Source organism: Alligator mississippiensis, chromosome 2, assembly GCF_030867095.1.
Source record: "Alligator mississippiensis isolate rAllMis1 chromosome 2, rAllMis1, whole genome shotgun sequence".
Classification (NCBI taxonomy): Eukaryota; Metazoa; Chordata; order Crocodylia; family Alligatoridae; genus Alligator; species Alligator mississippiensis.
The window spans coordinates 175,062,156-175,113,090 of record NC_081825.1 but is presented as its reverse complement, the minus strand read 5'-3'; the positions used below and the strand labels follow the sequence as shown (position 1 = coordinate 175,113,090).

At 43.5% G+C, this 50,935-nt stretch overlaps 4 pseudogenes; all 4 read right to left on the bottom strand.

Annotated features, from left to right (window-relative positions):
* Positions 1-8,451: 8,451 nt before the first annotated feature.
* On the bottom strand, positions 8,452-9,381 carry LOC102558950 (olfactory receptor 4S2-like; annotated as a pseudogene).
* A 7,466-nt stretch (positions 9,382-16,847) lies between these two features.
* On the bottom strand, positions 16,848-17,575 carry LOC132248285 (olfactory receptor 4Q2-like; annotated as a pseudogene).
* A 2,021-nt stretch (positions 17,576-19,596) lies between these two features.
* LOC102559416 (olfactory receptor 4S2-like) lies at positions 19,597-20,526 on the bottom strand (annotated as a pseudogene).
* A 20,659-nt stretch (positions 20,527-41,185) lies between these two features.
* LOC132248284 (olfactory receptor 5AS1-like) lies at positions 41,186-41,899 on the bottom strand (annotated as a pseudogene).
* Positions 41,900-50,935: the final 9,036 nt, after the last annotated feature.

Below are 50,935 nucleotides of genomic sequence, written 5' to 3'. Positions count from 1 at the left end.
TGTGATCAGTGCATATAATTAGTATCCTGCAAGATAGTAATTCACCTGCCAAGACACAAAATAAAGAAATGAACAGTAAACACCTATTCAACAATGATGAAAGGACTACTGAGGTCATTGTTACAAAAGAAGGATGTTTGTTATAAGAAGCTTCTTTTAGACCTGTACACATTATGTCACAGCTGAGTGAAAGGATGTATGTGGCATTTCAGGAAGGAAAGCATTGCCTGCTAATATCCCCACTGCATCCTGGTGGTGCTTCTGCTTCTTGATCTCTGACTGCTTATTCATCAGAGCCCCTGCTTATTTTGCTGCTAATTTTCCATGAAAGACATTCATCTATGCAGCACCTCTGGATATGCTGGGTAGCAGCACAGCTCTGCTGCCAGTATTAGTTGCTGTTACAAATGGATCACCTTAGTGTCCAGCACAGAAAGATCCCTGTGGGAACCCTCCTGACCCATCTTCTTCCACTAGCTGAAGAGCTCCTCCCAAAATATCAGTGTGGGTTTAGGGCATCAAGTGGCACAACTGACATGATCTTCACAGCTTGCCAGCAACAGGAACAATGCCCGAACATCAAGCTATGTTTATGGCTTTGTTTGATATCACAAAAAGCCTTTAGCTCTATCAACTGATGGGTACTGTATAGGGTCCCTTCAGTTACCTATCAGAATGTATTTTCTCCCTCCATGATGGTATCCAAGTGGTTGCTCTCAGTAATCGATCTATTACAGATCCTGAGAAGTTAAGATGAGAGTTAAACAAGACTTAATCATCACTCCAACACTCTTTATATTCCTTATTATGATGCTTCATCTGATCACCAACAAGCTTCTAGCAAGCTATTATCAGAGCTACCAAATAGATTAGTTTAAAAAAAATATGGTGGCCATTTTGGGGTTCACAAGATTCTCTTTCCTTAGAAAAGAGAGCCTAGGATGTCTTGGTGGAAATATCAACCTTGATTATCCTTTGCCACCAAGTTCTTTGTGTTTCTTATATTTTATTAGTATAATTAAAATTCAAAATCTTTTAAGGGCACCTGGGGTAAATCCAATTTCATTTTAGGTATGAAAACAACATGTCCACAGCCAAGTGCATTCATTGGCTTTGGGTATGCAAGCATGGACACTGCCTGCTCATTGAGTCTCCACTTTGGCAATGCAGGTGCACAGTTAAATAGGATTGCCCAGATGCATGTATAATGCTAAGTAAATCCTGTAATTTTAGTTGCAGAAAAAAATAGACCACCAGGTGTTCAGTTTCAGAGGTGGGTCTTTCCATGGTTCAGACCAATGATTGGTCCACTGGGCAGTCAAGAGACTGAGACATGTAAAACCAGGAGGAGGAATGCAAGGCAGAAGGTGTGTCACTCATCAAGATGGCTGCTCCCCTAGATGAATAGTGGCCCTGGTTTCTAGGGTGAACCTTTGCTGCCAGAAACTTTTCCATTGTTTTCCATCCACTCTATCCAATGAATATTAAATAAAAATAATACAATGCTTCTGCTCACAGGAGAGGCTAAGTTAATCTCTGTGCCCCAGTTGTTAAAGTGCTTTACTAGCTAACAGGAGATGGAGTCCATCATCGAGCTGATCCAGCCTGCAGGAAGGACTTTGCCTACCCCTGCAATAGCACATAGTTAGTTCAGGGACCTCCGGTGCCAACAGCCCTGACCCTGATCCCTAATGTCTTCACCATGCACCCAACACTGGGCTTGAACTGCTGCAGCCTGGACCTGAAAGGATCCTCCCTGCTGCCGGAATAGACACAACACAGCTTGGCCAATAGCAAGTGGGGGTCCAGTCCCAGAGAAGCAACCTCCATTGGGTGTGCTGCATCTTCCCCATCTTGCCCATGGCACTGGGACAACGCAGGGACTGGCCCAGCCCACCCAGCAGGGCTGAGTGTATGGCTGGCTAGGCCTCAAGAGGCACCATGGTAGCAAGGGGCCAGCACTGATCTCTAAGACCTGGTGCCACATGCTCCATATGCCATAACATCTCCTCAGACCAAGCCAGCCACCCCCTCAACCCTGCCACAGGGCTGGGTCAGGCCCCACACAGCCCCACCACCATGGGCTGGAGGGTGAAGAGTGCACCCCCACCCTTCCCCTGGGGTGAGCTGAGGAGGGCCCAGCCCGGCACCACAGAACAACCTGCCCAGTCCAGGCTGTGGCAGAAGAAGCATGGTGGGAGGCAAAGGCAGCCCATTGCCTGTCACCCTACCTCTGCCCTGTCACTGCAGAGAGATGGGGTGCTGGGCAGACCCACTGTAGTGTGAGGAGATTCACTGCTATGGTGGGAAGGACCCATCTGCCCCTGTGTCGGGGGCAAGCACCTCCCTCCCCCATGGTGGCAGGAACCAGGCATAGGAGAGGCCCACAGCCCCATCTGTGTCTCCAGCCCTAGCCCCTGCCCTTTGGGGTGAGGGGAAGGTCCAGCTATGCAGCTGAGCAGTAATCCTAATGACTCAGTTGCACCAACAGCCCCCGACCCGTGGCTCCCTCCCAGCAGCCTGTGGCCCATGCAGTGCCAGGCACATGGAGAAGACAGGGGGCCAGGGCCAGGGCCATTCCTGTCAGAGGTCACTGAACAGTAAACAGTAAGAGGTAAATGGTATAAATATAATTCTTATTTAACAGGTTAACCATTTATGTCTCTAAACAGAACAGCAGTTTGGTATACATAGACTAGTATTAGGAAGGAAGAACTCAGTCTAAGATTTGCTCCCCACACTCTGTACCCTGCCCCCCCCCCCCCCACACCAAAGGGCAGCTGTCCGTTCTGTTTCCTAACAAACTAAACTACGCCACATACAGAAAACAATTGTTTTTCCTCTGGCTTTTTGAATGTCTGTGCCTAGCATATGTCTCCTGCTCCCTGGGCAAATTCTTTAACCACTAAGTAATAGGGATTGAACTTGGAACAACCTGCCTCTTCTTGTTTCAATTCTGGCAGACATAGAAACAGGACAATGAATAACAATTACAAATAACAACAATAAAAAACACACTTATAGTAATTAAACCTTAGTTTCTAGTTTAAAAAAAGACAATTATTTTTCTTTGACGTTCCAGTATATCCATTATTGCTCTAGCTCTGATTTTAAACAAAATGAGTGCATATGTCCTGAGACTGTGAAACAGTGTTCCAGAGTCATACTTTAATTCAATTATTTTCATTGTAACAGATTGACTAAGAGAATCAGAGTTCACTAAAGGACTTAAAAATCCTTTTCCATTTGCTTATGCAGGTGCACATGAACGTGGCATGTGGAGGTCGGAAGGAGAAGAGCTAAATATACAGCCATACTAAGTAAAAACAAAGATTGAAAAGGTGTTATTATAGTTACCTGGAAGATGGTAGGTTTTATAACCTCAGAGCTTCAATGTGTCCTGGTAGTGAAGACAATTCAGTCTGATCAGCAGTAAGCACTAACAGAATGAGAAGGGTTGCTCCTTGCAGGATCTAATTCTTACTCCACTGCTGATCTTACATTTTGTTGAATTTATCTAAACAGCTCTCTTTACAAGCCTTGAAATCAGATTTCTCTTACTTTCTTTCAAAATGTGACAGCAGTAAATCATTAGAGTAGAAATGGGGGGCAATGAAAATAGCAAAAGAATCCTTTTACATCTGAATGTCTTCCTGCTCAGAAAGTCTCAGAGGCCAGTTCTGCTTTTGAAAAAAAACTGATTGAAGGAACTGTTTCTGTCCTACATTCTGGGAAAAGCTGCTTTGTCTTCCTTTTTTGTGCAGTTACAACAGAAATAGTTAAAATCAATCATGTAGAGTTAGCATGTCATTGCCCTAGATAATGAGTTCCCAGAAGCATTTCAAAACTGATCAATTGGAAAGACTTGATGAAGCACCTAAATTAGGCTGCTTTAGATATGTAATGGAAGCAAACTTTTAATAGCCTGCCGGACTATTTACTTTTGTCTATCTCATACTTTCAGTTACATGCCAATCCCTTCACACATCCCTTCACACATTTTCATTGTAGATTCAAAACTTTTTATCCTGAGCAATAGGGCTGTGTAAAGCTTTGGTCACTCAACTGATTTGGCAGAGATTCAGTGGCTGAATCTCAGAATCCAAATTGTAGATACATAGATTCATAGATGTTAGGGTTGGAAGGGACCTAATTAGGTCATCAACTCTCACCCCCTGCCCTGTGCAGGAAAAAGTGCTGGAGTCAGATGACTCCAGCTAGATGCTTGTTCAGTCTCCTCTTGAAGACCCGCAAGGTTAGGAAGAGCACCACCTCCCTTGGAAGCCCAGTCCAGATTCTGGCACCCCTGACTATGAAGAAGTTCTTTCTAATGTCCAACCTAAATCTGCCCTCCATCAATTTGTGGCCATTATTCCTAGTTACTCCAGGGGGTGCCCTAGTGAATAAAGCATCTCCTATTCCCTGCTGCCCACTCCTGATGAATTTATAGGCAGCATCAAGATCACCTCTCAGCCTTCTCTTACGAAGGTTGAAGAGATCTAGATCCATCACTCTCTCCTTGTAGGACCTTGCCTGCAGTCCTCTGACCATATGAGTGGGCCTCCTCTGAACCCTCTCAAGATTCTTCGCATTCCTTTTGAAGCGTGGTGCCTAAAACTGGGAGTAGTACTCCAACTAAGGCCTGACCAGTGCTGCATAGAGGAGAAGCATCAACTCCCTGGACGTGTTTGTTATGCATCTGCTAATGCATGATAAAGTTCAGTTATCCCTGTTCATCATTTTGTTATATTGATGACTCATGTTCATCTTGGAGTCAACTATGACACCAAGATCCCTTTCAGCTGCTGTGCTGCTGAGAAGGGCATTCCCCAGCCTAGAAGTGTGTTGGTGGTTCTTTTTGCCCAGGTGCAGCACTTTGCACTTGTCTTTGCTGAACTGCATCCTAGTTCATTCTGCCCATTTTTCCAACCTGTCCAGATCCACCTGGATCCATTCCCTATCCTCTGCTGTGTTAACTTTGCCCCATAATTTGGTATCATCTGTGAACTTGGACAGGGTGCTCCCTACACCCTCGTCCAAGTCACTGATGAAGACATTGAATAGCACCAGTCCAAGGACCAACTTTTGTGAGACTCTACTGCCCACATCTTTCCAGGTCAATATCGACCCATCCACCACCACTCTCTGGGTGTGACCCCTCAGCCAATTTACTACCCACCTGACCATGTAATCATCTATATCACAGCCCGTCAGTTTATTTACAAGAATGGAATGTGATACCATATTGAAGGCCTTCTTAAAGTCTAGGTAGATGACATCTACCTTTACTCCTGCATCTAAGCATTTTATGACCTGGTCGTAAAAAGAAACAAGGTTAGTCAGGCAGGATCTACCTGAAATTAACCCATGCTGATTTCCTTTCAGCATTATTTCCCCTGAGGGGCTCCCACAAATGTGAGCCTTAATGCTTTTTTCCGGAGTTTTCCCAAGGATAGAGGTGAGACTAACTGGCGTATATTTTCCTAGTTCCTCCCTCCTCCCCTTCTTGAAAATAGGGACCACATTGACCTTTTTCCAGTCTTCTGGGACCTGACCGGACCACCATGAGTCCTCAAACAGTCATGCCTGTTCCATTGGCCAATTCCTTCAGTTCATTTGGGCCTGCTGATCTGAAAACATACAGTCCCTCCAAGTGCCCCTTCATTAGGTCTGTGCTAACAGTTGGTCAGCTGGTGTCCCTCCTGTGTCTATCTATGATCCAATTGGGAGATTTGTCTTGGTCTGTGTCTAGAATTGAATCAGGAGACCCTTTAATCTCTCCAAATAGAACCAGAACACTCTCAATCAATTCGGAGAGATTCAGAAAGATTCGATGATTCGAATATAGACACAGCTTTAAATGTTTTTTCTACATACCTGAAGATAGCAGGTGGCTTGTGAATGCTGAGATACTGGGATGGATGGAGCATCCCACAGGAGCATGGCGGGGTCCCCAGTGCGCTTGGCAGCAGACCCAGAAGTGGACCAGAAGCAATTCTGGTACACTTCTGGGTCCAGCACGGAGCACACAGCCCCTCTCCCCCACCATAGCCCCCTGGCTTGGTGACTGATGCCTCCTGGGTCTGGGAGGGAGGCACTTGGGGTCTTCCCATGGCCAGTCACTGATCTAGAGGGATGCACAAGCGGCCCCCCACTCATTCAGTGGTGGACCAGGAAGTGGACCAGAAGTAATTCTGGTCTACTTTCAGGTTCACCGCCAAGCATGTGGAGAGGGCCCCCCATGCTCCTGTGGGATGCTTCATCCACCCCAGCATTGCAGCATTCACGAGCTGTGCCTGATACCTCGAGGTATGTAGAAAAACAATTTAAAGCTGGGTCTATGGCCGAATCGCTGATTCTCTGAATCAGCATAGAATCTTCAGATTTGGATTCAGCTGAATTGAATTGGGGACAGTGATCTGAATAAATGAATCAAATCACTGTCCCTGATTTGGGCTGAATCTGAATCCTAATGGAATATGGCCTGTTCTGCACACCCCTACTGAGAAATAACCTAGTTTATATCTTGTTTCTTTTCTTGATACCTTCCTAGAAAACAGGAAGTTCTTTAGTAACTCTGTAAATCTTCAGGAAGGGGAACTTTAGCCATTTAGCCTACAAATAGGTCTGAACAAATTGCCCTTTGTGCACATGTATGACCTGCATACACTTGGGCCATAATCCAATTTTCTTGAAGTGTATAACTCTCCCAATGAGTCACATAGGTGGCATTTTGGCTACTTAAGTAGATTTTAGATCCAAATCCTCCCTGCATAGTTTATCTTGTCCTCTAGCCACTTGAACTCTCTTGCAATCTCATCCCTACATGTAAATTCTATGTAAAGCCCTGAAATAATACTCACAGGGAAAAGCATACACACAAGCACCTAATTCAAAACAGTGGAGAAGGATGCCAATCATGGCCGGCCCTCTTGGGGGAGCATGCACACTTGATCAAAAGTGTTAGGGACAGACAGACCAGGCCCTTTATTATGTTAGTATAAAGAAGAACCCTGAGGTAAGAATTGAGGGAAGAAAGGCTGGGGGTGGAAATGGGATATAGAAAGAGAAAGTTGAGATGGCAGAAGGTTAGGGGAAAGGTAAAGGCATGTTATGTGGGAGCATGGGGGGCTTGGAAGGGGATATGGGAATACCATGGGTTAGGGGAGTTAATCTGGAATCTCCCATTGATCATCTTTCTCCTTAATGTACACTGGGATTTCTGTTGTATATTAATGTGACTATACCATTCATTAAGATGTTCTCTCTCCAGCTTTCAAGATAATCTAGGCTAAACGCAGCACCATACAGGGAGTGTAGTTCCTTGTAATCAGAAGACCAGGTAAATCCTCTTTTGTAGATCTTTCAAACAAACATTAGTCTAGATTATGAACTCTACCACCTATAGAAACAGTATTTAGTTTTGTTACTCCCATCCTATCCTATTCTTTTTTTTTTTTTAATGTGGTAGTTTTTTTCTTTTTCTTTAACTGCAGTCTGTAGTGAATCTTTGATGCACTTCTGAAGACACATCTAATGATAAGGAGTTCATCAGGAGAAGTATGGTAACAGTGACTTATTCTCATTGATAGATTCTTCATTTCCAATCACTGACCATTAAATTCTTGCCTTAGGACTTTTACATTTAGATGTGATTCTGTTGTAGTTATTTCATCCAGAACTAGACCTAAATACTTTGCTTATTTGTACAAAATGAATTTTTCCTCTTCCCATTCCATATTACATAATGTACCTGCACTGACCAGTCAAAAGCTGTTGATAACTCATCAGCTCTAGAAAGGCTGCCTCTTTGATTCTGCCACTCTAAGCAATTTTCCAGTTTATATACAAGTCAAATTAGCTTAGATATTGTCATAAATGATAAAATTACAGTTAGAGCTTAGACAACAGTTGGGATTTACTGTACAATAACAACACAGATAAGCATGGCAAGGGTTGAGAAACCCCCCCCCCCCAAAGTAGAACCTTAACTTTCAACAGAGATATATGAAGTAATGACAAAAAAGCTTTGCAATATATAGTAGGAATGCACATTCCTTTTTATAAGAATATTCCCTTCTCTCTAATTTGGTCCAGAATTGAGATGTTTTCATAAGGTATATTTAACACTTATCTCATTGTGGAAGTAAAAGTAGAGAATCATTATAAATGCATTAATTTGCCAGAGCCCTCATAGAAAAAGAAATAAACTATTTAGAAGACACCAAATATTTTTCTTCAACAATCTTGAAAAATGTAAGTACCACTGTAGAGGCAGCTGAGAGATGGAAGTCTGTGTCTATGAACTCAAAGGGAAATACATTACAATTTTACTGAAGAGCTGACACCACATGATAGAGACATTTTATCTAACATCACTAATAAATCTTTTCATTTACCATCTCCACAAACTTCAATAATATCTAGCACAATTCCCTCACATCACATTTTTCATTTCCCTCCCAAATTCAATTTTCGACTATACAGTTTTCTCATGGCATTTTTTACCTCCTCATTTCTCAGGGTATAGATTAAAGGATTCAGCATGGGAGTGAAAATAGTGTAAAATACAGCAACCATCTTATCTTCTGGGAAGGTGGTGGATGGTCGTAGGTAGATAAAGATGCATGGCCCAAAGAATATGGTAACTACAGTGATGTGGGATGCACAGGTGGAAAGGGCTTTGAGACGTCCCTTAGAAGAGTGGGTCCTCAAGGTGACTAAGATAACAAGGTAGGACACAACCAAGACAATAAAGCTGATCAGGGAAATCATCCCACTATTAGCAACAACTGTGATGCCAACAGCATATGTATCAGAGCAGGACAGTTTCAGTAAAGGGAGCACATCACAGAAAAAGTGATCTATCACATTGGGTCCACAGAAATCAAGCTGAGTGGTCAGGAGCGTTTGTACAATGGAATGCAGAAAGCCTCCTGCTCATGAGGCCACCATCATCCAGCTACACCTCTGCTTGTTCATGATGGTCGTGTAATGGAGAGGTATACAGATTGCAAAATAACGATCATAGGCCATCACTGTGAGGATGAAGATTTCAGTGCCTCCAAGGAGATAAACCAGGAACAGTTGTACTATGCATCCCTCAAAGGAGATGGACTTCCTGTCAACAAGGAAGTCAGAAATCAGTTTTGGGGCTGTGACAGAGGAGTAACAGATGTCTACAAAGGACAGGTACCTAAGGAAGAAATACATGGGGGATCTCAGGTGATCACTGTTTTTTATAGTCACAATAATGAGGAGGTTTCCCAAGACTATAGTTATATAGAAGAATAAAAACAACACAAAGCAAACTTTTTCTAACTGTTCATCCTGAGAGAGTCCCAAGAGGAGGAATTCTGTGATATTGTTTGTATTCTTCATGTAGCCAGGGCAGGCAGTAAATTTGACGTCGTAGAACAAATCACCTGTCTACCAAAAATCAAGGGAGATTGTCAATAAATAGCTACATTGGCTGCAGTCACAATGAATAGCAACATATTTTAAGCAACAACAACAACAAAAAGTAGATTGGAGCCAAAAGAATACAAGTTCCACATTTCACTTAAGGGTTTTTAGAATAGTATGTTATACTCAATATGCATTGATGAAATATGCTTAATATAGGCACTACTTTTTTCTTGTATTGTGCTACTAAAAATCATTAGTTTTGATCCATATCATTTTAAACATATATATCCAATTCCCTGCATAATTTCTTGGAGTGATAAATGCCCATTTTAGATAACTGTTGATTTAAACATCAATATAAAAAAAAATGGGAATATATATTTTTAAGGAGGTAATATTTAAAAACTGGTACCCAATCATTTTCATTCCAAATATCAGAAATCCAACTGCTATTGTAATAAATACTAATTTTGCACTGATATTCTTTAAGGGAGTCACTCAAAATTGCTATTTAGTATATACCTCTATGTAGAAGATTAGTTTATTGCTATAGGATCTGTTCACATTTGGATATTGGAGATCCTCTGTTGATCTTGATAATTACTGTGATTAATGTTCATTGCTAAGTAAATGGTAAAAACCATCGCTTGACTTTTCTAAGCAATCATGGACTGATACTTTCTTCTTCGATATAATTAGTCATTACTTATTTCTTTTTAAATTATTATCGGAAATCATTATGCAAGTGGAACACACAAGAAGGTAAAACTTCACCACATTCCATATTCAGTTCAAGGAAGTATAAACCAATGTTCACTTAACCAATCAGTCAATGTTTATTTTGAAATGGGCCGTACTAGCACATTGCTGGCTAAATAATACCCAGAATGTCCACCTTTCTGCTAAACTAGATCCTTGAATTTTGGCCTAATCAGATTATACAGTACAATATAATCAGTTGTCTAACCTGCTGTTGAATTTGGAAGATACCTAGGTAATGGAAAGAAACCTAGAAATAGACTGAACAATATTTTATGATAATTGATGATGTCCAATCAGCCCTTCCACCATACTTTTCATTTGCTTTTTTGCAAAGGATTGGCATTACTTAGTCAATGAAAACTGTTCAATATTTCCTTTTTCCCTCATCATTCATGGGTTATCTTAATGTAGTATTTATTATATATGAGATCTCAAACACATGCTCAACCCTGTGGTTAGGCAGTTTCTGTAGCCATGATTCAGAAGGGTTGATGTGCCTAGGACCACATCTGACATCCTTTGACTTTTTGGCTTTGAAGCTCAGGTGCCCATTTGCACATTCATTGACTCATAACAACATTCATAACAAATCAGAGGTGAGGTTTGCACTCATGCCTCTCAAGCCATAAGCAGGAAAACCTTGTTGCTATGTCACCACTTCCCAGCTGTGACCTATAGAGTAATAGCCCTATTCTACAGATGAAGAACTGATATACACCAAAGTTAATACCCATCTTTGCAATAATCTCCAAGTCTCCTGATTTATACTTCAGTGAGGTAACCATAAGACCACCCTTTCTTTTCTTTTAGACCTCTATCTAATGTACTACAGAAATTCTATCTTTAGAAACAGGTTCTGTAGGCAATGGTCTCCTTTACTCTACCAATGTGTTCACTGAGCACCTTTCATTCTGTGCGCTGAATCTCAAATGTACCAACAAATATCAAGAATAAATCTTCATTAACTCACGATGTTCACTGGCCATTGTATACTATGGTTGTTTTTTTTTTTTTTTTTCCCCTTCGTTTCTTCCTTTGGCTCTTCAGAAAAAAATGCATAGTTATGGAATTAATCTTTGTATGATAATTCATGTGTGTATGGTAGTTGAATTAAGCTTACATGAGTATCATTAAACAGTATTTCTTTACAGCAGGTTGTTTAATATTTTTATATTAATAATATTATTTTAATATTAGTTATTTCAATAGATTTGTGTGTGTGTGTGTGGGGGGGGGGGGATAGACTGTAAAAAAATATAAAAACTCCAAGAAACAAAGGGCAAAATAATGTATCTATTGGCAAAGAGACCTAAGAAATTACTACTGTGAATAAACAAAGATTTCTTCATGATATTTGCTGGTACATTCTGGGTGGGGTTTTTTTCACCACTTGAAAACAGCTGGACCAATTGATGCACCTGCCTCCAGGTATGCTAATAATCGACATAGCTAATCTAAGTATGTTTATACCAAAGAGGGATGCTCTTTTTTTCCTTCTAAATTAACATACTATTGATTACATTTATTATAAAAATCCTTGCAATAGACATTAGATATTGGATTTAAAGTCTTTTTTTTTTAATCTGGCATTAATTTTAGGCTGTATCAGATTCTTTCACAGATCTAAGAAACAAGCATTTTCTATCTAAAAGCTTATCTACCAACTCTTCCAACTATGTAGCTGATCCCATAAAAGATATAAGGAAACAACCCTTGTTTCTGCATTAGCAACAGCATCATTTAGCTTCCCTAAAAAAAAATCCCTCCCCTCAAAAAAAAAAAAAAAATCTATACACATTTTCAAAATAGGAAGTTAAGCTGAGACAATCTGAGTTTAGTGGACTGAATTGTTCTATATTGATTGTGTTGTATGTGTATTAATTTAATATATGTACAATAAAGAAAATGGATTTATTATTGGGATTTCAACATAAATCACACCATTAATCACACATGAACTTACAGTATTTTTACATGCAGACCTGGCTAGATTCCTGGATAACCTTCTGTGATGATTTCTCTCTCCACCCAGAAACAGACTAAGACAGAAAATATTGAGAGTGTTTTATAGAGGATAGGGAAGGTGATTTGGTTCTGAGAGCAGGATTCTTTCTCATCCACATCTCTTTCTGTTTTGCTTTTATGGCTGCGAACTGATACAAAAAATTCAACTCCACCCTTCACTCTACACAATCTAAGATCCAAAGGAATCCTTAGGGAGAAAAAAAAAGCAACCTTTATTTCTCTTGACTGAAGTTACTGCAGAAATATTTAATGTAAATTCCATAATAGAAGGGTGTGATTGCTAACTGTACTGCAGTTCTGCCCTTGTAATGAGTTCCCAGAAGTATTTGACGTTTTCTTCATAAGAAGCCATTAGTGCAGACATAATTAAAGAGTATTACTTTAGAGTGAGGCAAATTCTTGAATTGCTTTGACAATTAAACCAAGATTTTTAATACTAGTGGGGTATTGTTTTTCTTTGGGGGGGGGGGTCACCATTGCAGAGCCTGCATAACAGGAGACTATTATGGCTTTCTCTTCCTTCATCATCATCTAAGTAGCCATTTATACATAACATTTTTTCACACATGCAGGTAGGAGTGCCCAATAGACCCTGCCTAGAGTAAAGGTCTTCAAACCCAAATATCTCATCTCCAGGACAGTGTCACACTCACTAGGGTATAAAAATAGGCGGGGGCAGGGAATCCTCAACCTTTGTGCTGTAACGTAGCTGAGAGCAAGAATCATGAATCCAGGAGGTGAGACAATAACTGTAATGAGCTTAAACCTAGCTATAGACAATTTAGGCCTAAGCTCCAGCTGGAAGGAATCAGGGACAGGGATGAGTTATTTCTCAAGGCTACAGGAAATGTGCTCTGCTTGATATGGTCTTATAAGGCCAGAGTGGCAGCAAAAAGCTTTTGGGGCAACAGAGTACTATGTTTTGCCCATGGCCTGCTTAGAATGCCCAAATTTGACTCCAGTGTTTGATCTTGATTTGTGACTTCCTGCTCTGAGCTTCTAGATTGTGACTCCAAGCTTTACAGTCCTGGCTCATTCCTTGAAATATAATGACATATTCTGACTGCCCATGCCTCCATCAATTACAGTAACAGGCAGCATGACTCTGAAGTTCGTCATAATGAATACAACCTTGCAGGAATTATGGAGACCTGGTGGGACTCCACCTATGATTGGTTGGTGGCAGTAGAGGGTTACACCTTGTATAGGAGACACTGTGTAGGGAAGATGGTTGGGGGTGTTACTCTCTACGTCAAAGGTCATATCACCTCCCTGCAGATTGAGTTTCCAAACCAGGAAGAGTGTCTTGAGACCCGCTGGGTCAAGATACGAGGAGAACATGAGGAGGGTGACTTACATGTAGGAGTCTACTATAGACCCCCCCACCAAGAGGAAGATCTAGATTGGGAATTCAATGGGGAACTGGTTGAAGCTGCACTTTCTCAATGCTTGATTGTCATGGGGCACTTCAACCTCTCTGACATCTCTTGGGATGAGTGCCTGGCCAATTCTGACAGGTCGTGTAGCTTTCTCACATTCATCAATGACTTCTACCTAACCCAGGAAGTCTATGGACTGACTAAGGGAGAGGCATTACTGGATCTTGTCCTGGTCAAAGGGGAGGACCTAGTGAGCAGTCTGCAAATCAAGGGGAAGCTTGGTGACAGTGACCATGAATTGGCCACCTTCTTAGTTCACCGAAGAGAAGGCAAACCCCTCAGTAAAACAGAAGTCCTAAACTTTGGAAAGGGCAACTTCTGGACCCCCCACCCCACCCCGCTCCAGAAAACGGAGTACATGAGGAGTGCTCATCACTCAAAAACATAATCCTTGAAGCACAGGGCAAAGCCATCCCTTCTCGCAAGAAATGCAGTCAACAAGCAAGGAAGCCCCTATGGCTGAATAAGGAACTGTTGGAACTCATTAAACTCAAAACAGTAGCCTACACTAGCTTGAAAACAGGAAGCATTGCTAAAGAGGATTACTCTGCGCTCACCTGCACCTGCAGAGAGTAGTCAAGAAAAGCCAAAGAACAAAATGAACTTAGGCTAGCTATGGGGATTGAGGACAACAAAAATTCCTTCTTTAGATATGTGGGAAGTAAGAAAAAGAACAAGGACAGTATTGGGCCCCTGAGATCCAATGGGGCAACTGACATCAGATGCCCAAGAAAGGGCCAATCTCCTAAATGACTTTTTTGCATCAGTTTTTCACCCTCCCATGAGGATCACACTGCCAGGAATGGCACAAACCAATTTAGGAGTGGGTGACAGGCCCAAAATCGACATGGATCAGGTGAGGGAACACCTTGAGAAACTGGGCATTCACAAGTCCACGGGACCAGAGGGAATACATCCAAGGGTCTCAAAAGGGCTGGCAGACATCATTGCATCTCCCTTGGCAGGGATATTTGAAAAATTATGGTGCTTGGGTGAGGTCCCAGATGACTGAAAAAAGAGCCAACATGGTCCCTATCAACAAGAAAGGGAGGAGGGAGGACCCGGGGAACTATAGACCAACCAGTATGACATCCGTCCCTAGAAAAATCCTAGAGAAAATTGTCAGGGGATCCATCAACACCAGACTAATAGAAGGCAGGCTTCTGAATGCCAGCCAACATGGCTTTGTGCCTGGCAGGTCTTGCTTGAACAACCTCATCTCATTCTATGACCAGGTAGCATATGTCATGGACAAGGGAGATGATGTGGACATCATTTATCTGAACTTCAAGAAGGTCTTTAACCTAGTTCCCCATGATGTCCTCATGGTTAAACTGGGGAACTGTGGCCTTGATCATCGTACAGTCCGATGGCTAGGCAACTGGCTACAGGTTCGGACCCAAAGAGTACTTACTAGCTGAAGAGAGCAAATCAATATGGCACAGGGTTACCAGTGGAGTCTCTCAGGGCTTGGTACTTGGACCAGTACTCTTTAACATTTTCATCAATGATCTAGATTCAGGAGTCAGATGTGAACTGGCCTAGTTCAGGTTAGATATCAGGAGCACTACTTCACAGTCAGGGTGGCTAGGATCTGGAACCAACTTCCAAGGGAAGTGGTGCTTGCTCCTACCCTAGGGGTCTTCAAAAGGAGGCTAGATAGACATCTTGCTAGGGTCGTTTGACCCCAGCATTCTTTTCTGCCCATGGCAGGGGGTTGGACTTGATGATCTGCTCAGGTCCCTTCCAACCCTACCAACTATGAACTATGAAACTATGAACTACGAACTATGAAACAAATTATGAGGAAGGGCTGTCACACTGCAGGACAGGCTGGGAATACAGGCCGACTTGGACGCACTCTCAAGGTGGGATGACCAAAACTGGATGACCTTCAATGCAGAGAAGTGCAAGGTGCTGCACCTTGGTAGGAAGAACCCTCAGCATACTTACAGGCTTGGCAGTGCTACACTGACGACCGAAAGGGACTTGGGGGTCTTGATTGACCAGAAGATGAATATGAGCCACCAATGTGATATGGTGGTGGGCAAAGCTAACCAAACTCTGGTGTGCAGCTACCAATGCATCTCAAGCAAAATCAGGGAAGTCATCCTCCCGCTTTACTCGGCCCTGATGAAACCGCAGCTGGAGTACAACATCCAGTATTGGGCCCCTCACTTCAGAAAGGATGTGGAAAATGTTGAGAGAGTCCAGAGGAGAGCCACTCATATGATCCAAGCCCTGGAGGGAAGGCTGAATGAGAACAGGCTGAGGGACTTGGGATTCTTCAGTCTGGAGAAGAGAAGGCTTAGGTGGGGGATTGGTGGCAGCCTACAACTTCATAAGAGGGCTACATTAGGACCTGGGAGAACATTTGGTCACCAGAGCTTCCCAAGGGATAACAAGGTCTAATGGCCATAAACTTCAGGAAGGCTGATTTAGCCTGAATATAAGAAAAAAAGTTCTTTATGGTGCATATGCAGGGTCTGGAACAAACTCCCCTCAGAGGTGGTGCAAGGATCTACTCTGGACTCCTTCAAAAAACAGTTGGATTTATTTATTGTTGGGGTCACTTGATCCCAACTGACTTTCCACCTATGGTGGTGGGGCTGGATCCAATGATCTCAATAGTTCCCTTCCATCCCCTAATGTCTATGAAATCTACGAAGTTCAGTGACACAGCACTCCTCTGGGAGGGAGAAAGCCTGGATTGTTCTCTCTGTTCTTAGTACTGTTCGTGAATTTTACATGAGATAATGTTCTTCTCTCCCAACTCTCTGCCCCACCTCTAATAACCAGAAACCAGGGGTGTGTTGTCATATCCACCCTCTCCACGAGTTCCCTTATCAAAGGGCTTCAGAGTTTTGCTTCTGCTGGATTATTCCCCTTATCTTTTATGACATATCAGGAATGTCCTGCAAAACCTACCTCAAGTTTGAGATCTTCCCATGTTCAAGCATCATATTAGGCTCCACCTTTGTAAGTACACCAGTAAGTATATCTTTGACAAAATAAGCCAATTTTATTTTGAGATTTAAGGAACTAACTCCATTTGATACTTCTCTGAATTTAAAAACTTAGAAATGGCTTTCCAGACTGCAGCAAGTGGGACAGAGTGATTCAGGGCCACAAACTGATCCATATCTGAACTTATGGGAATGTCCGTGCTTAAATATATAAATTAACAGGCTTTGCTGTGAATGAGAACTTTATTCATTGCCTGTCCACCACAAGCAACGGCCCAGCCAAATATCCATGCTGACCTACAACACTAGTTTCCATCAAGGTAACTTCATCACCTCTTGTTGCTTTTATTTTTCTGTGAAGAAGGTATAAACTCCATACATTTCTTATAGAATCTTTCACCTCCTTGTTTCTAAGGGTATAGATCAGTGGGTTTAGCATGGGGGGTGAGGATGGTGTTGATGAGAAAAATAATCTTGTCAGTTGATGAATTGGAGAAGGGATAGAGATAAATGAAGATGCAGGGCCCAAAGAACAAGGTGACAACCATCACATGGGAAGCACAGGTAAAGAGGGCCTTCCACCTCCCCTCAGTGAAGTGGAGCCTGATCATGACTAGAATGATGGTGTAGAAAAGGAGCAGTGCGGGAAAGCATGTCAGGCAGATCAGGCCACTGTTGGAAATCAGGAGCAAATCAATAATTTAGATATCAGTGCAGGAGAGTTTGATAGTGAGACATCACAGAAATAGTTATCAATTGTATTAAGGCTACAGAATGGTAGTTGCATGGTGATCACAGTCTGGTGATTGTGCCTCCCACCTAAAAGGCAACTATAAGTGTATAGCGCACAGGCCTGCTCATGGTGGTTGTATAGTGCTAGGGACTGCAAATGGCAATATAGAGGTCATAGGATATTACTGTCATTAGAAACATTTCTGCTGTTCCCAAAAAATGCCCAAGGAACAGGACAGCCATACAGTTATGGTAAGAAATTGCTTTTTTTCTGGGAAAGCAAGTCAGCCAGCATCCTAAAAGCACTGATGAAGGAATAACAGATATCAGTGTAGGGCAAATTGCAGAGGAGAATGTTCAGAGGTGAAGCCAGGCAGGAGTCAGTCTTTACCATACATATGATGATGAGGTTCCCCAGCAAAAGTTTCATGTAGACCTATAATTCTTTGGGTAGATGTGATTTCTTTTATTAGAACAACTGAGTAGGTGGAAAAAAGTTCTTTTCAAGCTTACTACTCAGTTGGTCTAATAAAAGTTATCACATCTACCCAAAGAACCTTGTCTACCTGTGTCATTAGACCAACATAGCTACAACCCAAAACCCATAGGCCAATGAAAACAGGACCAGAATTCGAATTAATTATATATATTATATATTTTCTATATTGTTTCCATGAGTTTCTGTACCTAGGAGGTTGATGAAGTGCAGTTCATAGGCCCATCTGTGAAAAGTGGTTTGTAAATTCAAACAGGCACCAAACCTTGCTAACCTAACCTCATCACCAGAAGCCAACTTCCTACATCTCAAAACACAAAACCTACCAACAATCTACAATATGCCTGCAAACTGTACACCAGAATCTATCACCGACAAGAATGCCGAACTACCTGTGAGGGCACATTCATCACAAAAAAACAACCATGAGATCTAAACAATCAGTTGGGTGCAGGACTATGGCCTCCTTTTTGTCTTCGTTGTAAGATAGCCCTTGAATTGCACCTGTCCAGAGTCCCAGATGAGTGACACCTTGTGAATCCAATTTCCCATGCCCTAGCAAAGCTTGGAATAGAAACAGTATCCTATTGGAAAGAGAAAATTCTCAGCTTTCCAGTTAGGATCCCAAGTCACTCACCTCTAGCCCTGAAGGACCACACCCATGTGTGAGGAGCTTGAACATTGTGCCTTTTTTAAAGCACAGAACAGTCTCTTCATGTCATTTCTGAAGGCTACTATGGCTCCCTCTGAGCTACAGCTGGACACAGGGGGGGGGGGGTGGTACTTTAATTATTATGCAGTAAAGCTACTGGAACTCTGGTGTGCTTTAATTTCTGCACAGGCTTAAGTGCCTTAATGACTTTGGGCTTATAGGAAAAGAGATTCCTTTTCAGCCAAGTTGCTGCCCCCAGTGAAAGCACAGGTGTGGCAGTCTACCTGCTCTTAGGTCCGGTACCTGATACCCAAAGGTTAAGATGTGGCCATTTTAAAAGTAGCAGGCCCTTCTGGCAGAAAATAGCAACCTTAACTACAGGCATTGCTGTCAGCTCTGCCTATGATATGTGTGCATACAAACATGCATTTATTTCATGTCACATTGAAGAAAGTGCTGCAGAAGAAAGGAAGGAAAAGGAAGGAAGAGAAAGAGAGAAAGCTACATGACACTATTGGACAGTAGTCTTGAGCAAGTTCATAGTCAGCATCTTGTGTAGGCGCGGCCTATGCTGGTGATGGAACCTAAGATTAAAATTGAATTCTGCCTTTATTTTTTGCAAACCTGTGGTAAAAAATGGTTCCTGTCCAAAAAGCCCTTGTAGACTAGATTTGCAAACAGTGCAAGGGGAAAGAAGGGTGCAGAAAAGTGAATTCTCTTTTCCATAGTAACCCTAGTTACTGTAGGAGAATGACAGAAACAAAGATGCAATTTACATAGTCTGGGCTACATATATCTGCAGCAAAATAGCAGTCACATTAAAGAAATACTACTAAGGTAATAAAAATAACAAGAACATTAAAGTCCAACATAGCTGTAATACTTGAACAACCACATAAAATCTTTCCATAATTCAGTTAGCCCTAAATATTGCAAACATTATATTAAAGTTTGAGCAATTTAAGTAGTAGTCAGAGGAAAAGCAGTTAGTGGGGATTCTTGCTGTATGGTAATAGCCCAGGAGATTAAAATCTTTTTTTTCTCTAAAATCTAAACTCATTGTTACTATTTCCACACCAGCTGGTAGAAGAAGCATCATTAGATACATCTTAGTTTTCATTTCATTCTCCAAGTTACTCTTGTGCTCCATAAACTTTTAATAGCATTTTTCACCTCCTTGTTTCTCAGGGTATAGATTACTGGATTTAATAAGGGAGTGATAATGGTGTAGAACACAGTGACCATCTTATCCTCCGAGTAAGTGGTAGATGGGCGTAGGTAGATGAAGATGCAAGGTCCGAAATATATAATTACTACAGTGATGTGGGAAGTACAGGTGGAAAGGGCTTTGCGACGCCCTTCAGCAGAATGAGTTCTCAAGGAGATTAAGGTGACAAGATAAGATACCATTAGCACAACAAAACAGATCAGGGACATCATCTCACTATTGGCAATAACCATGATGCCAACAATATACGTGTCACTGCATGCCAGTTGCATCAAAGGGTACACGTCACAGATATAGTGATCTATCTCATTGGGCCCACAGAAGGAGAGCTGACTTGTCAGAAGAGTCTGTACAATGGAATGTAGAAAGCTTCCCACTGAGGAAGCTATAACCAGCCAGCCACACACACGTCTAGTCATGATAGTTGTGTAATGGAGAGGTTTGCAGATAGCAATGCAACGGTCATATGCCATAACTGTGAGAAGGAACATCTCTGTACCACCAAAGAAATGGGAGAAGAACAGCTGTGCTATGCAACCAATAAAGGAGATAGTTTTCTTCTCTGCCAGGAAGTCTGCCATCAGTTTGGGGGCTGTGGAGGAGGAAAGGCACATGTCTACAAAAGACAGGTAGTTCAGGAAGAAATACATGGGGGACTTCAGACTTCAACTGTTTTTGATAGTGACAATGATAAGAAGGTTTCCCAGCATGTTCACAATGTAGATAAGTAAAAACAGGACAAAATAGAATTGTTCTAAGACCCTATTCTGTGAGAGTCCCAATAAGATGAATTCTGTCACGTTCTCTGTAGCCTCCATGTATTATCAGGGAAGATGAAAGCTGACTGAAAAATAATTCTTTCACCTGTTAAAACACAAAAATAAGAACACAAAAATAACCTGAATGGGAATCCTCTGCTTCCCTGTTTGTGCCTCATTACTCATCTACAAAAGTACAATTGCTCTATTTTTAGGGAGATTTTATAGATCATAGTATATTGACTTAAGCTCTTTTTCCATTAATATTAACTACTGGCAGGGTATTTTGGAAATGAAATAACAATGCCTTCCTGTTTATATCTTTAGGTACAGATTAGCAAGGCAAAATTGGGAGGTGTACCTGCCTTTTTCAAATGCCTTGTTTTCTTCATTACTCGGACTGTTTCTTGCTGGAATTAAACACAGGGTGAACAGTATTAGTAAGCAAATAACAATTGATTTTTTTTCTCTATAAAATTATATTCCTCTTTCTTCCTCCTATAAGCACTATGTATTTATGTGACAGAAAAGTGTTTTGGACAGTAGAATGCTAAGAAGAGAGACTAGAGCTCTCATTTTCATGAAGTTCAGTTCATTTAATTGGAAGAAAAATGTGATGGGTTCAAGAAATAATCATTTTTGCCTGTGGAATTGACTACAAGGAAGATTTACCACACTATTTCCGTGTAACTCATACTGTTCTCAGAGAAATAAGTGGTATACCTTATCTCTAATTCAGACATCTATGCATGTCAACAGCATGTAAACAATATTGTTTTGAACTGGAGCACAAATTCTTCAATTACATTAATTCCATTTAATTCTGCTGGCAGCCTTTTTGTGGGCATTGGACACAATTCCAAAGGGGAAAAAAAATCTGGTGGGAAAAAGCTAAAGGAAGTAAAGTATTTCTGATGCTCATTTCATTTTCTTTAATTTCATCATAGGCATCGTCATTTATGGATGCTTGTGTGCTTTTTAAAAAAAAAATCCATTTTTCAAGTAGTGTGGATATTAAAACTTTTTTTTCTTTCTAATGTTTGTGGTGTGGTCTATAGGTAAGACAAACTACATAATAACAATAACTATAACAACAGTAATAAAAAGAACAATAACACAGGAATTAGCATATGACCAATTATAAAGAATAGTTTCTAGATGTTGAAAGTAAATTCAAGGTGACTTAGCAAATAATTTATTATATTAACTGTATTAAAATGAGACGTATACATTTTCTTTAGAAGATTTTTTCATACTCAATTAAATTCTAACTGACAGAACTAGCATAACCTGAAATCCTTAAAAAATAAAAAATAATTTAAATATATATATATTTTATATGTGTGCGTGTGGGAGAGTGGAAAAATAACATGAGGTATTGAGGCAGGCTGATTTCATTGCAATACTTTCCTGGAGATGATGTGCTTTACTTCTTCATTTTCCCTCTCTGTCAGTGGGTTAGGCAGTCAGGTTTCAATACTAAAATGCACGCAAAAAAGAATGAGGATTATTTTGTATATGATTGAACTCTCCCCTACCCTCTCTCTTCCTCCTTCCCAACCACCACCAATATTAATTATAGTATTTATTGTTTCTAAATTTAATCCAAAGGCCATTGTTCATAAACCTACTATTCAGAAAATCCTTGCTGTAAGTTTGACAGAACTGTGTTGAATCAGAAATGTGATCTGATGAAGGCCGAACTCTTATTCTGCTAAAAAAAAGCCTCCCTCCTTCTTAAAGGTTGTATCTGCATCTTGAACAAAATCTTATCTAAGACTTTAGATGCAAACTTGGTTTTGTAGAATCTAGGTTCCAAAAGGAACTTGAGAATGATCTTTTCTCCCTTGGCTGAAAGAAGGAATGCAGAACAGTTCATCTTATTTTCATAGCACATCAACCCCTCTGGTGATTAGGATCTCAGAGGAACTAGTCTTCTCTGCTGAAAAAAGTTAATGAAAAATCACCTCATCTTGTTTACTGTGGGCATGACCTGAGGTAACTTCCAGTGCTGCATTCAGTTTTAGCACCCTTTAGCTTCTTACAGCTTCACATTTTGAAGTAGACAGAAATGCCTCCATAGTCTCACCCAGAGATGGCCCTACAGATTTGAGGTCTTCCAAAATGGCAATTACCTTGTTCATATTTAACCCATTTTCCTGATACTTTCCTATGTAATAAGGGATTGAAAAAAAAACATGTGTCAGGATCTCTGGGATTTGAACCCAGATCTTTTATGCCCTCAATGGTGTATGCATATTATTGGACATCTTGTATAAAAAGTATTAAAGTGGAACAAAAGGACAAGGCCCTTAAATCCACTATGGGCAGTGGACTGCAGGCTGTTAAACAGATTTACTTCAGAATGATAAGTTCCTTGCTGAAATACACTTGTTTCTGATTCTTGGCTTCTGGTTTTATTCACCCTGGCCTTGGAAAAATCAGGCTTCCTAACCTAGCTCCTGGCTCCATGAGATTGCATCCTGATCTTGATGTGTCCCCTGGCTGTGTGACTCCTGTGGCAAGCTCAGGTTGTATTATTGGACCTCTCTCAATACATGTTTGGCAGTCCCTTGCCCAATAACACCTGAGCTTAGAGGCTTGCTTGGACCACAGTTGTGCCCTGAACTGCTACAGACTTCCATTTCAGAAAATCACAGTTCCAAGGGACCTCAGGAGGTCATTTAGTCCAACCCCCTGCTCAAAGCAGGACCAGCCCCAACTAAATCATCCCAATCAAGGCTTTGTCTAACCAGGTATTGAAAATCTCCAAGGATGGAGATTCCACAACCTCTCTGGGTAACCTGTTCCAGTGTTTTACTATCCTCATAGTGGGAAAATTTTTTCCTAATATCTACCCTAAACTTACCTTGCTGCAACTTGAGAACATGGCTCCTTGTTCTGTTACCTGCCACCTATGAGAATAGTCTGGCTCCATCCTCTTTGGAACAACCCTTCAGGTAGTTAAAGGCTGCTATTAAATCCCCCCTCAGTCTTCTCTTCTGCAGCCTAAATAAGTCATGTTCCTTTGGCCTCTCCTTACAAGTCATGTGTCCTAACCAATTTTGTTGCCTTCCACTAGACTCCCGCCAATATGTCCACACCCTTCCTGTAGTGGGGGCCCCAACACTGGATACAGTGATCCAGATGTAGCCCCACCAATGCTAAATAGAGGGGGAAAATCACTTCCCTTGATTTGCTCTGAGTGTTCCTATTAATGCATCTCAGTATGGAGTTAGGTTTCTCAACAAGGACACACTGTTGGCTCACTGTCCACTGTAACTCCCAAGTCTTGTTCTGCAGAACTGCTGCTTTGCCAGTCAGTCCCCAGCCTGTACCAGTGCATGGGATTCTTCTGTCCTATGTGAAGGACTTTGCACTTCTCCTTATTGAACCTCATGAGATTTCTTTTGGTCTAATCCTCCTGTTAGTTGTGTTGTCTCTGAATCCTAGCCCTGTCTTCTAGCATATCTACTACTCCCCTCAGCTTAGTGTCATTTGCAAACTTGCTAAGGGCGCACTCTAGCCCATCTTCCAGGTCATTGTTGAAAATATTGAACAAAACTGGACCCAGGACCAACCCTTGGAGCACCCCACTTAATACCTCCTGCCAACTAGATATCAAGTCATTGACTACTAAACTCAGATCCTGATGATCCAGCCAGTTTTCTATCCACTTTACAGTCCATTCATCCAACCCATACTTCCTTAGCTTCCCTGAATGAATGTTGTGGGACACTGTATCAAGAATCTTGCTAAAATCAAGGTGTATTACATCTACTCATCTCCCCACACCCACAAAGCCAGTCATCTCATCATAGAAGGCAATCAGGTTGGTCAGGTGTGACTTGCCCTTGGTGAATCCATGCTAACTGTTCCTAATCACTTTCTTCTACTCCAAGTGCTTAAAAATGTATTCCTTGGGGATCTGCTCCATGATTTTTCCAGGGACTGAGGTGAGGCTGACTGCTCTGTAGTTCCCTTTTCCAATTGTGTGGGACCTCTCCCGATTGACACAAGTTTTCCAAGATGATGGCCAATGGCTCTGCAGTCACATCAGCCAACTTCCTCAGCATGCTTGGGTGCATCCTATCTGGCCCCATGGACTTGTACACCTGCAGCTTTTCTAAATAGTCCCTAACGTGTTTTATTTGCTGCTGCTTTTGGCTGCTTACCTCCTTTGAAACTGTCTGCCAGGTGCAGTAGTCTGGGAGCTGATCTTGATTTTGAAGAGTGTGTTGAAAAAGGCATTGAGTACTTCAGCTTTGTCTGAATCCTCTGTCACAATATTGCCTCCCCTATTTAGTAAAGGACCCAAACATTCCCTGATCTCTTCTTGTTGCTGACATATACTTGTAGGCATTCTTATGGTTACTCTTTATGTCCCTTGCTATCTGCAATTCCAGTTGTGTTTGGCCTTCCTGATTACACTCCTGCATGCCTGAGCAATATTCTTATACTCCTCCCTAGTTGTTTGCCCAAGTTTCCACTTCTTCTAAGCTTTTTTTTTTGTGTTTTTCTTACTAAAGAGTTCCCAGCTAAGCCAAGGTAGTCTTCTGCTATACTTGCTAGTCTTCTTGCACACTGGGATGGTTTGCTTCTGTGCCCTCAATAAGGTTTCTTTAAAGTACAGCCAACTATCTTGATTCCTACCCCCATGCCTCAGACTGGCCTCCCAGGGTATCCTGGGATCCTGCCCATGAGTTCCATGAGTCAAAGTCTGCTTTTCTGAAGTCCATGGTCTGTACTCTGCTGTCCTCTTTCCTTCCTTTCCTTACGATCATAAACTCAATCATATTGTGGTCACTGCTGCCCATTTAGTTCAATTAGTTCATTTTGAAATAATCAGACACAGGCCACCTTTGAGAGAACCCATCATAGGAAGGAGGGGTCTACCGTTTGGGTCGCCATAGTTTTTGTTTTCCAGAAAGGTTCTTCTTATAAGGCCAATGACTGTGTGGTCAGGGAACACAGGGTGATGCAGACAATATGGCTGCGCAAAATGGCAGCTTTTCGTTTCAACCAGTGTTCCAACATTTCGACAGAACAGCGTTTCATTTTGAATTTTGTTTTGATTTGAAACAGCTGTTCCATTGTGTTCTGTCAAAAGAGGGTCGAAACAGTGAAACTGTTTCAATGTTTCGCCCATAGGATATAATGGAGAAGGACAAAACTGCCTATAACTTTGTCATTTCTGGATTGATTTGGATGAAACTTGCAGGAATGGTAGCCCCTTTTGAGCGAATCAAGCCTGCCAAGCTTCAAGGAGATAGGTGCAGGAGGTTTGGGGAAACTGCACCTCAAAGTTTTGAAAGCAAAACTTCTGTCATGTGTATGTGTTAAGCCACAGCGGGGTCAAAACTGTAGGCATGCTAGCCCTTGCAGAGGCCATGAGTTTTGTCTGTCAGCAGCTAGAGGTACAGGGCCCCAGAGCCCAGAAGCCCCAGAAACAAAACTGGTGGTGAAATTTCACACAGCCCTAGCAGACAACCCAAAGGAGCAGAATTTGGGTTGGCATATGTTTTGATGGGGCACATCCATGCAAGCATGCACATGCATTTCCCCAGAGACAAATAGCAGTGGCACATAGTTGTGCTGCTGCTACTTGTTACTGGAGAATGCTCATGCATGCTTACTCTGATGTGCAGCAAAATTTGCCCCAGTTGGGGGAGGGGAAGCTGGGACCCACGCCTGGGCTGGCCTCAGCAGCCTTATCTGGGGTCCTGGGGGCTTCCTAGAGCTCCAACAGTGGCAATCTGTCATGAGGGGCCTGTCTGGCAGCTGGAGTGTGGCTCCAGCTATCTAGGCTCTGGTTCTGGGCAGCTCATGCTAATGTTGCCATGTGTGCCATCACGCTTTTTCAGGCCTGGGTTCTTTTGACATTGGGATCTCCTGGTGTCCATAAAACCTGCCATACTGAATATTAGCAGCACAGAAAATGTCTGAAATTGCAGTGTGTGTGTTTTGCGGTGCCATAGATGGTTCTGTGGCGCAACATATGACACATTTATGCTCATCTAAATAAGTCTTTTGTAAAGTTTCCCTGGACATTGCAGGGTACATTGATTATAAAGGGCTTGGTCATGATATCTTTGGGAGGTGGAGGAAAATAATAAGTAGGGGATTAATTTATTTCAGATACCCTATACCATGCTTGCTGATATAAATATGTTTTTTGAGAAGAGGTGGCTGCTTCCTTTAAACCTTGTAGCAAAAGAGGCTAATGGCATACAAGGCTTCATTAATAGGAACATTGCCAGTAAATCAAGGGAAGTGATTCCTTCTCTCTATTTGTCACTGGTGAGGCAACATCTGGATTGTAAAGGTGCGGGAGTACACATCTGCTTCCGTTACACTCCTTTACTTGTCATGTGCTAAACTTTCTCACCAACCATCTAAACATTCTTAGACATGAATACTCCCCTCCCCACAAGGTGAATGGCAAGCCACACGTATATGGTGGAACAGAAACTTTCCTCCCCTCCAACATCAATACAACTGTACTGGGAGCAGTAAGGGGAAGTTCAAACCAGTTTATAAATATCATGCAAACCTAAAGATCAGGGAGTCAGGGAAACACATTGTCAGCACCTTGTGAATGGCATGGCATACCTCCTTTACCAGCCACAGATTTGATCATGTTGAATTGGATGGCTATAAACCAGAGGCTACTCCAAATAGCTATTGCTACCAGCTTGTCAATGTTCTGCAGCAGCCTCATTATGCTGGTCTATCTCCTAAAAGCAAGCTCAGTGCAGTTCTCACTGAATTGATATGGTTCCAATTATCCTGAATTTCACTGTGAACTACAGTGGTGTCCATATGGCTATATGCTTAAGGAAGAATACTATTTTCAGTGAATGACTTAATTGCCATAGGCCCATTGTAACAGATACTAGATGGGTTGAATGTGTCTATACGAACTGATGCTGTATGTATTACAAGAAAGAAGGTAACAGTTAAATTGACACTCAGCTTATATAGGAACAATAGGACCCCATATGTGCAGGTACACATGCATTAACTGTTTTTTTAAAGATGCCTGATGCTTCCCAGTATAAGAGCCTCTTTTTCTTTGCTTATAATTTTGTAATAATTAATTATCCATTTGTCCTGAAAGTTTCCATGCTGCCTGTCTGCCTTAAATGGAGTTAAAAAAAACAGTAAGTGGGCATGGCTACATATGCAATTAATGATAATCAATAAACTCTGGTGCAGTTCATGATGAAGTTTATTCTTCCCTGTTTCTGCATTTGCCCATGACCACAGCATGCTAAGCCCAGTTGGAGCAGTTATGGATAGCAGAAGGCCTGGAGGGAGCGGGGGTCATCCTGCCAGTCTGAGGCTGCAACCCACCACAAGGTGCTGCAAAGAGGCTGACTGGAACAAAAAGATGCTCCAGTTCAGGAGCTAGCTGGCAGGCAGCCCCCACACTGGTGAATCCTTGTGTCCCAGGCAGCCACATCAGTGTCTACACATATGTTGTGATACACTAAATAACATCCCTGTAGGATAGTACCTATGTTGACAAGTACTAACCTATGATGGCATTTATGGTGCCCCAAACCACATCATGCCTGGAACATTAAAATGTGCCCATGCCGAAAATTTGCAGTGCAGGGGCAAAATTTGCTATTGGGATATCCCTGTAGCAACCCTCTTCCATCTCCCCCCCCCCCCCAAAAAAAAGAAAAGAAAAACAACAAAAAACCAAAAAACCCAAACAAACAAAAATAAAAAGCAAGAAAAAAAAAAGTGGCTTGTTGCCCAGGACAAGAGCATGTGCCAGGAAACATAAAGGCTTGGTTTTCCCAGGAAATGCTCTGTGTTCCAGCCAAACTTCCTCCACTCCTTTAGTTGTGTCCTGGCTCCTCCATTATATCAAAAGCCAGGAGGAGCAACGAAAGGGAAATTTGCCCAGAGTGGGGCAATTAGTCCCACACCAAAGGGCATGTGCAGGGCCATGCATTGCAGCAAAAAGTAGTGGACCTAATTTGTGCTGCTACTATTTTTGATACTACAAGTGTACACCCCGGCACATCTGGACAGGGCCTGAAACTTTACTGTGGAGCTAGTTAGGCAATTCTTAAGTCAACATCTTATATAGGCATGCCTAGTATTGTTAAGTGGTTACACAGAATGTGAATAATGAGAAAAATATCCATTTTACCTAGGTTAACATTTCTGGTGACCTTTCCTTTTTCTACAGACCACTCCTATACATGGAAGCAAGGGCATAAAAATAATCAAGGAAAGTGTCCTTTCTGTTGGGAATGTGCCTTTTTGGAATACCTTTTCAAAACTGCTAAAAGTTAGTAGCATGGGAAGATTTCATATGACCAACAGAAATGCCCTAGATGGTTCAACTTAAATCTGTGAAGAATCTATCTACTCTGACTGTGGAGCTGAGGAGGGGTTTGCTGCAGATAAAATTGTGGGCTGCTGCAACCTGTTATACCTTCATGAACTGAGAACAGGAAAGTTGTCCTTGCTGTAGTCTCAGTTATTCCCATACTGGCATTCAGGTCCCATTGAAGAGGAAATTGTCTAATTCAAATGTAGAAACTAATTGAGACACTGGACAAAGAGACAGGGGAAATAGCTTGGGAATCCAAGGTCAAAGGTATGAGACTATGACTGGAAACTGATGGCTAAGAGGAGAGAGGAAAATGGGAGGTTAGAATTGGGGCAAGGCTACATTGGGAGGTAGTGTGCAAGAATGGGAGCTGGGAGAGAGGAGGAATGGTTTGAAAGAAATGGAAGAAATGCCGAGTCTGGGAAGCAAGTGAAGAGAGACTGGGAGCCAGCAAATGGAAGATTTCTAGACTCTTATATAATTCCATAAAGAGCTGTCAAATCATGCAATTCAACCTCCATCATGGCATCAGAATATAGAATGTAATGATGAACTTGGGCTGATCCAGGTCACAGTGAACCTTTACTGAAATTCAATTTTAGAACTGCTTCTACAGTTTTAATTATTCTGCCTCTGGGTCTTAAGTACACAGTGACAGTGGCAGCAGCAATAGGCTGGGAGGATGGAGGGAGGATCCCCTCCCCTCCCTTCCCCACACCTGCTCCCTGGGGATGAAGAAGGGTGGGGGAACTCACCACTCTGCACATCACCACTGGTGTTCTGATCTGATCCTGAAGCTGTTATAGGAAGGATTTGATGATATTTTCAAGTTCTAGTTAAATTCTGGCATGGGGTCCTTCCCAAGTTCTTTATAGTATTATGGTGGCTAAAAGGCAATGAAGCATGATGGCTGTTTCCACCCTTAGAGAATCCAAAAAGAGACCAGAAGTCTAGTGAGTCCTGTTATATTAGTATTTATATACTTCTTTTAAAACTCCTATTTTGTCCAGGCTCCAACCACCTTGAATTTGAAGTCTTTTGTACTTAAAAAAATGCCAGTTATTTTGACCTAGTCAAAATATTGTCATTTTCAATTATTTTCTGATTAATTGACAATCCATTTGAAAATCCATTTTCACTGAAAATTAAAATGTAACTGCAATCCTAAACCAAAAATGTTTTCAGCTCCTTTAAACACAATGCTTACTTTACACTCATAGAATCATAGAAAAGTATGGCTCAATTCATAGCAAGGGAAGTGTAGGCTAGATAATAGGAAAACGTTTTCTCACTAGGTAGGTAGTAAGACACTGGAACAGGTTACCCAAAGTGATTGTGGACTCTCTATGCTTTGAGGTCATCTAGTCCAAACCCCTGCCTGAGACGGGATCATTCCAACTCCTATCCTAAATCCATCAGTTTCTGATTTTCAAGGTCTTCCCAATGCACTGATGAGAAAATAAACAATTCAAATAAACAGGCTCGGCAGAAACAAAAGAAAATAATTTCCTATTCACCTACATAGCGACTCCAGGAATTTTGTATACTCTTCCAAAGACTCACCCAGAAGGTAACCCTGGCTCCTATTGGCTGCAAACCCAGAATAGAATGGTTACCTTCCTGACCACCCTTGAAAGCAACCAGGTCCATGGGGAAGTCTATTGGTTTGGAATTCCAGCCTTACTGTCAGGATCTTCTTAAAAAGGTTGACCATCAGATTGCCCACTGTTGGCCAGCTGATAGTGAACATGGTTGCTATAGCTCTAGCTTCAACATGCCAGAATCAAATGTGGGCAGCAAAAGCATGCTACTGAGCTGATGTGGATATAGGGAGCAAATGAGGGACAATGTATTTGATACCCTCTCAATGAGCGGGACCACCTGTGGAGTATACTACAGGAAAAGTATTTAATTTCGGGGTGGGGAGGAGGATGATACAGATGCCTAATGGAGTGTATTCATGCCAGAAAAAGGGGAGGGACCTCAGGTGGTGGGGAAGGTTGTGCCCTCCAGAGGAAAGGCAGAGGTAGACAATGATGGGGAGCTCTGACTTGGAGCTTCCTAAATTCATGTTATGGTCTCTGTAACAGAGCACAAGGTGCTCTGTTACTTGCAGGAGCCTGGGTGGCAGCTAGGCAGCCTGCAGCTGACTGCAATGCTGGTTAGGCAGCCTGATTGGGAACAGGGCCCAGCTGTGCTCCATAAGAATTGATCACTAAACTGCAAAGAGGCAGCAGTTTGCTGCCAGCAGTCAGGGGAGAAGATCATTCAGCTAGGCTGTTGCTCAGAGCAACAACCTTTGAGATAAGGGCTGGGGATATGGGGAAGAAAGAGGCCTCATGGCATCATGCAGTGAGGGATAGCTAAAGCTTGGGGCCAGCACCTGTGCTGTCCTCAGCAGTATAAAAAGCTGCCCTGTCCTGGTCTTAGCAGTATAAAAAGTTGCCCTGGAAAGTAGCGCGGGGCTACTAGCTCTCAGGAGCTTCTGGGGCCCAGCCAATTGGTACCTGGGGACACTAGCCCTTGTGCCAGCTGGACTGCTGAAGCAGCCCTGACAGTTCCCTGCACCCTCTACCCACTGCAGCAGTCTGGCAGTGGGGGCTGCTGCCTGGCTGTGACCTGCTGCCACCTGCCAGACCCAGATGGGGACTGAACAGCCAGTAGAGGCATCTGCCCCTCTGGGCCAGCTGCCAGTGGACTATAGTTGTAGGGTTGGCCTCTCTGTGGAACTACTGCCATGTTTGCCCCCTGCCCAGCCACCTAGGCAGCTATCACCTGGAAGATGTTCCGGGTGTGGTGGACTGCTTTGAGCTGTCAAAGCCTGTCCTCCTGGTCCCATTTAGCCAGGAGGTTAGCCAGAGCCAGCTGGGGCCAAGGTGCCAGCTCTGAGCAAGCAGGGTCCTGCCACTGGCCTCCCTAGCAGGAATTCTGGTGTTCCCTATTAGAAAACTGAAACACCCCGATAAAAAAAAAATCCCAAAGTCATTGTGTAAAATACCCCCAAGTCCATGTTTCTCCACAAGTAAAACAAAAGACCACTCTCTCTCTATATATATATAGAGAGAGAGTAGAGTGAGACAGAGACGGTGACCAGTTGGGCAATGTTTTATTGATATATCTTAGTGTTAAAGCAAGTCTCTTATCATAATAATAAAGTGAACTCTAAATACGTTTCATGAATTCACAAATACATATTTTGCTGCCCTCCCACAGGCGATGGCCCCCACACAAGGGGTTCCACCCCCCCAACAGGGGATTCAGCCCCCACACAAGGGCTACAGCCCCCCAAAAGGGGATTCAGCCCCCCAACAGGGGATTCGGCCTCCACACAAGGGTTACAGCCCCCAGTGGGGGTCAAATGGCCCCCACAGGGGCTATCACTCCCCTCCAAGGACCATATGCCCCACTCAGCCCCCCAATTGTTGCCCCACCTGGCCCCATACCACACCAGCTGCTGCAGCCCCCCAATGACTGCCCCACCCAGCCCCACCCCCTACTCCCCCAGATCCCCCAATGGCTGCTGCCCCACCCATCCCCACCCCCTGCTCCCCCAGATCCCCAAATGGCTGCCCCACCCAGCCTCACCCCCCCAACTTGCAATCTCAGACCCCACAACTCCAGGCACCATCACTTAAACCCGCCCTCCCCTCCAGAAAAACAACAGAAAAAATGGGAATAAAAAGCCTGTGCTTACCTTAGAAGCAGGGGGGGGGGGGGCTCCAGGGCCCTCTGGCAGAGCACCCCAGGCAGCACAGGACAGAGGAGGGGCAGGAGGGCTGAGGCTGGGGCCGCTAGGGCTGTCAGCCTGCCAGGCACTGTGTGGGTGGGGCCTCATTCAGCCAGATGTCAGTTGGAGCTGCCAGTACGTGCCAAGGGTTTTTTGTTTGTTTGTTTGTTTGTTTTACGTGCCAGGGGTGGGAAGCAGGGCTTAGGGGGCTTGGGGGGATGGGGCCAGCCAGGGCAGGGGTCAGGGGCCTTGGGGGGATTGGCAGGGGGAGGGGCTGGCTACCAAAGGGGTCAGGGGTTTCCAGGTGGCTGGCAAGGGGAGGGACCGGCTGTGGCAGGGGTTGGGGGCCTCAGTGGGGAGGGCTGGTGGGGGGAGGGCCAGCCAGGGCAGGTGTCAGGGGGTCTGGGAGAATGGGCAGTGCCATGGGGGGTTCCCCCCATGGTCCCCTCCCCCCTCCTCCAGCCCCCCCCAACCCCTTACTGACCAGCACTGGAGTCCTGGTGCTGAAACATATGTCCTGGCCAGCCATTGCATCACCCCAACACACACTCCACTGTGACAAGTGACAAGAGATACATTTTGGAGATAAATACATCTGTGGATTCTTTCCAAAGAGGCCATTTCCCCATGAATCTTAATAAATTCAGGAAGTGAAGAATTATAGTATTCTATAGCATCTTAATGCCACACTTGGTTGAGGATAATAGGGATGTTGTGAATATTTTTGACTGTTGAGAAAAGTCATTTTAAGATGATTCATCCCTTGTACCTTCAGAAGTGACAAATAATCTGCAACACACACAATTATATTCTGGTGCATACAAAGGGCTGGATACCATCTGTGATGTGGTAAATGGAGCATTCACTGGTTTAGAATGGGTAATCCTGAGAGATACTTTTTGCTAAGGTTCTTGATATATCTCCATTTGCCAGAGTCTCTGAGTAACTCCACATATAATAGGAGCAGATTGAGGCTAAGTGATTTCCTCCAAATGTGGTGTTGTGATGGGATCAGAGTTTGGGGGTGGGGGGCAGGAAGGGGAAGCACTCATGAAACTTTGCTTTCAATTGAAACAAAAGGGTGGAAGCAATGGAGAAAAACTGCACAACCTGATTACCTAGTTCTGAAAATTGGACCTGGTGTATTGGCCTCATATATCATCCATAAGGAAGAAGAAAATCATCTGTGATTTCCGCTGCCTTTCACCAGTGGTTTTCATCACACAGAATGGACCCAGTTCATGCATACAGTGAATCTGATATGTAATATGGAACTACTTTGAATTCTTCTAATAATTTCAGCAGCTTCACACCAGACCGCCATTTTCTTCACTTCTCTAGAAGTCACTCTTGTCCAACAGTATCTGCTTATTCCCTTCATCATAATGTCATCATTGATACCTTGTGCTCTCCCTGTCTGTTTGCCATATACACTTGCCTCTAGGCTTGAAAGCTCTGTGGGACAAAGGGTATTTTTTTGTTTTAAGTTTATTGAGTATGCAGCACAGTAGAGCTATTGATCCCTAATGGAGGTATATATCCCTTGTAGGTTAACTAAATCCATTACACATTAATAGCCCTTGTCAATCACAGAGCTTTGTCCAACACATGCCCTTACAGCGTTTCCATGTCTGAAGAAAGGAAATACGGACAGAAAATAAATAATCAGTTTAAACTCAGTCATTCAGATCTTCCACACTTTGAGCTGAAATCTATATAATTGGTAATACATAAAGGGCACGTCCACATGAGACAATGTTCAGGAGACTAATTTTTCTGCACATTAGTGCTGCAGGCAAAACCCTTGCTAATGCACTAATGCACAGTATATTTACTGTAATGCACATTAACTATTAGATAGAAAGTGTTCATCTGCATTAATGTGCAGTAGCATTGATTATGGTGCATTAAGTCAGTACCTGTAAACTTAATGTGCTATAATTATGGTGCATTAATGAATGTGTAGATGTACCCTGACTATCTTCCATCTGCACAGCTGTAACTTGCAATTGGAGGGCTGGTGAGCAGATATCTGGCAAGCAGCTACAGCTGTGAGTTGCTATTACAGGGCTGGTAAATTAAGACAGGCTTCTATCCCTGCTCTAGGTGGGGGTTTATAAAGAGAAGAAGTAGGGCAGGGTGGAAGCATGAAGTTAGGAGGTAGAGAGTTAATGGGATGGGGGGTGTGTAATGAAATGGGAGGCAGAAAGGAAATGGGGGTGGGGGAAGGAGTGGGGGTGAGATGAAGGAAGTCCACTGCTGAGGAATAAAATAAAAAGAAGTAAAAAAAATAAAAGGTTTTTAAAAGAAATAAAAAGGAAATCAATTAAAGATCTCATGTTTTCATAATTTGAGATTTAGGATTGGAGCATGGGGGGTGCTGGTCTTGTTTCCCAAGGTGGTTGAGAGGTGGGAGTGGTGAGGGAAGGTGCTTTTGGTGAAGTCAGTGTTCCTCCCCCAGGAAGGAAACCCCACCTCATGGGAACCTGATCCAGCCTCATACATTGTTCCAACCTCAACATCCCACTCCTGGACCAGGCCATGCACTGCAACCTGGCTAGTTGGTATGTGCTCTCAGGCTGTTTGCATGGAGTTGCACCCCTGGGTGTGTGAAGAACATACCCCTGGGGGCAGGAGGGGGAATTGGTTTGGTGCTAGAACCTCCCCCACCCCTCCCCTAGTAGAGTTTGCAACTTTGTCCACACAGAACAGGAGAGTGGGGGAAGGGGATACTACATACTTGGGATGCCAGAGGATTGCAACTTGGGTGGCTCACTGATATGGAGTGGTCATATGTTAATGGAACATAAACTGGGTAACATAGATCAGAGATAAACCCATCCTCGAGTGGTGCTTAAAACTAGTTTCAGGTGTTAATGTGTGGATAAAATTAATGTGTAAGGGCTTTGTTAGACCTTTTCTTGTGGAGGCGCCACTGTACCTTAGCCCAAGTCCACTGTGGGGCTTGCTGCTGGGCAGCAGGCAGCTGCCTGGGGGCAGGAGGGGCTGCACCAAGGGCTGGGCAGCAGGTGGAACAAAGGCATCCTCCATGGCCAGGATGGTGTCCAGCACACAACAATCCTCCTCCATGGCACCCATTCCTTTGGCCACCATGGCAGCCTGCTCCTACTGGACTTCCAGGTGCATCTTCTTGAGGGCCAGGAGCCTGTCCCAGAACTTCTAGTCACACCCGATGTCCTCCATGCACCAGCCCCGTGAGTCTATTAGCTGCCTCTCCACCATGGTGACCAGGCAGTCCAGCAGCTGGATCTGGTCCAGGGTCCTCCACTGCTGGAGCCAGAACAAATGGAGGCTCAGGCTCACCGCCAACCAAGAGTGGCAGTGAGCCTGATTTCCCATCTCTGCTGACAGCTGGTGTCTCTCCCCCATGTGCATGTTCAGGACTGGCAGATCCAGGAGAAAGAGGCTGTTTATGACATTTTGCAACATTTCTGAGATAACATGCACTATATCAGGGGCCTGTGCACTGCCCGGCCTCAGATAAGGGGTTGTGTGTGCATGGGTGCTCATGGACCATGGTAAGTTGGCCAAGAAGACCCTGGCTGGTGGCACCAGCAGCCACCAGCCATGTTCCCATCCCTGCTCACTGCACCGGAGCAGGTGGGCCATAATCACATTGTCACAACCCAATTAGTAGTGCCCATGTCACTAGCAAGAGATCGTTCAAAAACATCCTTACTCTGCACTAAGTTAACTAAGGGTTAACAAAAGTTTTTGCCAGTAACCGCCTTTTTGCTGCGCATGTCAAAAAGAAATTTATTGCTGCGCCACTAACAGAGATAAAACTTTTGCCTTCTTTGCTTTACATAAATCATTGTAATTGGTCAGAGTAAAAAGAGGAGTAGCCCTGTCATAACACCCTAGCGAAGACCGCTAGATAATTGGCGATTCTAATTAAATCTATGACGTGGCGAAAAGCAATTGGCTATTATACAAACAAAACCCATTTTCACTTCCATGAAGTCGGGGAGAGAGCAACTCCTTAAACACCTGGAGACCTCTGACATAGGTGTCAGAGTAAACTGGCAATTTGATCACTTGCCAGTTCATCCCCCCGTCTTCGACCTTATCTCAGACATAATCGACGACCGCCTGCCCAACCACTTTTACAGACTGACCTATTTTGCAGACCGACCTCATGAACTCTAAGCTGTAACTAACCAAGTATCTCTGACCTCCGTCTTTCACCACCTTGACGGCGTGAGTAAATAATCTTGCTTTGCAACCGATAAGTGTCTGTGCCTAATTAATTCCACTCCAAGCGTCACAAGTACCCGCCTGACGGCCTTCTAAGGTCCCGACCCCCCCGCTGCAGTGCACAGCAGCGACACACATCTTTCCGGTATTTACAAATTACCTGTTTTATTATTTTCTGCAGTAACTACCTAGGAATTAAAGTCAAGCTGACCAGTCTATAATTTAACAGGTCCTCTGTTTTTTTTCTTCTTGTTTATAGATGAGCACAATGCTAACCTGTCTCCAGTCCTCTGGGAGTTGGTCTGTCATCCATGACTTAGAAAATATTTTTGCCAAATGCTCCAATATTGCTTCAGTCAGTAACTGCAGCAAATAATAAAACAGGTAATTTGTAAATACCAGAAAGATGTGATCATGGCGAAAAGATACATACTTGTTTAGAACAAATCATGGCACACCAGAGTGATTCCGTTTTGGTTAGGGTAACTAATTGAGTGGATGAAACAAGTACTGTGGACTAACTATACTTAGATTTTAGCGAGGCAGTATGACATTCTGGGCACATATACGTGAGACACGGTAATGCACATTAGCCTAATTTAATATGCAGTGTGGGTATGTGTCTACATGTGCATGCCCTCACTGCACATTAAAAATGGCTAATCATGGCTAAATCTAATGCCACTAATGCAGGTATCATATTTAGTCATGATTAGTTAACATGAAGGAATGCATGTGTAGATGTGACCCAACATAAAATTTAGTGCCAGGTCTTCCCAGCCACTAAGGAGCTGGCCTGAGCCCAGCCCCATGATTCTGACTGGCTGCCTCTCCTGCTCCAGAGCTGGACTGCTCTGTGGCAGCCCCTAGCTGCAGACTATAAAAGGCAGCAGCCATTTTTTACCTTGGGGCACACACATCAGGAGCCTGGGGGAGCTTGTTCATTGTTCAGGAGCCCAGAAGGCCTCATGTGCCCCCCTGGACAGGCCAGAGGCTGTCTCTGCCTAAACTGTCCCCTCTCCAGAGCTGCTGCTTGGCCACAGGTGAGGGTTGCAAAGGGCTGCAGTCTGCTGCACCCCTTGCCCAGCTCTCAGATCATCCCAGGGCTGCTACCTGGCTGTTTCTGGCAGCAGAACCAGCACCTGATCCCTGCTGCTTCTCACCCCCAGAGTGTCTTTTTGCAGGTGCTGTGATGAAGTGCCTCTGCTTCATGGATCCCAGTTCTTGGCTGTGCCCTGGTGCTGAGAGTTTCTGAGCACTGTCCAGGGCTGGCCACACAGAGATAGCTGCTCTGGGGTGCAAAGAGCCCCTGTGGGATAAGAATGCCATCCTCCTCATCCTTATAGCACACAAGGAGGTGGGACACAGTTCAGAACTTTATTCAGCAACCCATGACCCTGGAGCTGGATGCAAACAGGCCTCTAACATGTGGAGGAAGGCATTGATACCAGCAGCAATGTCCTCCTCAGCAGAAGCAGGCAGGGATGTGTAGTACTGCCACTGCGGGCTTGCCCCTTGTGTCATTTGCTTAGGGTCCTAAACCAGGAGTGCAGGTGTGCCCAGGGCATCAGGAGGATCAGCAGCCACAGGGAATAGTGGCTCAGGCACCCCTCTTCCTTCACAAACAGCTTATTGTGCACAACACAGAGCATGCACAGCAGGGACATGTTTGGCATGCAATAGCAGTGTGGGGGCGCTGACCCAGAGCACCTCCCCAGAGAGGCCCCCAGAAGGGAGGATGCAGTAGGGAGCCCCTCAACCCATTTGTCTAAAAGCCCCACACACTGAGCCTGGACACCATGGGCTAGGCAGCAGCATGACAGAGTGGCTGGCCTGCAGAGAAAGCAGAGGACTAGGATCTGGAGAAATGGAAGCAGGTGCCTGGCCTGGCCTGGCCTACCCTAGGAAGGGGGCAGAGAAGGCAGGTTGCCTAGACCCAGCACCCAGTGGTCTGCCAACACCATGAGAAGCAAGGAGGGATGGGGGTTCAGGCAGCATCTGCCTGGGCCTGGGCCTTCTGAGCCAGGTCACCATAATCCCTGGGCGCCCGTGCATGGCTGACTCTTGATCTGAGGCCAGGCAGCGAATGGCCCCCAGTGCAGAGTATCTTATCTCTGAAATGTTGCAAAGTCCCCCAAAATGACTTGTCTCATGCTTGTCCAAGGCCAACGTCTGGATGCAGGGGAGAGCCCACCAGCCCCAGTGGTGATGCAGGCTCCAGGTCACAGGCACCCACCGCTGGAGCCATCTGGTTGCTCTGGCTGTGCAAGCAGTACACCAGGGACTGGATGCTCCTGCTTTAGCAGCCAGTGGCAGAGGAGCGGGAGGTAAAGGAACAGATTCAGAAGGTGCAGGAGCAGGCTAGGTGGGCAGAGGATGTCACCTGGGTGGAGGCGCTGGACAGGGCACAGCAGGGCTACTGAGCCCAAGTGAAGGCCCTGGAGCAGGAGTACCTGGAGGTGCTCTGGAAGTAGGGGGTCTCCAACAGCCAGACCATGGTCACCCTTCTGGCACTGGCAGCTGCATCCATGTCCCCCACTGCCAGCCCCCACCCATGGCCCCACAGAACCCTTGGGTCCCACCCGCCACCCAGCTGGCCCTGGAAGGAGGTCCTTGGCACCTTCTGCCCAGTAGACCCCCTGTCTCAGCCCCTGCCCTGGACCTGCCACCACTGCCACCACTCCCCTGGTCCCAGAGCCACCACTCCCCCATGCACCAGGCAGTCAAAGACCCAGCCGCACATGAGTCTACTGCCCATTGGGGTTACTGGGGCCCTGGGACCAATGGGGAAACATCCAGGGGCTGGGGTACTGTGCTTCTGCTCCAGGGCTCTGCCCCCTAGGTCCACCCCATGGCCCCCCCACTCTTGGGGCTTGAAGATGCAAAATATTGTAAATAGTTTTCCATATGTATATAGTTTCCCACATGTATATAGTTTCCCACTTGTATGTGAGTTTTTTGTTTGTGGTGGGTGGGGAGGGTAGTGGAGGGGCACTGTTGATTGAGGGGGAGGGAGGAGTGGGTTCTGTTTGTTGTGGGGGAGGGATATGAGTGAGTGTTGTGAGGGTAATAAAGTTTTTTGTTTCACCCATGTGAATATCCTGAGAATGATGCTGGGTGTAGGCAAGGGGTAGGGGGTGTGTGGGCTTAAGGGCAGGGAATAGAGAGTGGGTCATCCAGGGCCTCCCACAGCCACTGGTCTCTGTTTCCAGTGTGTACAGCTGTGATTGTATAAGAGACATGACATGGTGAGGAAAGATAAAACAGGGAGAGGAAGAGTAGACATACTTAAGGACAACCAGAAAGCACAACAGGTGTGAACGAAAGAATCCACAATGTCTTGGAATTACTATCAACATGACACAGGCTGCCTTGGACATAGCAACATTGCACAACAGCGGGTTATAGATTGCTATGTAATGCTCATATGGCATTGCAGCCAAGAGGAAATATTTGGCATAGCCAAATGCTGCAAAGAAATACAGTTGTAAAACACAACCACCATATATTTTCTCCCCTCCACTAAGAAATCTACATTCTAGGTACAATGAGAACAATGGCAGTACCAACAAAACATATATTACTAGCAAAATGTACTGGTGCATGTGGTTGTGCAGCTTGGAATCAATTCGGATTAATAAGATCTTCAGCCCTGTCACTAACCTACCCTGACTGGTAGAGCCTCTCTATTGCTAAGTCTCCCTTGAAATTAGATGTCTTTCATTATACTTTTCACCACGCATTAACCTGACATAGAAAGAGGGAGTGAGAGTTCTAACTATTGCTGATAAACTTTTATTTTTTACTGATCACTTTTATACTACAACCTAGAGTCCATTTGCATTGATACAATTCCTCTGGGCCAGATTCTATCCTCTGTTATAGAAATGTAATCAAGAAGCACGCCATTGGTTACCATGGTATGGCTTCAGGTTAAATCATTGTCTATCATACATTTGCCATTAAATAGCAAGACTGTTCCAACTTCAGTCCTGTTTTATTCAGGGTGAAAGTCAAAGCAATTGCAGTAACTAGGATTGCTACAGGATTATGCAGATATAATGCTTATGGCATAACAGCTCATATGTGTTCCCAAGCAGTAGTTCTCCCTTTTCCTATGAAGTAGCTAAAATATACATTTGTCCATACCTTATGCCATAAATGATTTATTGATGAAGGGGTGTTTAGATCTTAAATGTCAAAACCACTTTCATAAACAATCAATGAACTGTAAAAATATGGGCACCTGAGTATGTGACTATGCACCATAAATGGTCTGCTTAGTCATGCATAGGAGTTTGCACAACACATCGGGAGCCAGGGGAATACTTTGTTCATATTGCCTATCCCTGCAAAAGTGATAAACCAGTAATGAAGAAAAAACTTTTTACGTATCAGTCTCTTCAAGGCTCCCTGCACTTCCTTGTTCCTCAGGCTGTAGATCGGGGGTTGAGCATGGGGATCACAAGGGCGAAGAAGATTGAAGCTATTTTGTCTGTATCCAAGGAATAGCTGGAGCTTGGTCACAAATCTGTGAAAATCAGTGTCCCATGAAGAATAGTTACGGCCATCAGATGGGAGGCACAGGTAGAGAAAGTTTTGTGTCGGCCCTCAGTAGAGTTGATCTGCAAAATGGTATGCACAATGTACATGTAGGAAACCAGAATGGTTAGGACACTTATTACTTCACTAGCACCAAAGAAAATGAACAGCACAAGCTCAGTGAGGAAAGTGTCAGAGCAAGAGATGGCTAGGAGTGGGGGCATGTCACAAAATAAGTGGTTAACTATATTTGACTCACAGAATGACAATCAGAAGGTACAACAGGTGTGGACCAAGGAATCCACAAGGCCCAGGAAATATGACCCCACTACCAACAGGATGCAGACCTTGTCAGACATTGCCACTTTGTATAGCAATGGGTTACACATAGCCACATAACGGTCATAGGCCATGGCAGCCAAGAGGAAGCATTCAGTATCACCCAGTGTGACAAAGAAAAACAATTGCAGAACACACCCACTATAAATTATAGCTTTCTTTTCTGCCAAGATATCCATTAGCATATTAGGTGCAACAACTGTGGAACAGCAGATATCCAGAAAAAATAAGTTCCTGAGCAGAAAGTACATGGAGCTGTTTAGTCTGGAATCAATTCAGATTAACAGAATCATATCAATATTGGCCACCAAGGTGATAATGTAAATCACCAGGAAAGTGACAAGGAGGGTGAGCTGCAATTTTGGATGTTCAGGAAACCCCAACAAGATGAATTCAGTCAACTCAGTGCCATTTCTCCTTCCCGTTTCCTCAATCTTTGTGTCTTTTACCACTGAGGTATGATTGTGAGATAATTTGTGGGTCTGAATTGATGTGTGTGGGTAAGTGAGATGGAAAATACTTCTCTCTTTTTCCTATAATTGAAAGATGGGGGGATGCCAGAAAGGCAGCTATTCCTGTGGTTAGCTATTCCTGTGTCACGTCTCCTCAAAGAAATGCATGTGACCCGACCTGTTTGCTTTTAAAGACATGAAAGCTGAAATGGGAGGACTGGAAATCTAGAGCTTTTTGCAAAAATATGTCAGGATGCCTTAGCATGGGCAGAAGGTTCATGGCTGGATAACAAATTAAAAACCCTTCTATGAAAGGAATAGGGAATTACTCATTTATCATGCAATCACTTGAGATAAATAAATTACCTTATGAAAGGAAGTACTTGAAAGTACAGGACTAAAGGCCTGTGGAAATTCTGGATTACATCAATTAAAGTGTAGGCAGATGATGTCCTATGTTTAAAATAGCCAATTAACTTGCAAAGGGAAAGCAAGAGCTACTTTTTTCAAGCCAAGCCAGTGACCAGTCTGTACAATGACACTATAACATAAATCCACTCAAATAAGCATCTTCTCTTGGGAAACAAATTTCTGCTCCTTTCTGCATGTGCTGTGTCCCATTCTGTGATCAGTTTTTCCCTGAAAGAGAAACTGGCCTTATCGCTCAGCTCAGCTGGCAGCATATCAGTTCATCAACATACATCTGTGTCACTGCTGCATCTCAATTTCAGGAAAATATGCAGGAAAAGCACAAAGGCAATACCCTTGACATAAGGGCCAAATCATCAACCAGTGTGTCATGGCATCATTGTACAAATGGGACTAACCTGATTTACTCTTATGAGGAGTTGACACGCTTTTGGGCTACCCACATATAACATTCAAATAATTGATTGAACCTTGAAAATCTCAGCTTCTTGAGTTTCTTCAAATAATCCATAATCTTACAAACTACCTGTGCAAGAACCAACATCAGTTTTCTCTCACTCTTGGAGCTGCTGCTATGGAGGATGCAGTCTTATATCTGGCCTCATTACAGTTTTGATCTTGAAACATCTCTAGAGACAGAGCAAGAATTAAAAAATACCTGGAGATTAGGGGAGATGATGTTTTTCCCATCCATCTCTTTTCCAATTTTTCACTCCACTAGCTCATTTAAACCTTATCTAGCCACATTTAACATTGTACCCTGTCTAAAATATTTACAAATAGCCAGAGTTCCTTGTACTGTTGTGTCCCCAGCAGTGTCTCTCTATTTCGGGCCCAATTCCAACACCCTGTTACAGGCTGAGTAGCACATTACTTTTAAGAAACATGAGGAAATGTGTTAGAAATTTTGTATCCACAGAGCAGACTTAGTACCTTGTAGAGTCTTGCTGCACTATGCCAAGGGGCAGTCCATTCTTAAGTTACCTCTTGGAAAGCAGAGTGGCTCTGACTCCTATTAAATGCTAATCTGGAATATTGCAATTCAGTGTTCCTTCATGTACCCACACCAAAACCCCCTTGGGGTGACTGTGTCTGTAGGGAAGTTTTGGATGTGATTATGAAAACCAGTGGATAGACAGGGATAAATAGAACACTAGCTAAAGGTGACTGTCACGTGGAATGCAACAGTGGTGATGATGATATTGGAGAATTCATTGGTGAGGATGACAATGAAGCCATTGATAATAAGCTATTGTGTCTTATTGATTAGGATGGTGATACTGGTACAGAACAGACCTACTAAGAATATGGCACGTTAGCAAAAATGAAACCAAAAATATGTTTTTTTATTGAAAATTTTCAGAGAAAATGTTGAATTTTGTTTGAAAATTGAAAACAACAATACTTCAGTTCTGTTATGCCATTGCAATGCCTTATGGGGATTTTAATTTATGGACATATTCAATTTGTTTTTCTTTATTGCCATGCTATAACAAAAAATAACAAAAAATTGTTTAGGATAACAAAAAATTGTTTTTTAGATATATAGGGAGTAAAAGGAAGGCCCAGGGTGGAATAGGACCCCTACTAAATGGGCAGAAGCAATTGGTGACGGGCAGGGGGGACAAGGCTGAACTCCTCAATGAGTTCTTTGCCTCAGTGTTCCTCAGTGAGGGGCAGGACAAGGCTTTCACTGGGATTGTAGAGAGGCAGCAGCAAGGCACCAGACTGTCATGCGTAGACCCTGAGATGGTGCAGAGTCACTTGAAAGAACTGGATGCCTTTAAGTCGGCAGACTCGGATGAGCTCCATCCGAGGGTACTGAAGGCACTGGCCGACATCATTGCACAGCCACTGGCAGGAATATTTGAACACTCGTGACGCATGGGCCAGGTCCCGGAGGACTGGAAAAGGGCCAACGTGGTCCCCATTTTCAAGAAGGGGAGGAAGGAGGACCCAGGCAACTATAGGCCAGTCAGTCTCACCTCCATCCTAGGCAAAGTCTTTGAAAAAATTATCAAGGCTCACATTTGCGAGAGCCCGGCAGGACAAATTATGCCGAGGGGAAACCAGCACGGGTTCGTAGCAGGTAGATCATACCTGACTAATCTAGTCTCTTTTTATGACCAGGTTACAAAATGCCTGGATGCAGGAGTAGGGGTTGATGTCGTATACTTAGACTTCAGGAAGGCCTTCGATACGGTATCCCACACCATACTGGTAAACAAGTTAAGAGGCTGTGACTTAGATGACTACACAGTCCAGTGGGTGGCGAATTGGCTAGAGGGTCACACCCAGAGAGTTGTAGTGGATGGGTCGGTATTGACCTGGAAGGGTGTGGGCAGTGGGGTCCCGCAGGGCTCGGCCCTTGCACCGATACTCTTCAATATCTTCATCAGTGACTTGGATGAGGGAGTGAAGTGTACTCTGTCCAAGTTTGCGAATGACACAAAACTGTGGGGAGAAGTGGACACGCCGGAGGGCAGGGAACAACTAAAAGCAGACCTGGACAGGTTGGACATATGGGCAGAAAACAACAGAATGCAATTCAACAAGGAGAAATGCAAAGTGCTGCACCTAGGGAGGAAAAATGTTCAGCATACCTACTGCCTAGGGAATGACCTGCTTGGTGGAATGGAAGCGGAAAGGAATCTTGGAGTCCTAGTGGACTCCAAGATGAACATGAGTCAGCAGTGTGACGAAGCCATCAGAAAAGCTAATGGCACTTTATCATGCATCAGCAGATGCATGACGAATAGATCCAAAGAGGTGATACTTCCCCTCTATTGGGTGCTGGTCAGACCGCAGTTGGAGTACTGCGTGCAGTTTTGGGTGCCACACTTCAAGAGGGATGCGGATAACCTGGAGAGGTTCCAGAGAAGGGCCACTCGTATGGTTAAGGGCTTGCAGGCCAAGCCCTATGAGGAGAGACTGGGGCACCTGGACCTCTTTAGCCTCCTCAAGAGAAGATTGAGAGGCGACCTTGTGTCTGCCTATAAGTTCATCATGAGGGCACAGAAGGGAATTGGTGAGGTTTTATGCACCAAGGCGCCCCCAGGGGTTACAAGAAATAATGGCCACAAGCTAGGAGACAGCAGATTTAGACTAGACATTAGGAAGAACTTCTTCACAGTGAGAGCGGCCAAGGTCTGGAATGGGCTCCCAAGGGAGGTGGTGCTCTCCCCTACCCTGGGGGTCTTCAAGAGGAGGTTAGATAAGCATCTAGCTAATTTATGCAGGGGGTCGGACTTGATGATCTATTGAGGTCCCTTCCGACCCTAGCATCTATGAATCTATTAATCTATGCTCCCTGGATAGGCTGTGGCTTCCATTATGCACTGGACTTTCCTCTTTGCTAATTACCAGAGTCCCTGAAAAAGGAAGACACTGTGAGATATGCAAAACACAACACAGTTGAGGCTCAAAAGAGCATTTTAGAATCAATATATATTTAATTTTCAGTTGAAATGTTTATAGTTTGGGAGTTTAATGGGGGAAAAAAGCAAAACAAAACACAACATCCCTCACCTAAAATATTCCATTGAGGACTGATGATTTTTGGGCCAGAATTAATTTAATCCAAAGCTGTATTTCCACTGGAAATTTTTTCAGTCAACCCTAAGAGTGAAGTGCGTGAGGATGTTTTGGAGGATGAGTTAATCGCAATAATGCTGTTATTTATTGTTATGATGCTGGAAGTCATATGGATAAGGGTTCTAAGCAAAGTATAAGATGTGTCCAAATATTGATGAATGGATATTTAATAATTTGGAGTTATGCAGGGCATAAAGGACCAACCATTCTCAAACAATCATATACACCAAATTCAATCAGCCAGTGCTACAGAGCTACACAACCATTTTCATGGCAGATTTTCAGGTGCCATAGCCCTCCCAAAATCACAAGGTTTAATTTACTAGAACCACTGCCATTCAATTTTGCTGCTTCTTGCAGTTCCAGTGAAATTTGTCATTCCTTGGCAATGATTAACATTTTGGATTTTAATGATCTCCACTGGGGATTAGTCCAGAGTCTGCCACTAGATTTCATAGATTTCATAGACATTAGGGCTGGAAGGGACCTTGGAAGATCATCGAGTCCAGCCCTCTTCCCCAGGGGCAGGAAGTCAGCTGGGGTCATAGGATCCCAGCAAGAAAAACATCCAGGTTTCTCTTGAAGGCATTCAAAGTAGGTGCTTGAACCACCTCCAGCGGCAGGCTATTCCAGAGCTTGGAGTCTCAGACAGTAAAGAAGTTCTTCCTTATGTCCAGCCTGAAACGGTCTTGCAGGAGTTTATAACCATTTGACCTTGTCATCCCTTGGGGCACTTTGGTGAGCAAACTTTCCCCCAAATCCTGGTGAACACCCCTTATAAACATATAGGTGGCTATCAGATCACCCTGAGTCTGCACTTTTCCAGGCTGAAGAGTCCCATAGTGTTGTCCTCAAAATACAGTGAGTTTGTGTCTGGTGTGTTTGTGTTAATAAACACACCGGGGTGAAGGATCTAACTTAATCTTTATTTTTGTGTAGAAAGTGGTGTTTGGCAATCGTTTGTAAAGCAAGCACCCACACCTTAGTGGGTGTCTGCTTTATATAGCTATGTAACAGGTTAAAGTTGTTGATGTGATGAAATGTATAGCAAGCCCAGCAAGTAACCCCCCTTTTAGCTTTCCCCCAAGTAACCCCCCTTCCAGCTCTGGACTTTGTTGATATAGCTTTTTTTTTAGCGAGGCCAGCAATTAAGCAACTAAGCAACAAGCGATCTCTCCCAGCCTAAACAACCTATTTTATGTCCTTGGTTAGATAAAATATTTTTTAAAAACATATAAAGCTGTTTTCTGGTTAAAATTAAGTGAAAGTCCAGGGGTGTTTTATCAAATTCCCCCTTCGAGGCTATGGCCTTTATGGAAAAAGTCCATAGTCCTCGACTATTTTTTTTTATTTTTAGAATTTTTTTTGTTTTTTTTTTTATTATTTTGGATCGGGTTTGTAACTGATGATTTTATAAACATCACGCGGTGAATGGGGGAAGAAATTGATTTTTTGAGTATTTTATCACACATTGGTGCACATTGTATTTTATAATACATCATTAAGAAAATATATATATTTGTCACAATTAATTGGAAAATTTGTTTAAGCCATGAAAAATTAGGGAACCAAGAAGTAAGCTATGAGAAGTCGAACCCTTCCTCTTGCTTAATGTGGGACAGAACCTTTTTTAACTTTTGTACTTTTGACTTTATTAACTCGGAGTTATTTGTTAAATTAAAACAACACATTTTTTTGAACTTTTTATATTTGTGGTTATGTCTCAGCAACAGGTAATATATGGCTGCTCTGTTTTGTAGAGTAGCTCTTCTTAGTTTTTTTATTTTAATATTGAGGGCAGCTAGGGCCTGTGAAGTTGTATTTAGGCCCTTTGTCAGGGCACAGGCCACCTTATTAAGCTGTCTCTCAGCATTTATTATTAGGCCTGGCACCCTTATTAGGAAAACTGTTAAGGACATTATCTCGGCCTCACTCAGGAGGTTTATGTCACTATCACAGGATTTATCAAGCACCTTTGAACTTTTTTGGTGACACTTATTAGAGGTTTTAGGCATATCTGGTAGCTAGACAGTTAAACGGCCTAGAGCACAAGGGCCTCCTGTGGCATTGGCTGGGATATATGAATAGGGAGTCTTTTTATAAGGAGGAATCCCCCCCCCCGGGGTAATATAACATGAACGTAGTTGTAAGATATATTAGTCATGTCTGAGCAATTGAAAATTTTTGTTTTGTTTTGTTTTTTTTTGGTTAGGCTTTTGTAAGCTTGGGTATAGTTTATAAAATTGGCACAGCTGGTGTTATTAGGGGAGGTGACTGTTAACAAATTTATTTTAAAGGTATTAGCGTTTTTTTTTTTGTGGTAATGGTTTTTTATATGGAGTTGTTAGTGTAATTGATTGGACCTTTTATTTTTTTAGAAGTGAACCAAGTCTGATTTCGGAGTATTTTTATTGGAGTGGGCACCCCTATAAGGCATGACGTGAAAATATCATTAACTGATATTTTACCTGCCAAACAAAAATGAGTGACATTTAATATGTCCTTTGTCAAATGAACCCACACATTTTGACTCTTATCGAACTTTTGATGTATCAACACCTTAGACTTTAGAAACATTATATCTATGCACAGAACTATTTTTTATATGGTTGAAGTTTAAACAGATATTTAAGTCCTTTTATTGGCTCTGCTGTTTAACGGTGTCCGTTTGTGTCGGCTTTTGGTGTGACACTCTCAGCAACTTCTCCTGCCGGTGGTATTTTTGGTGCGGCCTTTATCTGAGTGTAGTGTATTTATGGTTTTATCTCTTGAACCTTTATTGTAGTGTGCGTGGTGAGAATCACAGGATATGGTCCTTTTCACCTGGGCTGAAGTGGCTCGTCTTTTCACGTCCAGACCAGTATTTTGTCTCCGATCTGGAACTTGTGGACTGGTGTATTTAGAGGGAGTGGAAGTCGTTTTTGGACATATTTGTGGAGAGAAGACAATATAGCAGACAAAGAATATAAATAATCTTTTACTTAACCTTTTTTTTTTATATGTATTTGATTTTTATGTCTCACCACTGGATTTTTAGGATATGGCTTGTCATATATTAATTTAAATGGACTAACTTTTAATTTAGTTTTAGGGCCTATGTGCACTCTAAGCAAGGCGAGAGGCAGAGTTTTGGGCCATTTTAATTGAGTCTTTTGGCAAAGTTTAGTCAGCTGTCTTTTTAGAGTCTGATTTATTTGTTTTATTTGTCTATTTGACTGCGGTCTTTATGCTGTGTGAAGGTCTCATTGTATCTCTAGAGCCCAGGAAACTGTCTGGGTCACTTTTGATATAAAGTGTGGCCCTTGATTTGAGGCTAATCCCTCTGGGATTTTGAATTGTGGAATCATTTTTCTTTTGCTTGGTTGGTTCGGCATGGGAAGGCCTTAGTCTATTCAGTCAGAGTGTCTATGAGCACTAACAGGTATTTGTAGTGTCCCTTTTTGGGAACTTTAGAGAAATCTATCTGTCAGTATTTTTTTGCTAATAGTCTTTGTCTTTTTGTTCCTGGCGGAGGTTTGGGGGAAATCTTAGGATTGTTGGCACAACAGACAGGGCATCTTTGTATTATTTGTTTTGTTGGTTTTTTTTATCTTAGGCCCCACTACAATTCTTTGGAGACCTTGGGTCATGGTGTTAGCTCTTATATGGGTACTCTGGTGGTATTTTTGGAGCACTTTGTTAAGAATCAGTTTTGGTATCAGGACTTGTCTCTTAGGCAAAACCCACCATCCATCTTGTTGTTTTTTGTTTCCCAATTTCTCTGTGAGTTGGTTTTTTTTTTTAGTATATTTGGGAGGTTTTTTAGGCAATATTATCTGAGGCATCAATGTCAACATTTGAGACTCTTGAACTTGTCCTCTAGCTGCCTTTTTTGTTGCAGCATCTGTTTGTCGATTTTTTTTTAATAACGTCAGCATCAATCTTTTGATGGGCCTTATAGTGTACCACAGCTACCTCTAGTGGTTCCATCGCGGCTTCAAGTAATTTTAGGATCTCTGTTTTATGCTTTATTGGGCTTTTATTTGTCGTTAAGAGTCCTCTTTCTTTTTATATAGCTCTGTGGGCGTGTAAGACTCCAAAGGTGTATTTTGAATTCATGTATTGAATTCGACAGGGCATCTACGTGTGCAGGCCGGGAGCGGTCTGAGGCCCTCGGGGGCGCGCGGCGGGCTGTGGCCAGCAGCCTGGACACGCCGGGTCGGGGAATGCAGGCCGGCAGGCTAGAATTAGGCACGGACGCTTAGCGGTTGATTTAAGATTATTTTACTTACACCGAAGATGGTCGCGGTGCAGGCAGGAAAACTTGCTTGAGTTGCGGTTGCAGACAGAAAAGAAGAGAGGCGGACTAGAGTTCCTTCCATGCGAACCTTCTAGCCCAATCCGGTTGAAGGCTCTAAACCGCGAGCCTGTCATGTCAACCAAAGAAAATAACTCGAAGCAGAGAGCTCTGAATACACTCACACGAAGTTTGCTAGGCTCCGTGGAACTTGCGTGCAGGGAAGGGGTTCGTTGAGGGATTGTTCGGCAACGGGGAGAGGCTAGAGGCTGATCAGACCCCTATAGCCAGTTCTAAGGTACATGCGCTGGGTCCGTTAGGCTCCACAGCGCACCTAGAGTTCTCTTCAAGATGTTTACGGAGTCCCCCCTTGCAGGGTTCTCCTCCGGAGATCTCCAACTTGGGCGGAAACCACTCAAGCCTTCTATACGGCTAGCAAGCCAATCGTTAGCTGCCACGTGGGAATAATTTAGAAACAGTCAATAGTGGGACATAAATTTGCATGCGAATGGCGGGAACTCCTTGCACTGTGCATT